This window comes from Hypanus sabinus, chromosome 14, assembly GCF_030144855.1.
Source record: "Hypanus sabinus isolate sHypSab1 chromosome 14, sHypSab1.hap1, whole genome shotgun sequence".
Lineage (NCBI taxonomy): Eukaryota > Metazoa > Chordata > Chondrichthyes > Myliobatiformes > Dasyatidae > Hypanus > Hypanus sabinus.
Window position 1 is genome coordinate 87,606,719 of NC_082719.1, and position 72,089 is coordinate 87,678,807.

Consider the following 72,089-nt stretch of genomic DNA (forward strand, 5'->3'; position numbering starts at 1 on the left):
TCATGTTCTGTGTTGTTCAGCCGAGCATTGTGGGCATGTTATGTTGGCACCAGAATGTGTGACGCCATTTGCAGACTGCCCTCAGCACATCCTTAGGTATCACACACACAAAATGCTGGTGGAACACAGCAGGCCAAGCAGCACCTATAGCGAGAAGCGCTGTTGATGTTTTGGGCTGAGACCCTTCATCAGTACACTGCAATACATAAAATTATACATAAAACATACATAAAATACATAAAAGTTTGGCCCAAAATGTCAACAGTGCTTCTCCCTATAGATGCCGCTTGGCCTGCTGTGTTCCACCAGCATTTTGTGTGTGTTGCTTGAATTTCCAGCATCTGCAGATTTCCTTGTGTGTGACATCCTTAGGTGTGTTAGTTGCTAACATAAATGACACATTTCATTCTATTTTTTGATGTGCATGTTTAAACAAAGCAAACTGTTCTCTTTGGTTGGTTTAGCCTCACCTATCAGGTCTGTGATGTGCTTAAGTAGGTAATGTTTATTTGGAACATACAGCTTGAACAGGAGTATTAATCCTGAATACTGTGGTCACCCTTCTCCAGTCCAGTTACCTCTGGATGCATCATTGTGTACTGTAGTCATGCAGATGAACAAGGAAAATAGGCCTTTCCCTCTATTTCCCTTCCAGTTAACTGAATCATTCCACAACTCTAATGGCAAGTTTCATTAAGTATGATATGTGTACAAATCAGGAAAAATGAATGGCGACATAAAATTGTTGTAGGCAGCCATAATTGATTTTTTTCTATAAAAGTATTTAACAAGCTAAAACTAGATTATAAATAAAACTTAAAAGGAATGTATGAAAAAGCTAATGATTAATCTTCTAAAATGCACTGGTGTTGCTTACATTTCACATTTAAACATGAAAAATGATACAGTGATGTTGTACAATTTGTGGTTGTGATAACTCTTAATGCCACTGGTAATTTTGACTTCAGAATGTCAATCTACCATCATATTCCTCAATGCTGAAAGCAAATTTATTCATCATGGGTTGGCTGGTGGTGTAGTGGTATCAGCACTGGACTTCAAGGCAGATGGTCCTGAGGTTAACCCAGCCGGGTCCCAACCTGGGCAGCAGCAGTATCTGAGCAGAAGAAAGGCTTGTCAATTCTGCCACGAAAACCCTATGAACCCTATGGTCCTTGAGGTCACGAAGAGTCGGACTTGACTTAATGACTGAAGAACAACAACATATGTCATCATATACATCCCTGAGATTTATTTTCTTGCGGGCATTCACAGTCAATACCAAGTAACAAAATAGAATTAATGAAAATTCACAACATACAACAAAGAAGGACAAATAACCACTGAGAAAACGACAATAAGCTATGCAAATGCAAAAAGAAAAAAAATAATAATAATAAATAAATAAGCAATAAATACTGAGAGTCGTTAGAATTGAGACCATAGGGTGTGGAATCAGTTCAGTGCTGGGGTGAGTGAAGGTGAGTGAATTTAGCCCATCCATTTCAAGATGTTGATGGCTGTGGATAGATACATAACAGTTTCTGAAACTGGTAGTGTGGAACCTAAGGTTCCTGTGCTTTCTTCTTGCTGGAAGACAGCATGTCCTGGATGGTGAAGGCCCAATTATGTATTATTGATAATATTTGCCTATAATTACTGTTAGTCCAATGAGCAGTTATGAAGTATTGTTCCAATTAATTCCACCTAGTGAAACTATACAAACCTATAATGTCATGTTATTTTCTTTTCAGTAACTGTTACTGAAGTGCAATCATGATATACAGTGCGTAGGAGACACGTCTTCTGTGTTGTGTGTTTATAATGTTTACTGTGGTCACTAGTCACATCAGTGGGGGCGTGGTAGAAGCAAAGGGGGTAAGTTCCATATTCTTGATTATTTCATGGCATTCTGTAGCCTGCGGCCAGCCGAGGTCATACCTTTGATGACCTTTGCTGGAATTTGATTTTTGCAGCAAGCTTAGGAGCTGTGGGCATGTCGCACAGGTATAACAAGTCTGCATGGTCACAGACAGGCAGCAATTGTTTTGTTTGATTTTGGATCCGGTTTTTCCGCTACACAAAAGAAAGCCATACCAGTACTAAGGGCAAAAGGCTTGCTTATTCATTTTGCACTAATTTAAAGACTGTTTGTGTTGAAAACAAATACATTGATATTTGCTGAAAGGAAAAAAAAATATTTGTTGAAGGTTTGTTAATGATATAAATGTGAAAGATTATAAGGCTTGCAGGAAGGAGTTTAAGAATGAAATTAGGAGAGCCAGGAGGAGCCAGGAGAAGGCCTTGACAGACTGGATTAAAGAAAACCCCAAGGCATTCTACAAGTATGTGCAGAGCAAGAGGATAAGAGAATGGGACCAAACAAGCGTGACAATGGAAATGTGTGTATGGAACAGGGGGAAATAGCAGAGGTACTTAATGGATTCAGGTAGATGGAGCTCATCAGCCTGGGAAAGCAGTCCATCTAAGAGAGGGAAAACTCTGATTTCAACCTCCACTGCCATACCCACTTATGGAAAAGGCTTTGGGAGTAAACCCTGATGAAAAATCCGGAGCTGGAGTCCCGAAGCCAGTTCAAAATTGTTTTCAACTTTACTCTGGCAACTCCTGCGACATCACTGGTGCCAAGCTGTATCGGCCCTTGCCCTTCCTTTGGACAACATCAATGGCATGGGGAGGGGAGACTTGCTGCTTGGGCAACTGTTGGTCTTCCATACAACCTTTCCCAGGCCCGCGCCCTGGAGAGCCTTTCTAGTTGCAGATCCATGGTCTCGCGAGACGAATGGATGCCATCATCACTTAATGGATACTTTGCTTCTGTATTCACTACGGAAAAGGATCTTGGTGATTGTAGGGATGACTTGCAGAGGATTGAAAAGCTTGAGAATGCCGATATTAAGAAAGAGGATGTGCTGGAGCTTTTGGAAAGCATCAAGTTGGATAAGTCACCAGGACCAGACAGGATGTAATCCAGGCTACAGTGGGAAGCGAGGGAGGATATTGCTGAGAATCTGGCAGTGATCTTTGCATCATCAACAAGGACTGGAAAGGTTCCTGATGATTGGAGGGCTGTGGATGTTGTTCCCTTATTCAAGAAAGGGAGTAGAGATAGCCCAGGAAATTATAGACCAGTAAGTCTCACTTCAGTGATTGGTAAGTTGATGGAGAAGATCCTGAGAGGCAGGATTTATGAACATTTGGAGAGGTATTATATGATTAGGAATAGTCAGCATGGGTTTGTCAAAGGCAGGTCGTGCCTTACGAGCCTGATTGAATTTTTTGAGGATGTGACTAAGCACATTGATGAAGGTAGAGCCGTAGATGTAGTGTATATGGATTTCAGCAAGGCACTTGATAAGGTACTCTATGCAAGGCTTATTGAGAAAGTAAGGAGGCATGGGATCCAAGAGGACATTGCTTTGTGGATCCAGAACTGGCTTGCCCACAGAGGGCAAAGAGTGGTCGTAGACAGGTCATATTCTGCATTGAAGCCAGTGACCAATGGTGTGCCTCAGGGATCTGTTCTGGGACCCCTACTCATTGTGGTTTTTTATAAATGACCGGGATGAAGAAGTGGAGGGATGGTAAATTTGCTGATGACACAAGATTGGGTGTGCTATGGATAGTGTGGAGGGCTGTCAGAGGTTACAACGGGGCATTGTTAGGATGCAAAACTAGGCTGAGAAGTGGCAGATGAAGTTCAACCCAGATAAATGTGAGGTGGTTCATTTCTGTAGGCCAAATATGATGGCAGAATATAGCATTAATGGTAAGACTCTTGGCAGTGTGGAGGACCAGAGGGATCTTGGGGTCCGAGTCCATAGGACGCTGAAAGCTGCTACGCAGGTTGACTCTGTGCTTAAGGAGGCATACAGTGCATTGGCCTTCATCAATTGTGGGATTGAGTTTAAGAGCTGAGAGGTAATGTTGCAGCTACATAGGACCCTGGTCAGATCTCACTTGGAGTACTGTGTTCAATTCTGGTCACCTTACAATAGGAAGGACGTGGAAACCATAGAAAGGGTGCAGAGGAGATTTACAAGGATGTTGCCAGGATTGGGGAGCATGCCTTACCAAAATCGGTTGAGTGAACACGTCCTTTTCTCTTTGGAGCGATGGAGGATGACAGGTGACTTGATAGAGGTGTACAAGGTAATGAGAGGCATTGATTGTGTTTATAGTCAGAAGCTTTTCCCCAGGGCTGAATTGGCTAGCATGAAAGGATATAGTTTTAAGGTGCCTGGAAGTAGTTACAGAGGAGATGTCAGGGGTAATTTTGTTATGCAGAGAGAGATGAGTGCATGGAATGGGCTGCCGGTGACGATGGTGGAGGCGGAAATGATAGGGTCTTTTAAGAGACTCCTGGATGGCTACATGGAGCTTAGAAAAATAGAGGGCTATGGGCCTAGGTGTTTCTAAGGTAGGGACATGTTCGGCACAGCTTTGTGGGTTGATGGGTCTATATTGTGCTGTATGTTTTCTATATTTCTGAAGGTTAGTCACACTGACTTCTTGGATAAATCAGGAAGCAGTGGATCAGGTCAGATTTGGAATTGGTATGTTGAATTAATTGGACAACTGTGAAATAGCCACTCAATTGGAAAGATACTGGGAAGATTAATAAGACGTTACATGTTGAAGCCGAGAACAACAAATCTGCTCAGAAGTCCACCTCGAGATTAGTCAGAAAAAATAGCTTCAAATAATGATGTTTTTTTTACATTGTGTGGGGAGTGGATAAGGGAGATGGCAATGCAGAACATGAACAAAGCCCATTCCACAACCACATTGGATGGTACATTTACACTTAGTGGCTATTTCATTAGGTACAAACATTAATACAAACATTAATACAAACATCTAATCAGCCAATCATGTGGGAGCAACACAATGCATAAAAGCATGCAGGCACAGTCAAAAGGTTCTGTTGCTGTTCAGACCAAACATCAGAATAGGGAAAAAATGTGTCTATGTGACTTTGACTGTGGACTGATTGTTGGTGTGAGACGGAGGGACTGCCGAACTCCTGGGATTTTTACACACAGCAGTTTCCAGAATTTGTTGTGCGAATATTGTGCAAAAGAAAAGAAAGCATCCAGTAGGCAGCAGTCCTGTGGGTAAAAATGTCTTGTTAATGAGACATGTCAGAGGAGAATGGCCAGACTGGTTCAAGCCGACAGGAAGGCAACAGTAACTCAAATAACCACGCTTTACAACAGTGATGTGCAAAGGAGCATCTCTGAATATACAACATATCAAAACATGAAGTGAATAGGCTACAGCAGAATAAGACCAAGAGCATACACTCATTGGCCATGTTATTAGGTAAAGGTGGTATCTAATAAAGAATCAGAAACAACATCAGGTTTATTATCACCAGCATGTGACGTGAAATTTGTTGACATAGCAGCAGCAGATCAATGCAATACGTAATACAGAACAGAAAAAAAATTAATTAAAAATAAAAATAATAATAAATAGACAAGTAAGTCAATTACATTTATTGATTAGATTTTAAAGAATTTGCAAAAACAAAAATACTGCATATTAAAAAGAGTGAGGTAGTGTCCAAAGATTCAATGTCCATTTAGGACTTGGATGGTGGAGGGGAAGAAGCTGTTCCTGAATCGCTGAGTGTGTGCCTTCAGTTTTCTGCACTTCCTACCTGGTGGTAACAGCAAGAAAGCATGCCCAGGATGCTGGAGGTCCTTAATAATGGACGCTGCCTTTCTGAGACACTGCTCCCTGAAGATGTCCTGATTCTTTGTAGGCTAGTACCGAAGATGTAGCTGACTAGATTTACAATCCTCTGCAGCTTCTTTCGGTCCTGTGCAGTAGCTGCACCTCCCCCCCCCCTCCCCAAAACAGACAGTGACACAGCCCGTCAGAATGCTCTCCACAGTACATATATAGAAGTTGTTGAGCGCATTTTGAGTGTAATAAAGTGGTCACTATGTGTATATAACCCATCATCTAGAATCTCTTTTGCTCTTTTCACCCTTCTATTGTTTTATTTTTCTTTCCTCTCTTTTAGAACATTGCTAATATATATTCAATTTACACATTTTCATCCATTCATTGTATGTGACATAATTACCTCAGGAACCATCTCTAATTGTCCTTAAACTAAGCAGATTGGTGGGCTGGGTGGTTAAATGTCATACATTCTATGTTTTAGGAACAGCTTCTTTATCAGTTCTGCCATTAGATTTATGAATCAACAATTAAATCTATCAATAGTACTGCAGTATTTTTGCAATACTTATTTAAATTATTTAAATATATATTTATTTTTGTAATTTATTGCCTATTTTATGTATAAAATACAAAAATATGTAATATTTTAGTGCATTATATATTATAATATATAATATGTTGTGCAAAACAGCATTTGCATGACATATATCAGTAATAATAATTGATGTCAAACACATGGGTCAGAGGTCACATATGGTTGAAGATGGCAGTTTTCCTTTCTTGGCATACGATTGTGATTCAGACAGAATTTTACAACAATATCACAGTCACCATTATCAAAACTAGGTGATATATTTAATTGCATTACTTTAAACTCTTATTGGATTTCAACACATGCATCCAGATCAATAACACAAGCCCCTGTATTATTAATCAGGCAAATGAGCCATTATCTTACCAAAGTCACATTTCTTGCTCTTTTGTTCATCATGTTTCAATAACATGCATGTGTTTATCAATGGTAAATTTAAAAATTAATTGCAAACTGCTGCAGCAATATTATCAAGTTTCAGTCACATCATTGCCACTTTTCTGACACCGTATATTTTTACTTGGATTATGAATGTTGCTTGCAAGGCTGTCGTTTATTGTTTGGCTCTATTTGCCTTTGTGAGGTGGCATTGTGCCTGAATTTGGAACTGATGATACATGGAGCTCATAGGCTCCCAGTGAATTGTTAAAACTATGCTGTTTATTTTCTACATTATTATTAAGCCTGTTTTCCTGTATCTTGCCTCACTCACATTTCACCATAAGATGATCAATGAACTGTTGTACCTCCCTACTTTTTGCAACAGTCTTTATTAGTATGAGCAATTTGCAGAAAATGAGTATCAACAGTAGTACAAACAGAAAATGTTGGAAATATTCTACAAAGGAAGCAGCATACTTGAAAAGTGAAATAGAATTAGAGTTTCAGGTCAAGGACCCCATGATCACTTTCTGCACACCATCTGTTATGGGCGGGGGGTCTACTGCACAGGATCAAAGTAAGCTGCAGAGAGAGTTATAAACTTAGTCAGCTCCATCATGAGTACTAGCCTTCATAATATCTAGGACATCTTCAAGGAGTTATGCTTCAAAAAGGCGTCATCCATCATTAAGGACCTCCATCACCTAGGTCATGCCTTGTTCTCATTGTCAATATCAGGAGGGATGTACAGAAGCCAGAAAGCACTCAGTGATCCAGGAACAGTTTCTTCCCATCTGCCATCCATTGTCGGAATGGACATTGACCCCATGAGCAGTATCTTACTATTTTTATTTCTATTTATGCATTATCTATTCAACTTAACTGTTTTATATATATATATATATATATATATAATAATACAAACACGACTGCTACTATTACTACTACTACTAATAATAATAATAATAATGATAATAATAAATACTTCATTGAATCCAAGTGGGGAATTATTTTATTTCAGCCACAGCATTTCAAGATACGTTTAGCAGTGTGGAGACAAAACTAATAATAAAATACAGAATAATATCATACACAATAATAATGTACCAACATGCAATAAAGTGCAATAATAATGTAAAATATAATAAAACAGAAACCATTGTACTATGATATGTGTTCTTCTGTCACACAGAGATGAACTGTTGCATATGCTTCTTGCATTCGTGAGGAAAGATTTTCTGTAATGATCCTCACTTTGGTGGAAGAAATAAATGGGCAGACAATTATTTAGATAGGGAGAGAATTCAAAATACAGAAATGCAAAGGGGCTTGGGAGTTCTTGTACAGGATGCCATAAAGGTTAACCTCCAGGTTGAGTCAGTAGTGAAGAAGGCAAATGCAATGTTGGCATTCATTTCTAGAGGTATAGAAGATAAGAGCAGGGATGTGATGTTGAGGCTCTATAAGGCACTCATGAGACCACACTTGGAGTATTGTGTGCAGTTTTGGGTTCCTTATTTTAGAAAAGATATACTGACATTGGAGAGGGTTCATGCAAGATTCATAAGAATGATTCCAGGAATGAAAGGGTTACCATATGAGAAATGTCTGGCAGCTCTTGGGCTGTATTCCCTGGAGTTCAGGAGAATGATGGGGGATCTCATAGAAACATTCTGAATGTTAAAAGGCCTAAACAGATTAGATATGGCAAAGTTATTTCCCATGGTAGGGGAGTCTAGGACAAGAGGGCACAACTTCAGAATTGAAGGACATCCATTTAGAACAGAGATGTGGAGAAATTACCTTAGTCAGAAGGTGGTAAATCTGTGGAACTTGTTGCCACGAGCAGCTGTGGAGGCCAAGTCATTGGGTGCATTTAAGGCAGAGATAAATATGTTTTTGATTAGCCAGGGCATCAAATGGTATGGGGAGAAGGCAAGGCAGTGGGGTTGACTGGAAGAATTGCATCAGCCCATGATTGAATGGTGGAGCAGATTTGATGGGCTGAATGCCCTACTTCTGCTCCTCTATCATATGCTCTTATGGCCATATGATAGCGGAGCTGAATGAGTCAGTTTGAAAAGATTTCCCGCTGCTTATTCAGTAGGTCGTAGAGAGAATGTGCCAGATTATCCATAATAGTTTGTTTAATGAAAGTCAAGAAAATTCACGACATATGCTGTAATATTAAACGTGATTCTGACTCTGATTCTCATTTGTTAATCCTGTTTCTTTTTCTACAGAGGCTGCCTGGCCTGATGAACAAGTTCAGCATTGTTGGTTTTTATGTCAATATTTTCAATATCAGAAGCTTTTCTTTGTTAACCATCAGTTGTAGCCTCCTCTTTCTGTAGATGGGTCCCAAGCCTTTGCCATGTTAGTTTTGTGACACGGTCTAAAGGTTTCAGCTGTGATGTTGAAATCTGTGGAATATTTACTTGCCTTTAAAGCTGCTCTGAGTGGTATAGCTGCTGCCACATCGCAATGCCAATGTTCTTCGGACACCTTCCTGCAAAATGCTGAGAGACCATCTTGAAATATTCAAAGGGGCCCAAAGCATAATCTGATCCAGGAACTAATCCCCAGGCTGAATTGAATATACAAGATGAACATCTTCATGTTTTCCTTGTTGTTATTCAAAAATTTCCTCATTTTTACCATCCACAACCTTAATTTTTGAATCCTCTCACTATCAATGCTCTGTGGAGGCAGTACGAACCACTTAGATGCTGCACTTTGTTAGTGTGTATCATATCATACTTTATGCTCCTGTCAAAATTTCGTTATCTCATATAAATTGGTGGCACTTGAATTTGTAACTTTCACAGGGACTCTGTCTGTTCAGAAACAGAATGTGGCACCAAACCCGGGAAGTTCTGAGAGGCTTGGTGAGTCCTGCAGACCGATGAGTGAGATTGCTGCTCAACCTGGCTACTCTGTTTATGACTAAGTTCACTGAATTCTTGAAGTAGCCCATCATAGTAATCCTTCTGTTTGTCTCACAGGATCATACTCACTTGTCCCCATAAAGTGAATCATTTAAGAGTGTAGGAACTACATAAAAATACAATGACATATGAGCATGAGGAGGCTTCATTTATCTCCAATAAAATCATGACTCCCCGGATGCTGGGCTTAACTCCAATTTACTTCTGGGATCCTATAATCCATAGCCCTTTGGTAAGAACAGAACAAATCTGAACATAGAAGATAGAACCGTACAGCATAGTACAGGACCTTTGTCCCACGATGTTGTACCGACCATATAATCTACTCCACGGTCAATCTAACTCTTCCCTCCCACATAGCCCTACATGTTTCTCTCATCCATGTTCCCATCTCAGAGCCTTTTAAATTCTGGGAGAGCTCCAGTCTTCCAGATAACGGCATCTGCACCAGATGCAGTGAGTTGCAGCTCCTCAGAGAATGTATTAAGGAAACCGGAGCTGCAGCTCTTTGAACTTCGGCTCATACGAGAGAATGAGGTGATAGATGGGAGCTACAGGGAAGTAGTCACTGCTAGGCTGCAGGAGGCAGGCAACCTGGTGAATGTCAAGAGAAGGAAGGAAAATGGGCAGCCAACGCAGTGTACACCTCTGGCCATTCCCCTCAATACTAAGTATGCCACTTTCGATACCATTGAGGGGAGATGACCTACAAGGATGGAGCCACAGTGACCGGGTCTTTGGCACTAAGTCTGGTGCTGTAGCAGAGAAGACTGTAGTGGTGATGGAAGATTCCATAGTCAGAAGAACAGAGATGAGATTCTGTGAGTGTGATAGAAACACACAGATGGTATGTTGTCTTCCAGGTGCCTAGGTCAGGGATATCTCAGATTGGGTCCATGGCATTCTAAAGGAGAAGGGTGAGCAGTCACAAATCTTGGTACATATTAGCTCCAATACCATAGTGATGCACCATCAATAACTCTCGGAGATGTGAGGCAAGAGATAGGCTTTTATTAGTTGGAAGAGTGAGCACTATCAGCAGCAAGAGACCACCACACAACATCCTGGAGACTGAGGGAGGAGCAGTGCTTCCAATCGCCTTTATACAGGGGTCTGTGGGAGGAGCCACAGAAGCAGTCAGCGGGGGGGTGGGGGGGTGCGTGTCCAGACAGGTATATGTAGTTCACCACACATAGATAGACAAGGTGAGGAGGTCCCGAAGAGAGATTTTAGGGAACTAGATAGAAAGCTGAAAAAACAACACTTGCAGGGTAGTATTCTCTTTACAGCTGCTGTGCCATGCACCAGTGAGGGTAAGAATAGGATGATTTGCAGATAAATGTGTGGCTGAGGAACTGGTGCAAGGTCCGGGGATTCAGATTTATTGGTAATTGAGATCTCTTTCAGGGAAGCTATGAGCTGTACAAAAGGGATAGGTGACATCTGGACACAAGGGGAACCAATTATCTTTGCCAGCAGACTTGCTAGAGCCGCTTGGGAAGGTTTAAACTAATTTGGAACGAGGTGGGAACCAGAGCAACAATGCTGAGGATGAGGCAGTTGACTTACAAACAGAAGTAGTGTGTAGTGAGACTCCTAGCAAGGAGAGGCTGATGATAGGGCAAAATTGCAGAGAAAAGGACAAGTTGAAATGTAAAGGAGAACAAAATTGAAAAGGGTGATGAACACAGGATTGAAGGTGTTATACTTGAATGTGCATCGGTATATGGAATACGTTAGATGAACTTGAAGCACAGTTACAGACCGGCACACATGATATTGTGGGAAACACTGAATCATAGCTGAACAAAGATTATAGCCAGAAATTTAAGTCCAAGGATAGACATTGCATTGAAAGGACAGGCAGGAAGGCAGAGGGGGTGGCATAGCTCTGTTGGTAAAATATGAAATTAAACTATTTGAAAGAGATGACGGAGGGGCCAAAATTATTGAATCTTTGTGGGTAGAGCTAAGGAACCACAAGGGTAAAAAGACCCTGATAGGAGTTGTACACAGACCTTCAAAAAGTAGTAAGGATATGGTCTATAAATTACAATGGGAAATAGAAAATGAATGCCAAAAAGGCAATGTTACGATAATCATGAGGGATTTAAATATACAGGTAGATTGGGAAAATCAGGCTAGTGCAGGATCCCTGAAAGGGGATTTCTAGAATGCCTATTTCTAGCTTTTTAGAGTAGCTTATCGTTGAGCCCACTCAGGGATCAGCTGTTCTGGATTGGATGTTGTGCAATGAACCAGAATTGATTAAAGAACTTAAGGTAAAATACATAGGGGTCAGTGATCATAAAATTGTAGAATTCACCCTGTAATTTGAGGAGGAGATGCTAAAATCAGATGTATCTCTATTACAGTGCAGTCAAGGGAATACAGTGGCAAGATACAGGAGCTGATCAAAATTGATTGGAAAAGAACACTTGCAAGGATGATAGCAGAGCAGCAAGGGCTGAAATTTCTGGGAACAATTTGCAAGATGCAGGATATATACAGTACATTCCAAAGAGGAAAAAGTATTCCAAAGGCAGGTTGACACACTCATGGCTAACAAGTTAAATCAAAGTCAATGTAAGGACCAAAGTGAGGGCATATAATAGAGCAAAGATTATTAGGAGGTTGGAAGATTGGGAAGCTTTTAAAAACCAACAGATGACAACTAAGGTTACCTAGACCAGATGATATACACCACAGGGTCCTGAAAGACGTAGTTGAAGAGATTGTGGAGGCATTAGTAATAATCTTTCAAGCATCAATTGATTCTGGCATGGTTCAGGAGGAATGGAAATTTATGGATATCAATGCACTCTTCAAAACGGGAGAGAGGCAGAAGGAAGGAAACTATAGGCCAGTTAGTCTGACCACAGTGGTTGGGAAGGTGTTGCAGTCGAATATTAAGAATGAGGTCTCAGGGTACTTGGAGGCACATGACAGAATAGGCTGTAGTCAGCATGGCTTCCTCGAAGAATTCTGTTGGAATTCTTAAAGGAAATAACAAGCAGGATAGACAAAGAATTGGTTGATGTTGTGTACTTGGATTTTCAAAAGGCCTTTGACAAGGTGTTGCACATGAGGCTGCTTAACAACTTAAGAGCCCATGATATTACAGGAAATACATTGGCATGGATAAAACTATGGCTGATTAGCAGGAGGCAAAGAGTGAGGATACAGGGAGTCTTTTCTGGTTGGCTACAGTTGGCTAGTGTTGTTCGACAGGGTCTGGGTTGGTACCAATTCTTTTTTATTTATATGTCAGTGATTGATGGCTTTGTGGCCAAGTTTGCAGACGATTTGAAGATAGATGGGGGGACAGGTAATTTTCAGGAAGGAGAGAAGCAACAGGCGGGCTTAGACAGGTTCGGCATTTAGGTAAAGAAGCCGCAGATGGAATACAGTTTCTGGAAGTGAATGGCCATGCACTTTTGTAGAAGAAGTAAAAGGGTAGACTATTTTCTAGATGGAGAGAAAATACAAAATTCTGAAGTGTGAAGGGACTTGAGGTCCATGTGCAGGATTCCCTAAAGTTTAATTTGCAGGTTGGGTTAGTGGTGAGAAAGGGAAATGTGATGTTAGCATTCATTTCAAGAGGACTAGAATATAAAAGCAAAGATGTAATGTTGAGACATCATAAAGCACTGGTAAGGCCTCACTTGGAATATTGTGAGCAGTTTTGGGCTCCTTATCTAAGAAAGGATATGCTGACATTGGAGAGGGTTCAAAGGACATTTACAAAAATGCTCCCAGGATTGAAAGACTTGTTATAGGAGAAGTAATTGATGGCTCTGGGCTGTTACTCACTGGAATATGGAAGAATGAGGGGTGACTGCATTGAAACCTATTGAATGTTGAAAGGCCTTGATAGAATGGATGTGAAGAGAACGGTTCCTATAGTGGGGGAGTCGAAGGCCAGGAGACCTGTCTCAGAACTGAAGGGTGTCATTTTAGAATGTAGATGAGGAAGAACTTTTTTAGCCAGAGGGTGGTAAATCTGTAGAATACATTGCTGCAGGCAACCGCAGAGGTCAAGTCATTCGGGTATATTTAAAGATGGATTCTTGATTAATCAGGGCATGAAGGGGAATAGTGGAGCAGACTCAATGGGCTACATGGCCTAATTCTGCTCCTGAATCTTAAAATAATAAAAGTCCCAAAGGTATTTGCCACTACCTTTACCTGTGGCAGCACATTCCATACACTCACCACTTTCAGTATTAAAAAAAACCCTCTAATATTCCTCCTATACTTTCTTCCAAACTATCTTAAAGTTATGACTCCTTTTATTCGCCATTTCCATCCTGGTAAAAAGTTTCTGGCTGCGCACTCTATCTATGCTTCATCAATTTTTTACCCCTCTATCAAGTTACACCTCATCTTTCTTCACTCCAAAGAGAAAATTCTTGCTTGCTCAACCTATCCTCACATGGCCTGCTTTGGATAGATTCAATAATTCTGCTTTCCAGCTCTGCAGGTGGGGATTTTCAAAGTGACCCATTATTCTGAAATTATAGCATTATTGGCTTTTACAATACAGATGCAGGCCTTCATCCTAGCTTCTCCTTGCCAAAAAGCTGCCTAACAGAACTAATCTCACTTGCTTGGGATTGACCAATATTCGTGTAGACATTTCCTATCCATGAATGCGGTCAAACGTTTCTTTTATGTTTTACCACTTCTTCTAACAGTTGGTTCCACATACCCACCACCATCTGTCTGAAGAAAACATGCTCCTCTGAACCCGTTTTGATATTTCTCCTCTAGCTTTAGACTCTACTATCCAGAGAATGAAAACTGTGAGCATTTATCCTATATATGCCATTCACAATTTTGTTCACCTCTGTAAGATTATCCTCAGTATTGAAAGTTCCAAGGCAAAGAAAGCCCTGTCTAATCCAACCTTTCCTTATGACTCAAGCTCTCCAGTCCACAATTGGACAGTACTGTGCAAAAGACTTATTCGCATATATACAGCTGAGGTGCCTCCGATTCTGCACAGTACTATAGTAATTTTATATATTGCACTTTACAGCTGCCACGAGAAAAACAAATTCATGCCATATGTGAGTGATGATAAACCTGATTCTGATATGGGTCCCTATTGTGGACTGAGCATGGGAAGAGGGCAGGGAGAGGGGAATCAATGTTGGGAAAAGGGGAAGAGAGATGGTGGAGGGGGTAGCTGGAAGCCCCAGAGAGACATTCTGTAATGATCTGTAAACCACTTGTTTGGATTCAAATTCCCTTGCCTAGTGTCTCCACCCACATCAACCCTGCCTCTGGCATTCCTTCTCTGCCACCTGTCCTACACCCCCTCCCACAGTGCTCCACTCTCACTGTTCCCAACATCCTTTGCTTCTGCCAGATTTACAAACTTGCTCTCTGTTCCACATTGACACATACAGAACGGTGCAAAGGTCGAAGGCACCCTAGCTATATGTATCTGCCTAAGACTTTTGAACAGTACTGTAAATATTTTCTGCCCTCTCTCTGACTTAATAGCATCCTTACTATAGCTAGGCAGCCAGAGCTGCACAAATATTCCAAGTGTGTCCCACCAATGTCCTGTACAGTTGTAACATGGTGATGATGTCATGGTTGTCCAAGGTGAGTTTCATTTGGTCTTCACTGCTGACAAAGTGGCAAACTAGAATATTGTCTTTTTAAAAACTGCATTCCTCTTCCATTTTTGCTAGCAGATTAAATAATAATAAAGTAATATAGGAGTTTTTAAACTCATTTGAAAAGATGGAGTTTGCTGTCTAAATTTGCAGTCATATCACATTTTAGTGTTAGCTGCAGAATTTAAATATATTCACATTTCTGGAACCTCAATTACTTATATCAAACACCTCTGCTTAATCATTAGCTTATTAGAGGATTATGAGCTTTCTGGATTTTCTTAGGCCTATTGGGAAGTAAATTCCTTGAGATACTTGTTCATGGATGAATTAGCACAATAATAGTCAGCCACGTATCTTGTGTAAAATTTTCTTAAGGTTAAGGTAAATGGGAAGAAAATGAAATCCATTTCGTGCCTCTTCATTGAGTAATCTGGCTTCTGGAGATGATAAGTGAGTAACTACTAGCTCTGGGAGGTGCCTGGTACAAGTATTAGCTTAGACCCTGTCATAACTCTGCATTGAGAGTGACAGCTGTTCCTTGCTAATAATAACAGCCTTTTATTCCATTCCCACGTGACAACTTCACTCCAGTTATTAAAAACATTGCATTTGCAGAGCACTGAGGCATTTTCAACGGAAGAGGTGGCAAATTGGTGATTATGTAATGCCGTGCTGAGACTGAAACAACCAATACATTACAGTTGATTTCACTTGAGTGGTTGCCTGATAAGTGGGTAAATCTGTTAAAGAAAAAAATTATGAGAAGCAACTTCATGAGTATTTTTTTCAACCTACTCTGCTTGCATTTTTTAATTAAGCAATTTAATTCTGGTTTTTCCTTCTTCCTATCCCTGCAGTTTCCTACTTTTGAGACCAAACTTCACAGAACAGATTTTGTTGTGACTGTTGATTTTTTTTTTCTTCTTTAATAAAATGAAGTGCAATGCTAGCTTGAGGTACTTTTACACAAATATCTAGAAGGAAATTGAAGACTTTTGGAAGTAAACCAACTGCTTGCATGCCCATTGATTCTGGATGTTAATCCTTTGATTATGACGTGACAAGAATGGACCTTACACTATCTTCTTGGGCCTTGAGTTTCTAAAATGTTTTTTTTTAATCAAAACACATTGCAGAAAGTGTGGAGAATAAGAACATGATCAGTTAATTTTGAAAATCTTTGCTTGGAATAGCTTCTCTCTTCTCACTTCTCCCAGTCTCAACAACTTCCTCAGTCTCTATCCAAGTCAATGTTGTTTAGTTCGTCTACCCAACTTATTTTACACTTCAGCTTCCCTTCAATCTTGCACTGAAGTCTCAATCATTTCATTAATTCTTTGGAACTCCAATCCTGAATCCTCCTGCTCTGCTCTTCTTCGCTGTTCTTTATGGATATTTATGGCAGAAAAAGGGGAAAATCATCCCATTTTATCCACGTAAGCAAAAATAGGTTATGTCAAATCCCACTGCTGGTAGGCCACATCCCTACCTTTGAAAAATCCATCTCCTCAAGTGTTCTTCTGGGTAGGTGTTAAGTATGAATGTATTTTTTGCTCCCCTCATTCTCTCACATTTGAATTGCTGACATCTGCCACTCTTTGTATTTTAAACAGTCTCATTATAAAGCAAGCTTTTCAACTATACTGTGTCTTTGACCTTTCATATGAAATATTGTATTACTCTTTGTCATCTGTTGCTCTGTCATGTAAACTAGGACTTTAGGTATAACATAAGTTACTTTTAACTACAATATATTATTTGCCTGTTAACATTATTGTTATCATCATTGTCATTATGTGCTCTGTCATATGATATGGCCGATCATGGGTCTTGACCATATTTGTTCTTGGCAAATATTTTCTACAGAAGTAGTTTGCCATTGCCTTCTTCTGGGCAATATGTTTACAAGACGGGTGATGCCAACTATTATCAATACTCTTCAGAGTTTGTCTGCCTTGTGTCAGTGGTCACATAAGCAAGACTTGTGATGTGTACCAGCTGCTCACATGACCTGCTCCCGTGGCTTTACGTGACCCTGATTGGGGACTAATCAGGTGCCGCACCTTGCCCTGAAGTGACCGGCAGGCCAGTAGTGGCAAGCAGCACCTTACACAACCTTTGATGGAGCCACCTCTGCACTCCCATCCTATTGTTATACACTTCTGATAAAGAAACACTGAGCTGAAAGATTAAATGTTACTCTCTTGACAGGTGCCGTTAAATTAAGGTGTAGAAGGATATGGTCCTTATGTGGACAAAAGGGATTTGTGTTGATGGACAAAGCAGTTTGGCTGAACAAAAGGGTTTGTTCCTATGCTGCAAAATTCTTTAATTCTATGTCCCTGCACATGCAGGTAAGATTAATTTAAATTGGTATCATGGCCAGCCCAGACTGCATGAGCTAAAGGGTTGTTCCTGTGCTGGACTGTTTGAGCTTTTGCTTGATTTCAAAAGCAGTGAATAGTTTTTTTTTGCATGATGTTTTCCAAACAAAAATATTTTCTATCCAGTCTTTTCTAATATGACCTCCAAAAGAAATCTTCTAAGTTCTTAACTATAATAATCAAAAATTACAAATTATGATTTTATTTTCAGGAATGATAAACTAAAATGCAATATTGCATGACAACAATAGTTTCATACCACATGGAACATTGCTGACGGAAATGCCAGCAAAAACCTGTGAAAGAAGCACATAGAAGTTAGAGATAGAAAATATTAGCATCTACACTTTGAGTTTCCTGCTCTAAAATTTTGAACAAGAAACAGAATAGATAATCATTTTTAACTAGAATATACAGGTTAGAAATATTTATATGACTTATTCTTTGTGGAGCGGGTGATTCCTGATTTCCATTTGTTATTTCTTTCTTCTATGAGAACATATTAAGAAGGTTTTACCTTGTATGGATTTCAGACAATCTTGACTGAGGTTGCAATCAAGGTGATAAAAAACATGACCACTGATGCCTGACAAAAACTGTGCTCAGAATAACCATCGAACCTTAAAGAAAATGAATACGTTTTTACCTCTAAGATTGATTCATAAAACATTTGGGAACTTAAAAAAAATATATTGTTGGTTAGATCACACTGGGATTGGAATGAATGATTAGCCTTGCCCATTTGAACCTACACAGGCCTCAAAACTAATGTGGCATACTCATTATCACAGTTTCAATGACCAATCAGCACTACTTGTGCTGTTGATTGCCTTAGCACTACACAATAGGATCCAATTCTGTTGGGTCACCAGTTCATGACAGCTAAAGCTGAGACAAACAAGCTTAGCTTTCTTAAACTGGCAATTTCACAGTTGTTGGAGCCATGGTAGAGATTAGACCTGTTTACAAAAGTCTCCAAGTGCCTGCAGACCATGAGAGAAAATTGTGCATATGTTTTTTTCAGATGTAACACTGGTTAATAAGGTCGAGAGGAGGATAGAGATTCTTCAACAACAAAATGCCTGAGGAACAGCAGATTAAATAGCAACTATGAGAGGAAAGGAATTGCTGGTTATAGCTTAAAGTCCGTCATTGTATATGAGACAGGAGAGTCAAGATAGCGAGCACAGAGACAGGAAGTGATAACACAGAGGACAGGGATGATTATTAGTGGACAGGACAGAGGTAAGAAATCATGGGCAGGTTGACCAAGGTGAAGTTGGGAGACAGAGGCATATGGATAATAGGTGGACACAAAATAAAAAAAAGAGGGAGAAGGAGTTAGGTGGGGGAAGAAAAGCTGAAGGAAGGAACAGCTGGCAGAGTGATAGCAAGAATACAAAGTCTTGCAGTGTTGATCAGTAAGGAAGATAATAATGAGAACAATTAGAACAGAGGTGTATTGCAGATAGACCGAGAACCAGATAAGGGTGAGGAGGAAAGCCTGTCGGTGGATTCTGTTTGTGGGTTGAATGGATCCAGGGAGAGGAAATGGAGAAGAAAATGAATGATGGGAATTTAGAAGGTGCGGGATCCTGGGAAAAGAGGCCAGAGCACAGTAAAGAGTATCCTGATTGGTTGCATCATGGCTTAATATGGAAACACTAATGCACAAGAATGGAAAAACCTATGAAAAATAGAGGACATAGAGACGAATCCATCACAGGAAAAGCCCTCCCCACCACTCAACATATTCACAAGAAAGCAACCTCCATCATTAAGAACACCCTTCTCCCAGGCCATGATCTCTTCTTTCTGTTGCCATCGGGAAGGAGGTACAGGAGCCTTAGGTCCTAAACCACTGAACAGTTATTACCCTTCATACATCAGGCTCCTGAACTAGATTAGATAACTTTACTCATCACAGCACTGAAATGATTCTGGAACCAGAATAAGAATCAGTTTTAATATCATTGGCATATGTCATGAAATTTGTTGTTTCGCAGCAGTAATACATGATAATAAAAATTATAAATTACAATAAGAAATACATATATATAAAACATAGTTAAGTTAAAAAAGAGAAGAGAAAAAACACTGAGATTTTCTCCATTCAGAAATCTGATGACAGAGGGGAAGAAGCTGTGCCTGAAACTTTGAGTGTGTGCCTTCAGGCTCCTGTACCTCTTCCTTGATGGAGGCAACGAGAAGAGGGCATGTCCTGGGTGATGGTGGACTTCAGTGATGATACTGCCTTTTTGAAGCATTGCCTTTTGAAAATTTCCTGCATGCTGAGGAGGCTAATGGCAATGATGAAGTTGGCTGAGTTTACAATTTTCTGCAGCTTTTTCCAATCCTGTGCTGAGGTCCCTCCTTACCAGATCAATTCTCCTAATGAAATATAGCTATTCAACACGTACAAACAAGCTGGAGGAACTCAGCAGGTCGGGCAGCATCCGTTGAAATGAGCAGTCAACGTTTCAGTCCAAGACAGTTAGTCAGGACTGAAGAAGGAGGGGCAGGGGCCCTATAAATAAGGTGGGGGGAGGGTGGAAAACCAATCAGAGGAAAGATCAAGGGGTGGGGGAGGGGAAGCAGGGAGGTGATAGGCAGGAGAGGTGAAGAAGGAATGTAAGGGGAAAGCACTATGGGTAGTTGAAGAACGCAGAATCATGAGACAGGTGATAGGCAGCTGGAAGAGGAGGCAGAGGGAAAGGGGGATGGGGGAAGAGAGAGGGAGGGAATTACCGGAAGTTGGAGAATTTGACATTCATACCAAGGGGCTGGAGACTATCCAGACGGTATATGAGGTATTGCTCCTCCAACCTGAGATTGGCCTCATCATGGCAGTCTCCAGTCCCTTGGTATGAACATCGAATTCTCCAACTTCCTGTAATTCCCTCCCTTGGATCCAGGAGATTCAAGACCACGTGAAGAGCCAGTGAGTTTACATCTGTTATTGACCTAGTGTGGCAATAGGCAAATTGAAGCAGGTCTGTGTCCTTACTTCAGCAGGAGTGATTTCAGCCATAAGCAACCTCTCAATGCATTTCACCACAGTAGATGTGGGTGCCACTGGGTGATAGTCATTGAGGCAGCTCACAGTGCTTTTCCTGGGCACTGGTATGATTGTCGCCCATTTGAAGCCGGTGGGAACCTCCAAGTGCAGCAATGAGAAATTGAAGATGTCCTTGAGTACATCCTCTTGTTGCCAGTGCCCTACCAGGTACACCACCATGGCCTGACGCCTTGCAAGGGTCTCTTCTCTTGAAAGATGTCTCTCATTTGCCTCTGAGACAGCGATCACAGCGTCAATATGTGCTGCAGGGATTCATGCTGGTGAATTTTTATTCTCCCTTTCAAAGTGTGCGCAAAAGGTTTTAAGCTCATCTGGGAGTAAAACATCATAGACATTTATGATGTTAGGCTTCATTTTGTAGTAATGGCCTACAAATCCTGCCAGAGCTGATGTACATCTGGTTCCATCTTTAAATTCAATCAGAATTGTTTTCTCACCATTAAAATAGCCTTTCATAGGTTATGCATGGACGTCTTGTAGAGTTCCAGATTACTGGTCTTGAATGACACTGATCTAGTCCTCAATAGACTGCAAATCTCCTGATTCATTTATGCCTTTTAGATTGAGCATGTCTAGTATGTTCTCCAAGGCACACACCCATCGATACATGTCTTAATGAAGTTGGTCACAATTGCGATTTATTCATTCAGACGAAGGTGAATTCCTGAATATTATCCAGTTCAGTGACTCAAAGTAGTCCTGTAAGAACTTCTCCACCTCATTTGACCATACCTTCTTGACCCTCACCACTGGCAATGAGCTTTTAGTCTGCCAGTACGCTGGCAGTAGATCAGACTTTGCAAAGTGTGGACATGGGATGACATGGTAAGCATTCTTGATGGTGGTATAACCACGGTCAAGTGTTTTGGTTCTTCTAACTTCACAGGTGATATGTTGGTATTAGTTATTCAGAAACTTCTTCAAGCTGGCCTGTTTGAAATCTCCCACAATGATAGGGAAGGTGTCAGAGTGCAGAGTTTAGTGCCTGCTGATTACATTGCTTAGCTCCACCAGTGCCTGCCTGACATTGGTCTGAGGTGGAAGATACACAGCTGCCAGGATAATGGTGGAAAACTCCCTTGGCAGGTAAAATGGATGACATCTGACCACTAAATGTCCCAGGTCAGGTAAGCAGAACTGAGCAGAACCACCATTTTGTGCACCATGATGAGTTAAACATAAAGCATACTCCATCTCTTCTACCTTTGGAAGACTGAACTTCCTGGATTTGCAGAGAATGGTGAAGCCATTGAGCTGTCCTTCTGTGTCCAAAATTGCTGGTGTGAGTCATGTTTCCCTGAAGCAATGTACACAGCAATCTCTGATGTCCCTCTGGTACGGCAATCTTGCTCTGAGATCTTCAATTTTATTTCCCAGAGACTGTACACTTGCCAACAGAATAATCAGGAGTGGAAGTCTAAGTCTCTGCATTTCAATCTTACCTGTAGACCAGCAGAGCATCCCCAGTTCAGTTTTCTTATAGGGGAACTGCACTTGTAATTTGAGTCTGCTATCTGAGATTCATTGATTTTGTGTATCAAGAGATTTTTAAAAAAATATCTTAAAATGATGCTGCTTATTGAATTACCCATGGCCTTGACTGTGGATTTCCGCTGTAGTGGTCCTAAATGGGATTACTTGATGAGTCCCATTGCAGTTGAATGCAAACAGTCACCACTTAATGGCGCCATCTTACCACAATTTATGGAAGCACTTTTAAATACTCTCTAACTTACGTTCTCAGTATCGTCTATCTATCTATGTATTATTTGTCTATTTATGTATTTATTTATTTTTTTATATTTGCACTGTTTGTCTTTTTTGAACATTGATTGTTGGTCTTTGTGTGTAGCTTTTCATTGCTTTGATTGTACTTTTTGTTCTACTGAGAATGCCTACAAGAAAATGAATCTCAGGGTATTATATTTGACATGTACATAGCTTGATAATAAATTTACTTCGGATTTTGAAAAATGGGAGTACCAGAGGAGGATCAGAAAGAGGTGAATAGGAGGTCACAGCAGAGGGGAGGTTACCTAAAATTAGAGAATTCAATAATCACACCTCTCAGTTGATACAACTTGGGAAAAAATGTTGGTCCTTTAAGTTTGTGTTGAGCCTCACCCAGGCAACATGGAAAGCTGAGAAGAGACAGGTCGGTGTGGAAACAGAAAGGGGAATTGTATAGAACTAGATACTTAGAAAAGCCATTGTAGACTGTGTACAAGTGATCTGTGATTCTGTCACATAGTCTGCAAGTTTACCTGCGTAGAGGAGGCCACACTGGGAGCACTGAATAAAGTATGATAAGGTTGGATGAGATGCGTGTGAAACTTTGCTTTGCATAAAAATGTTGTTCAGATCCTTCGATAGTGGGCACCTCCTCTGGTTGAAGAGAAATGTGTCAGGGGTCAGAGAGGGATGCTTGAGTAGTAATGAGTTGATCAAGGAGTCACAGAGAGAGTGGTCCCTGTGGAAAATAGCAACAAATGGGGATGAGAAGATAAGCTGGTGGTAGGATTTTATTGCAGCTGGTGAAAATGATGAATATGTTATGCTGAATGCGATGGTCCATATGGTGTAAGGTGAGGACAAGAGGAACCTAGGTCTGTTCTGTTTGGAGGGAGATGAGGACTGAGAAACAGAGGAAATGTGAGAGGCAGCTCCAACAACCACATTTCCTGCAAACGGACTTTTCAGATATACTGGGATGAAATGTCACACCTCAAGAAAAGCTGCATAAGAGAGGGTGAAAGGGATGGCCTCCTTACAAGAGACAATGTGGGAAGAAGTGTAGTTCAAGTGGGTGTGGGAGTCAACGGGTTTACAATAAATATCAGTGGATAGTTTATCTCCTGGAATGCAGAAAGAGAGATCTAGAAAAGGGAGAGAAGTGTCAGAAATGGCCTAAGTGAATTTGAGGGCTATATGGAAGTCAGTAGCAAAGGTAGTAAAATTAATGGGTTCCATGTGGATGCAAGAAGGAGCTCCAATGTAGTTGTCAATGTTCTGGAGAAAGACAATATATAGTACTCCTTCAGGGTAGCCTCCAACCGGACAGCATGAACATAGGTTTCTCTAACTTCTGGTAATTTCTCCCCCTCCCTCTTCTCTCTTTTTCCATTTCCCATTCTGGCTTCACTCTCACCACTGCCCTTCTCTCCACTTGCCTTTCACCTCCTCCTCCCCCCCACCTTTCCCCTGGTCCATTTCCTTTCCTATCCAATTCCATCTTCTTCAGCCCTTTACATTTTTCACCTATCACCTCCCCGCTTCTCACTTCATCCCCCCCCCACCTCCCTTCCTGCTCACTTTGCTTCACCTATCACCTTCTGCCTTTTATTCCTTCCCCTCCCTCCACCTTCTTAATCTAGATTCTTCCCCCTTCCCTTCCAGTCATGATGAAGGGCCTTGGCTTAAAACGTCAGCTCTCTATTCGTTTTCATAGATGCTGCCTGACCTGCTGTGTTCCTCTAGCATTTTGTGTGTGTTGTGGAAAAAGTGTTGCAAAGTGGTACTGCAGAAGGTTTGGAACTGGGACTGTTTTTCATAACTGTACCTGCCCCTTCATTGGCTTCAGCTACATATGAGTGCAGAGAGCTATGACTTTGATTTGTCAGATGTGTGGTGAGTCAAATGCGAAGTTGTTGAGGGTAAGCTCAAGTTCAACTAGACAAGTGACATTGCTGGTAAAAATGAATCCGTAGAATCTGAAATTGGAATTGGAAGTTGTCAAAATGGTAAAAGGCAGAAGATGTGGCCTGGATTTAGGTGGGAAGAGACTGGACAAGAGATTCTTTATAGGAATATGTGTTGGACTCTCTAAACACATGCTAAAGTGCCAGTGAGATGAGATAGTAGTGAAGGTCAGTGAGGAGGAGTGAACTCTCGTGGCATTAGTAAAGCTCAGTAGGTTCTTGAAATGCTACACTCAAAAACTAGCTTCGCTAGCCTCATACCCAACTACACAGCACTCTTGGGAGCAGAGTAGGTATGACAACTATTCCTATTTTGTTGATGCCGCACGGTAGAAATTAAAAATCTTTCCTTCTGAAGCACAATTAAAGACTTCAAATACTGCCATCAGGCTTGGAGATGCACTTATAAAATACAGACTGTCAATCAGTGCATATAAGTTTCATTCGAACATGCATAAAATGCTGGAGAAACTCAGCATGTTAGGCAGCATCTATGGAATGAACAGTCAAGGTTTCGGGCCAAGACCCTTCTTCACTTTGTCCTGAAGGAGGGTATCAGCACAAAATGTCAACTGTTTGTTCATTCCATAGATGCTGCCTGACATGCTAATTTCCTCCAGCATGTTGTGCATCCTGCTTTGAATTTTCAGCATCTGCAGAACTTCTTTTGTTTTAAGTTCAATCCATCTGTTAGCAAAGGCATTGATGGTATTAGCAGTAGAGAGGAAATTAGGGGAGTAGTTCTTCCTTGACTCTCATATGAGCACTCTTAGTTACACCACTGAGGTCCATTTTAGCAGCAATGACATTAAATTGTTATTGCACACACACTGTAACTGCCATCAGAGAGAGATCCAAAAGACTACAGACACTGAAATCTGGAGCAACAAACAATCTGCTGGAGGAATTCAGCAGGAATAGCAGCACTTATGAGGGGAAACAAACTGTCGACATTTCAGGCCCATTCCCTTCCTCCCATGGATGCTGCTTGACCCACTGAGCTCTACCAGTACATTGTTACTGGCAATACATTCTGCCTGCACGCATTTGCACTCTTCTCAACATGGTAACCAGTGCCTGTGGATTGAATTTCCATGCCCTCACATTAGATGTTCATAAATCTACCCTTGAGATTCCCAAAAGAGAGTGCTCTGTAGCTAAATTTTGCAAACCAGCCCTTAGTTTCCACAGACCTAAAATGAACAAAAGAGTTTTGCAGCGCATTATTATTCTATCTGATTGCTTTGAATCCACTAAAATTTGAGCTGTAGAAAGCAGTGAGTGTGCAGCTAAGCTGTAATTACCAAATCCAATCAATACCAGAAAAATTGGGCAAAATTAAACCCTTCCATTGATTGTAAGGAGAAGCATCATAGCAATAATAACTATACAGAATTCACTGCATATGTTAATTTAAACTGACCTATTACCATTTGAAACATTACAGTGCTAAGTGATTTTGCAAACCACTTTTAATTACATGATGTGCAGCCATTAGCTACTTTTGAAATAATAAATTGGCCAGTAAATTAAAGCCTTCTGCTTTTAGGTTTGAGGTCAGTTTGAAAGGGCCACGTTAACAATGCAAGGTTTGATTTTTATTGTTGTCTGAAAACCTAACTGCTTTTCACGGGGAAATTAGAGTGTGTGAATGCAACAGTGTTGATGTTAAAGTAACTGACCCACAGCAATTTCAGCTCTGTGTTGAATATTTTGCTTGCAAGTCACAAGGAAGCAGAGCAATAAGTGAAGACTGAACTCAATTCAATTCAATTCCTTTTCTATAGCTCCATGTCTGCAGAAAGCAACAACTTAACACAGTGGAAGAATTCTGAATATATAAAAAAAAAAGAAACAATAGTGACTTCTTATTTTGAAGCCATTTAACCATGCTACCCACAATTCTTTTTATTGTGTTTTATTCCAGAGCCTTGAGGGACAATAATAATGGGCAAGGATTTTTTTCTTCTGGAGAATACTTGTCAGGGTATTAGGATTAAAGGATTATGGCTGTGTGATTATTTCCACACTCTATGCTTCCCCTCTCAGCTAACACAAAAATATGCTTTGTTTCAACCAAAGAATGAATGAAGGTAGTAAACAAAGTAAAAAAAAGAACAAAATGAAGAACAAATATTTATACAATATTTTTTCACTATTTTCAAAATATCCCAAGGCACATCAAAGTCAATAAATTATTTTTGAGTGCATATTGCTGTTTTCAAGAACGTTCTACAAACAGCAAATGAACAACAATAACATTTTAGTACATTGAGTGCAATGTCACATATCACCAGTATGGAGTCCTACCCATACTGCAGACTATAGAGCAAAGCCAATAATCAGACCACAATTAACCATGGTTTCAAACAATCAATATCTTATTAAACTATACAACAATGAATGTTACTTAAAATTAGACAAATGGTCAGCATACGTTCCTTGGTAACACAGACATATTTCACGTGATAATTAAGAGAAAGGTTTATACTGTCCAAGATCACTCATAACTCATATTGTTTAAGTCCTGCTGGTGTAGCATGGGAGATTGCATGTCAGGGAGACATTACCAGATTCTCTTCAAGATGTGTTTCTCTAGCAAACCATTTTCCACCAACCAGCCTGTTAATAATAGGATGACAGCATACCCTTCAATTATAAATTGTGTTGGTTTCTGTCCTCCACAGCTGGTTGATGTCATGTCATCTTTCTTTGAGTATAAGAAAGTCTAAAAGCTGCAGACAGTGGAAGGCTGAATTGAAAAAAAAAAGAACATTCTGAAACCATTGAGCAGTCAGGTTGTGCCCATGGCAAGGGAAACTCTTCTGTTCTTATGAAAGGTCTCAGAAAGGAGGGTAGAATCAGAAATGAGATTATATAGAGTTTATGACAAGGTCAAGGTCTTCCTGATCTGTATCTGGAGGAAATTATAGTTGATCCAAGACAGAATATTGACAGGCAAAGTGACAGCATGAGGGAATTAGATGGGAGGAAAATAAAGTTCTAAATAGAAATTCGGAACTCCACTCATGAATCACACTCTTCTGGAAAGAGAATAGCATGCGGGCAGGATAACAATGTGCACAATGAGTTCACATTGTGGGCCAAATGAGGACATAGCAGATTGAACATTTTTGCAGCCACAACACACAAAATTGGCAAACTAGCTGGCTTTATTCAACACATAAAATTGCCATTGCTATTTCTGTCTGCATTATTTTCTAGATTGTGACACACTGGAAGAAAGAAACCTGCATTTTTGTAGCATGTTGCATAAACTTGACATGTTCAAAGTGAATTACACCCATAATTAGATGGCCTTAAAGTGTGTACTTAGTTCTGATGTTGGAAACAGAGCCAGCTTTGGTGGCATCGTCTTTGTGCTAAATATTGAACTAGATGTCAGATAAAAAGCTGAGCCCCTGCTCAAATAGTGCCAAGGACACACTCCTGCCCATTTTGAATTGTGCTACACTCTCTCACACAATAATACATATAATTGTATGCAGAAATAGAAATAAGCTGTTACTGATGGCACAAAAATTAGTACTTTGGTGGAGAAGGTTGTCTAAGATTGCATCAGGAACATGGGCCAAGGAATGGAGATTGAAATTTAATTTAGATAAATGCAAAGAGTTGCTCTTTGGTAAGTTGAATTTAGGTAGTACACAAAGTGACTGGCTGGGCTTTGGAACACATTGCAGAACAGAGAGACCTAGGAATACGAGTTCATAGTTAGCTGAAAGAGGCAACAGAGGAAACAGAGAAGGCATTTGGCGAAGGGTTTTGGCCCGAAACGTTGACTGCTCATTTCAACAGATGCTGCCCGACCTGCTAAGTTCACCCAGCTTGTTTGTACGTGTTGATTTGACCACAGCATCTGCAGTATACTTTGTGTTTAGGCATTTGGCATGTTTGCCTTTATTGGTAGGGTACTGAGTACAAGAGTTAGGACATCATATAACTGATGTACAAGATGCTGGTGGGACCACACTTGGGGCTCTGTTATAGTTCCAGTTATCAGGCTATGGGAAGGATGATATGAAACTAAGAAATACACACAATGTGCTAGAGGAGCTCAGCAGGTCGGGTAGCATCCCGGAATGGGAAAAAAACAATGTTCTGGGCCAAGACCCTTCATCAGGACTTCATCATATTAAACTGAAAAATATGCAGAAATACTTCATAAAGATGTTACCTAGATTGGAGGGCTTGAATTATAAGGAGAGATTGGATAGCCTAGGCTTTTCTTCTCATACTACAGGGTGACCTTACAGAGGTATATTAGATCATGAGGGACCTAAATAAAGGGAATACCACAGTGAGGTAACCTAAAATATAGGGCATATGTTTAAGGTAAGAGGCAGCCTTTTCACAAAGAGCTGGTGGACATGTGGAGCAAGCTGCCAGGGGAATTGGCAAAGGTGGGAACAATTATCATGTTTAAAAGGCATTTTCACATATAGATGAACAAGAAAAAATTGTAAAGATATGAGCCAAGTGCAGGTGAATAACATTAGCTCATTTCAGCAACTTGGCTGACATGGATGAGTTCCACCAAAGGACTTGTTTCTAGGATGGGAAAAAATTAGCGTAGGTATAACATTTAGTAAAATAAATATTAAGCCTAGTTCTGTTGTCTCCATGCAAAAAAAGCTAAATTTATTCATAAGTGCAGACATAAATACTATTTATTTAAGCAAGGTACCAGGAAGTCCCTTGGTGTCCAGATATGATTCCAAGCAATTATCAGTGCTGAGAAGGAAGAGAAGGTGGAGAGGAGATATAGCTGAGAAGGGAGGAGAGATTAGGAGGTGAGGAGGCACACCACGGTAGTATAGCAGTTAATGTAACTCTATTACTTCTCAGGGCGTTGGAGTTCAGAGTTCAATCCCCACATCCTCTGTAAGGAGTCCGTACATCCTTCCCCTGGAATACGTGGGTTTTCTCTGGATCCTCCAGTTTCCTCCTACAGTCCAAAGATTTACCAGCTAGTAGCTTAATTGGTTATTGAAATTGTCCTGTGATTAGGTTAGGGTTAATCCAAGGTTCCTCCAAGAGCACCATAACCTTGTCATAGGGTTTGGAAGGGTGCATGTCTCAATGACCAGGAGAGCTATGTTGGCTAGAGCCGGGCCTTATGCTTTGGCTCTTGGTAGGGTCACCCATGCCAAACAAGTCAAAGGGTAGAGGCCAGACTAAGAGTGTTCCACCGTTCCTCCAGGTTCAGCGGATCAGCTCAGGACTATCAACCCTGACCGGGCAAAAAAAATTGTTACAGAAACGTCAATGATGAATCCTTCTTTATCTGTGTGCAACAGTATGGACAGATAGAGATGGAAGACCTTCATTGTTGCCCCAAACGCCAGCAGTGTAACAGGCAGTAAGAAAGTAATCAGAGGATGTCAGTGGTCGCTGGGCAGTGCAGCTCAAAGGATCAGGAAGGCCTATCCTGTGTTGTATCTCTGAATAAGTAAGTAAATTAGTGGAGGGTAGAATACGTGCAGGGAATAAACAGGGAAAAAAAAATGTCTAGAGGGGGTGAATGACAATGAGAGAAGACAAATAAAATGGGGTGGGTGGAAGAATATGAAAAATTGACTCAGATAATGCGAGTCAGAATGTAACATCTCTCCGGATTCACCAAATATATCAAATCTATTGAACATGAGAAATTTTGATTACTGAAACCTGTAATAAAGTAAATCACAAATTGCATGCAGGTGTTTCCACCAGAATTAATAAACAGGAACAAGAATATATATAAAAATAAGCAGCGCACACACTCATCACTTATTTTCTTTACTTATGTCATTAAATCAAATTCTGTCTGCAGTAGGGACAGGAGTATGAAATTCGAGATGGCAAACATTGTTACATTAATCTTGTTACCACGGGCAGAAGATTACAAGATGTTAAAGTTATTTTTGATGGCTGTAGTGCGGCATTAACTCTGCTCCACAAGAACAAATTGAAGCTTACATTGTTCCAATTTTGACAACCATGTGTCAGAGCTTTATCACTGTTTGTTCTTAATCTAGGTATCCATTATGCATTTGTCTGCTCGATTGGAAGGTTTTAAAATTGCCTATATAATGTCAGGCAATGCACTTTAATATAATTCTCAGTGCATTAGGAAAAAAATATGCAAAATGTATTAGTTAAATATGTGGTTTGTTACCTTTGTTTGGTATATAAAATTTATTTTGGTTGTTATTTAGGCTGAGTAGAATGCAGATTCAAGTATTGTTGATGCTGTCTTGACCACCCATCTACAAAGACACAATAAGCAGCCCACACTCAAGCCTGACACTTGAAATGACACAAGTTTTACTCACCATCCCTTTCTTATTAGCTGAGATAAATGTAGTAGAAATACTTGACAATGGAAGGTAAAGTAATTCAAAGGAGACACAGACTCAGAAGAGAGGGGTGTCCTTTTAGAACAGAAGTGAAGAGGAATTTCTTTAGCAAGAGAGTGGTGAATCTGTGGAATTCATTGCCACAGACAGCTGTGGAAGCTAAGTCATTGGGTATATTTAAAGTAGAGCCTGATAGATTCTTCCTTTTTTCGCTCAGCATAACAAAACTTTCAATTTCCAGATACACTTGCATTTACATTTCTTCCCCTCACAGATATCAGCTATCAGAACATTCCATCAAAATATAGACATCACCACAACATCCTATACAAAAGCCCTTATTAGTACAGCAGACAGGTTTACATCTATATCCTGCAGAAAAGGTTGCCATGTTTTATGAAAACTATTTGATTTTGAGTGTACTATACATGTCAAAAAGTCCAAAGGAATGTATTCCATGATTAATTTCCAACAACCAAAAAGTCTAGAGGTCTTATCGGATATCCAACAAAGTAAAATGTTCTTCCTCGCACAAAAAGTCAGGATAATAGATTCTTGACTAGTCAGGGCATGAAGCGATACAAGGAGAAGACAGGCGATTGGGGCTGAGAGGGAAATTGGATCAGCCATTGTTAAAATGACAGAGCAAACTTGCTGGTCTAAATGGCCTAATTCTGCTCGTATATCTTATGATCTTATGGTTTTAAAACAGTCTCCTGATCTGAGTGAACATTAAGTTGTGGTGTGATTGGACCAATACTGGTTCAGATGCCTTTATATACCTGAAGTGACTTGAGTTTCCATTGATATCAGTGGATATGAGAACCGGGGATGAGTTTAATAGGTGGCTAGTCCAACATCAATACTTTACACTAATGGAAAATAATTAATTACTCTTCAGTATTTAACCACATTTCCAGTATATGACAACACAGCAGAAACAGGCCATTCAGTCCCTTGTGCATGGTCTATCATTCAAGGAAGTCATGGCTGGTATCTTATATCAGTACCCCCCTCCTTTATATTCCTTAGCTCTTCTAAAAATCTGTCTTTTTTTATTTCATGTGCCAGTCAATGAAGCTCCATGTGGAGTAAATAATTATAATGGCTCCCCCTTACCCTCTGAATTAAAAAATAATTTCTCAATTCCTTATTTTGAGACAGCGATTTTCTCATTCTGGGCATCTTAGGTATAGATATGTGACTAAGACTTGTGCATAATATTGTATTTGTCAATGTGGAGCAGAGAGTGAGCTTGTAAATCTGGCAGGAGCAAATGATGTTGGGAATGATGATGGTGGAGCAACACAGGATGGAGTGTGGGGTAGGCGGCAGAGAAGGAGTGCTGAGGTGGGGAGTTGCATGGGTGTAGACAAACCCAGTTCTGATCAGGCAAAATCATTTGATTCCAAACAATTAGTTTACTGATCTTTACGGACTATCTCCCACTCCCTCCCCTCTCCCTTCCTCTTTTCCAACTATGATTTCCTTCTCCCTGCCCCCTTCCCACTCTCAGTCCACAATAGAGACCCATATCAGAATCAGGTTTATTATTACTCACAGATATCATGAAATTTGCATTTTTAATGCCATCAGTACAGTGCACTACATAAAATTAATACATTATTGTGAAAAGGTCTTAGGCTCCCTAACTATATACATGTGCCTAAGACTTTTTCACGGTAATGTGTGTGTGAGGTCCTGCCATCACTGAGCATCATGATTATTTTGAGACCACCTATATCTTTCAGTGATTGGTTCATTAACTGGGAAACTGGTTTAGTATTGTCAAATGTACTGAAATTCAGTGAAAGGCTGTGTTTTCTATACTGTTCATATGAGTGAATTCATTACAGAAGTGCATTATGGAAGTATGAGGTAAAACAATAACAGATCGATCAGTGCAGAGCAATAACAATTCAGAATAAAGTTCTTTAGTTGCAAACAAAGTGCAGTAGTGGTAGATGGTGAAGTGCAAGGTCACAGCAGAGTAATATGTCAGGTCAAGAGTCAATTGTACCATACTATAGTCTCATAACAATAGGATCGAAGCTGTACTTTGATCTTAGTGGTATATGGTTTTAGATAACTGTATTTTCTACCCAGTAGGAGGGATGAGAAGTGAGAATATCCAGGATGGGTCTTTGGAGCTGTTGGCTGTTTTATAAATGCAGCAAGAAGACTTGACTAAGTCCATGGAGGGGAGGTTGGTTTCTGGAATGCATTGTGTTCTGTCTAGAACATTTTCAGCTTAATATGATAAGACCGAAGAGCATCCATCTGATCAATTCACAGTTGGATGTGTGAGCTATGTCCATTACATGTAGTTTAGCCTGCATGTAGGCCTTCTTGTAGTTTCACTCGGCTGCTAAAGTTCAAAATTCAAAGTAAAATTTATTATCAGAGTACACGCTCATCACCACTTGCAACCCTGTGATTCAGTTTCCTCTGGGCCTCCTTAGCAAATTTATAGAATTGTAACTGCAATCATGATTAACTGACAACAAATTGTTCAAATGCAAAGGAAAATAAATAGCAATAAATAACGAGTATGAAATAACAAGATAGAGTTCTTAAAGTGAGACCATCGGTTGTGAGAACACCAGAAGTAGAATGAGTATAGTAGTCCCCTTTTGTTCAAGAGGCTGATGGGTGAGGAGTAGTAACTATTCTTGAACTTGGTAATTTGAGCTCTGAGGCATTTGTAACTTCTACCTGATGGCAGCAGTCAGAAAAGAGCATGGGTGGTGAGGATCTTTGTTGATGGATGCTGCTTTTTTACAGCAATCTTTGCTGTAAGTTTGCTCAACGCTTGGGAGGGTTTTACCTGTGATTTACTGGGTCAAATGACTACCCCTTGTAGGATTTTCCACTCAAAAACATTGGTGTTCCCATACCAGGCAGTGATGCAGTCATGCAGTACACTTACCCCAACACATCTATAGAGGTTTGCCAAGGTTTTTGATGACATACTGAATTTCCGCAGACTCCTAAGGAAGTAGAGACACAGTTGTGCTTTACTTGGAATTCTAGTTAAATGATATGATGGTCCAGGTCAGGTCCTTTGAGATAGTGTCACCCAGGAATTTTAAGTTACTGACCCTCTCCTGTTCAGATCCTCCATTGATTACTGGCTCATGGGCCTGTGGATTCCCTCTCTTGAAGTCTACAATCAGTTCAATGGTCTTACTGATATTGAGTGATGGGTTGTTATCACAATGAGGTCACGCTCAGGTTGGAGGAGCAAATTCCATCTGGGTAGCCTCCAACCTGATGACATGAACATTGATTTATCAAACTTCTGGTAATGCCCAGCCACTCTCTTTCACCATTCCCTATTTCCATTTCCCTCTCTCACCTTATCTCCTTGTCACCTCCCTCTGGTGCTCCTCCCCCTTTTCTTTCTTCCATGCTGAATCTCTGCAGGCTTCTGAGGAAGTAGAGGCATTGTCGTGCTTCCTTTGCTATTATATTTATATGATGGGTCCAGGATAGGTCCTCTGAGATAGTGACACCTAGGAATTTAAAGTTACTGACCCTCTCCTGTTCTGATCCTCCATTGATTACTGGCTCATGAACCTGTGACTTCCCTCTCCTGAAGTCTATAATCAGTTTCTTGGTCTGATTGACATTGAACTGTTGTTATAACACCACTCTGCCAAATTTTTAATCTCCCTCCTGTATGCTGATTAATCACCACCTTTGATATGACCTACAGCAGTGGTGTTATCAGCAAGTTTGTATGTGGTGTTAGAGCTCAATTTAGCCAAACAGTCATAGGTGTAAAGCAAGTAGAGCAGGGGGTTAAGCACACATCCCTGTGGTGCTCCTGTTCTGATGGAAATTGTGGAGGAGATGCTTTTGCCAATCTGAACTGACTGTGGTCTGCAAGTGAAGAAATCCAGAATCCAATTACAGAAGGGAGTTTTGAGGGCCAGGTTTGGAATTTACTGATTAGTTTTGAGGAGATAATGGTATTAAATGCTAAGCTGCAATTTCTAGCTAGCTCATTGTTGGCTGCTCACTGGTCCCACTCCATATACAGCTTTATGGGTATCAATACATGCATGTCAACATCTCTGAAGATCTATCCTGGGCTGAAACATATCGTTGCAATTACAAATAAGGACACCAATGGGTACATTTCAACAGGATTTTGAGGAGATTTGGTAGAGCATCAAATTTCTACAGATGTACTATGGAGAGCATTCTGACTGGTATGGAGGGGCCCATGCACAAGGTCAGAAAAAGCTGCCAAGGTGCTGTCAACTCAGTCAGCTCCATCATGGACACTAGGATCCTCACTATCAAAGACATCTTCAAAACGTGATACCTAAAGCAGGTAGCATCCGTCATGAAAAACCTCCATCAGGACATGCACTTTTCTCCTTACTACCATCATAGAAGAGGGACAAGAACCTGTAGACACACATTCAACATTTTAGGAACACTTTCTTCCCCTATACTGTAAGATTTCGGAACAGTCTGTGAACCCATGAACACTACCTTAATATTTTGCTCTCTTTTGCACTACTTATTTTTAATATATTTCTTAATGTGATTGAATTGAATTGACTCTATTTCTTACATCCTTCACATACATGAGGAGTACAAATCTTTATGTTCCAACTCCGTCTAAATGTGTAATGTGCAATTATAGTAATGTATAATAATTTATAATAATTAGAATAATCAGTGCAACACAGAAATACATTCAAATCAGCATGGTTTAATCACTCTGGTGGCCTGGTGGAAGAAACTGTTCCGGAACCTGTTGGTCCTGGCTTTTATGCTGCGGTACCGTTTCCCAGATGGTAGCAGTTGGAATAGATTGTTATTGGGGTGCTCAAGTCCCCAATGATCCTTTGGGCCCTTTTTTCACACCTGTCTTTGTAAATGTCCTGAATCATGGGAAGTTCACAACTACAGATGTGCTGGGCTGTCTGCACCACTCTCTGCAGAATCCTGTAATAAGGGAGGTACAGTTCCCATACCAGGCAGTGATATAGTCAGTTAGGATGTTCTCAATTGTGCCTCTGTAGAAAGTTCTTAGGATTTGGGAGCCCATACCAACTTCCTCAACCACTGAGGTGAAAGAGGCTCTTTCACCACACAACTGGTGTGTACAGACTGTGTGAGATCCTCAGTGATGTGGATGCTGAGGAACTTAAAGCTGTTTACCCTCTCAACCCCAGATCCACTGATGTCAATAGGGGTTAGCCCGTCTCCATTCCTCCTGTAGTCCACAACCAGCTTCATTGTTTTTGCGACACAGAGAGATGATTTCTTCCCTGTAGGCCACCTTGTTATTGTTTGAGATTAGGCCAATCAATGTAGTGTCATTAGCATATTTAATTAGCAGATTAGAACTATGGGTGGCGACCCAGTCATGAGTATTGGGTATACAGGGAGTACAGGGATATAGTACCTTTAAGTTATTGCACTATATTACTGCAACAAAACAACAAATTTCATGACATATGTCAGTGATAATAACCCCAATTCTGATTTTTCCTGCACTCCTCATTGAACAACCCTTGGTTTGATAAAAAACAGAGCTGGATATGCAGGACCATTAAGTTACATGGTGTGTTAGTATTCATTCGGATGTATCAAGAATGGGGCAGCAGGCTGAGGGTAGCAGACACCAAACTCATTCGTAAGGTCAGTGATATTGTGGGGGTGGAACTGGACTCTCTGACGTTGGTGTCTGAAAAGAGGATGCTGTCCAAGTTGCATGCCATCTTGGACAATGTCTCCCATCCACTCCATAATGTACTGGTTAGGCACAGGAGTACATTCAGTCAGAGACTCATTCCACCGAGATGTAACACTGAGCATCATAGGAAGTCATTCCTGCCTGTGGCCATCAAACTTTACAACTCCTCCCTTGGAGTGTCAGACACCCTGAGCCAATAGGCTGGTCCTGGAATTATTTCCACTTACTATAATTTACTTACTATTATTTAATTATTTATGGTTTTATTTTGCTATATTTCTACACTATTCATGGTTGGTGTGACTGTAACTTCCTCGGGATTTCCCTCGGGATCAATAAAGTATGTCTGTTTGTCTGTCCAGTTTTAAGTTATCTCATCTTCTGACTATCCAATTTTAGAGAATAAAATATGTGGGTGTATCTACACCTCAAGAACTGCAGTGGTTCAAGAAGGCTGCTCATAATCCCCTTCTCAAGGACAGCTGGAGATGGGCAATAAATTCTGGCTTAGCTAGCGATGCCCACATCCCATAAATTAATAAATAAAAAGAATTAGGCCATTTGGTCTGCTCCACAATTTCATCATGGCTGATCCATTTCCCTTTCAGCCCCATTCTCCTGCCTTTTCCCTGTATCTCTCATGTCTTGACTAATTAAGAATCTATCTCTCTTAAATACATCCAATGACTAGGCCTCTACAGCTGCCTCTGGAACTAATTCCATAGATTTATTTTGCTGATTTTTATTTCAATTAAAATGACAGAGGATGAAGTGGATGCAATTTTGACTACAGAAAGACTGTGGTGGCTACTTCTTCCAATGTGGTCATGAAAAGTGTATCTACCACAGCTATGGCTGGTAGACCATGAGGTGAAGCAGGTTTCCCCTTCAAATGGGAGTACTGACTACCTGACAGAGAGCTATTCAGGGAACAGCGCTCTTCAGAAATCAGCATGAGTGGATAGCACACTCTAACACTCTTGCTTTCTTGACCCCATTGCATCTTACTGTCATACAATGTCGAGAAGCAATAGAATCAGTTGCACATATATGGATTTCAGATTTGCGTAGGTTTAGCTATGATATTTGGTGTTGATCAGATCCCATAAGCTGTTAGCAAGCTGGCCAAAACCTATGGAGGAATCGTCAGATGAAAGGAAAGAGAAAAGAAATGTCAAACTTCAAAGTAAATTTACTATCAAAGTAGGTATATGAATATGAGATTAGTTTTCTTGCAGGCATTTGCAAGAAAATATAAAAATAAATATGAAAAACTATAAAAAGCAAAGGCAGACCAACAATTAATGTGCAAAAAGACAAATCATGCAAATAATTTAAAAAAGTAAATAAATAAAACTGAGTTTTAGAGTCTTTAAAATGTTTCTATAGGTTGTAGAGTCAGTTCAGCATTTGGGTAAGTGAAGTTATCCATGTTGGTTTGGGAGCATGATTGTTGTAGGGTGACAATTGTTCCTGATTCTGGTGGTATATGCCCTAAGGCTCCAGTGTCTCCTGCCCGATGGTAATAGCAAGAAGAGAACGTGGCCTTGATGATGAGGGATGAGGCTTTCTTGTGGCAGTGCCCCTTTGTAAATGTGCTTGTATTTATCTGTCGAAGTGTACTTAAATGATGACATTTCATATTAAGAAGCATATACCTTGTCTTTACAATCCATTTCACAACTAATTGCTCACTGAATGAATCTACTTTGCTATCTATCCCAACTTTTCACAAAGTTGAAAGCAAAATCTGAGAATGATCAATCTGAGAGTAAAGTTGTGTGCCTAAGGACAGCTGCAGAGATTACTAAATCATCCCAGTAATGAATGTGTCCTGCAACCAGCACATTATCGAGTCTTTAGCCTGTTGCTCATGCATCATCCAGTATAAAATAAATTTCAAACTATATACACAAAATGCAGAAATTTTGTGTTGCTATTGCACACATATTTAATGTGGATGTCTAAAAATTGAACTATTTAGGTGTCTTTGGCAGTATATATTTTATTTATTGAGATGCAGCGCAGAATAGGCCCATCCGGCCCTTTGAGCTGTGCTGTCCGGCAAGTACCCAATTTAACCATACCCTAATCATGGGACAATTCACAATGACTAATTAACCTACCTACAGGCACTTTTTTGGATAAGGGAAGAAAACTGGAGTACCCAGAGAAAACCTGCACGGTCATGGGGAGAACGTATATACTCCATACTGTGCAATCTATATGCTATATACTGTGCAATCAAGTCAATCAAGATTTGAATAGCTCAGCAGAAAGCGGTTGATTAGACAATCAAGATTTGAATAGCTCAGACTCAGCAGAAAGCAGCTGATTGGGTAATCGAGGTCAGGTGACCAAGCAGTTTGAAAAGCTCAAACAAATAAATAGAGGGTTACCTCAAGTGGAGCGGCCTGTGAAGGAGTGGAGATTTGAGGCTTTGATGAGAAGAGGCAGAGGAAGAGCTTCACTCCAAGTGAGGTAAGGCCGGGTAATTTCCTTTCAAAGGAGAAAGTTTCAAAAGTTGAGGCAAGTATTGGGTAGGTCATGGCAGTTGAGATCGGCCCCTTGGTTTGTTCATCCTGCAGCATGTGGGAAATCAGGGATACTTCCAGTGTCCCTGACGACTATGTGTACAGGAAGTGTGTCCAACTGCAGCTTCTGGCAGACCACATTGAGCATCTGGAGCTGCAATTGGATTCATACTGGAGCATCCGTGATGCCGAGAAAGTCGTGAATAGCACGTTCAGTGAGTTGGCCACACCGCAGGTAAAGACTACACAGGCAGAAAGGGAAGGGGTGGCCACTAGACAGCGTAGCAGTGGGCAGGTAGTGCAGGAGTCCACTGAGGTCATCTCCCTCCTAAACAGATATACTGTTTTGGATACTGTTGGGGGAGATGTCTCATCAGGGGAAGGCAGCAGCAGCCGAGTTCACTGCGCCATGGGTGGCTCTTTGGCACAGGAGGGAAGGAAAAGGAGTGGGAGAGCTATAGTGATAGGGGATTCGATTGTATGGGGAATAGATAGGCATTTCTGCGGCCGCAAACGAGACTCCAGGATGGTATGTTGCCTCCCTGGGTCAAGGTTGTCTCTGAGCGGCTGCAGGACATTCTGGAATGGAAGGGTGAACAGCCAGTGGTCGTGGTGCACATAGGTACCAACGATATAGGTAAAAAAGATTGGTAAAGACAAATGTAGGTCATTTGCAGTCAGAAACAGGTGAATTGATCATAGGGAACAAAGACATGGCAGACCAATTGAATAACTACCTTGGTTCTGTCTTCACTAAGGAGGACATAAATAATTTTCTGGAAATAGTAAGTGACCGAGGGTCTAGTGAGATGGAGGAACTGAGGGAAATACATGTTAGTAGGGAAGTGGTGTTAGGTAAATTGGAATGATTAAAGGCAGATAAATCCCCAGGGCCAGATGGTCTGCATCTTGGAGTGCTTAAGGAAGTAGCCCAAGAAATGGTGGATGCATTAGTGATCATTTTTCAAAACTCCTTAGATTCTAGATTAGTTCCTGAGGATTGGAGGGTGACTACTGTAACCCCACTTTTTAAAAAAGGAGGGAGATAGGAACTAGGGAATTATAGACCAGTTAGTCTGACATCGGTGGTGGGGAAAATACTAGTCGGTTATCAAAGATGTGATAACAGCACATTTGGAAAGAGGTGAAATCATTGGACAAAGTCAGCATGGATTTGTGAAAGGAAAATCATGTCTGAGGAATCTTATAGAATTTTTTGAAGATGTAACTAGTAGAGTGGATAGGGGAGAGCCAGTGGATGTGGTATATTTAGATTTTCAAAAGGCTTTTGACAAGGTCCCACACAGGCGATTAGTGTGCAAACTTAAAGCACACAGTATTGGGGGTATGGTATTGATGTGGATAGAGAATTGGTTGGAGACAGGAAGCAACGAGGGAGTAAATGGGACCTTTTCAGAATGGCAGGCAGTGACTAGTGGGGTGCCGCAAGGCTCAGTGCTGGGACCCCAGTTGTTAACAATATATATTAATGATTTAGACGAGGGAATTAAATGCAGCATCTCCAAGTTTGTGGGTGACATGAAGGTGGGCAGCTGTATTAGCTGTGAGGAGGATGCTAAGAGGATGCAGGGTGAATTGGATAGGTTGGGTGAGTGGGCAAATTCCACAGATGAAATTTAATGTGGATAAATGTGAGGTTATCCACTTTGGTTGCAAGAACAGGAAAACAGATTATTATCTGAATGGTGGCCGATTAGGAAAAGGGGAGATGCAACGAGACATGGGTGTCATTGTACACCAGTCATTGAAGGTGGGCATGCAGGTACAACAGGTGGTGAAAAAGGCAAATGGTATGTTGGCATTCATAGCAAAAGGATTTGAGTACAGGAGCAGGGAGGTTCTACTGCAGTTGTACAAGGCCTTGGTGAGACCGCACCTAGAATATTGTGTGCAGTTTTGGTCCCCTAATCTGAGGAAAGACATTCTTGCCATAGAGGGAGTACAGAGAAGGTTCACCAGATCGATTCCTGGGATGGCAGGACTTTCATATGACGAAAGACTGGATCGACTAGGCTTTTACTCACTGGAATTTAGAAGATTGAGAGGGGATCTTATTGAAACATATAAAATTCTAAAGGAATTGGACCAGGCTAGATGCAGGAAGACTGTTTCCGATGTTGGGCAAGTCCAGAACGAGGGGTCACAGTTTAAGGATAAAGGGGAAGCCTTTTAGGACTGAGATGAGGAAAAACTTCTTCACACAGACAGTGGTGAATCTGTGGAATTCTCTGCCATGGAAAACAGTTGAGGCCAGTTCATTGGCTATATTTAAGAGGGAGTTAGATATGGCCCTTGTGGTTAAAAGGATCAGGGGGTATGGAGAGAAAGCAGGTACAGAGTTCTGAGTTGGGTGATCAGCCATGGTCATACTGAATGATGGTGCAGGCTCGAAGGGCCGAAGGGCCTACTCCTGCACCTATTTTCTATGTTTCTTTGTTTCCATACAGGCAGCAGCGGGAATTGAACCCGGGTCGCAGGTACCATAAAAGTTTATTGCTAAACATTATGCTACTGTGCTACTCAATAAAAACTGTTCAGAGAAATCAAGCGTTATTTTGGATCTGTACAACTACATATCAAATAAATAAAGGCATGCACTCAGAGGGAAGTTATCATCTACATTCACTTTGCAGAGAGTGTAACAAATCAATGTGCGTGTATAAGATATCAGTCAATAATTAGTGCTGTGGGAAGTCATTGCGCTAAACGAAATAGATCCATACATTACATTTCCTCCCCCTTTAGATTTATGTAATATAGTACTATCTATGTAACAAAACATTAAATTTCCCTTTAACAAACCATATTAAAATAACCAGGATTTCACAATAAGTGTTTACTTGATTTTTCTGTATTAAACTAACAGTCTATAACTAACTTCACTATACTAAAGCTCCAGTCTTTTGGGTAGCACTCTTTTTCTTTCAGAATAGTGCCTCTGAACTTGCATCAGCTTTGGCCGGTGTCTTATCGAAGACCGCTTTCTCTGTCGCAGGAGTCACATTGCTTTTGGTAAGTCTGGTAGCTGTGATGTGTTCGTCTTATTGGATGCAGTTGATTCAGTTGTGTTCTTCAGCTGAGCATCCAGCATTTGGTTCACATAATGTCTCCACGTATGATCTCCAACATCCACTGTGTACATCAGTGATACAGTTCTTGTAGCTATCCTACTGGGTGTCTACTTGTCTTTTTGGTAATCACATGCTAGGACACCCTGTCCAACCTCAAAGTTCCTTGCTGATTTACTTAGCAACTGGCAGAGCTGTTTGTTTTGCACTTCCCTCTGTAGAACTGGTTTCAAGAGGTCTATGTGAGTTGCCAACAGTGGAGGATGTGACAAGCTATCAGTGTTGTTGTGCTGTTTGGAACCCTTGAACTCTATCTAGAGTAGGCTCCTAGGAAAAGTGCCCAATGTTGCAACCAGCTAGCAGACATCACAGGGATTCCCTTCTTGGGATTGAAAATGGACACAGAGGGGCTGGTGATCTGTCACTAGAGTAAACTTTTGTCTGCAGAGGTAGTGGTGGAACTTCTTTATTCCCAGCACGAGACTAAGGGCCTCTCGGTCGAATTGTGCATAATTGGATTTTGCGCTTATCAGTGCTCTGCAATTGGACCTTCAGATCCATGACTCAAAGAATATGACAAAATAGCATCAGTGCTATAAGGGGATGCATCACATGCCAGTCTGATGGACCAAGAAGGGTCATAATTGGTGACCAGTTCATCTGATGTTATTAGTCTCTTTGTTTCCTTGAATGCTCTTTCACATCTTTTTGACCATTGCCACTTTGCTCTGGTCTGCAGCAGTGCATTCAATGGGTGCAGCACTGTATAAAGATTTGGGAGAAACCTGTGATAGTAGTTTCCAAAACCCAAGTATGACCAGAGTGATGATAAATTCTCCTACGTGTGTGCCTGCAGCACTGCTTCTGTCTTGTGAATTATATTAGCCATGCTTGTCAATGACATGTCCACAATATGAGATTTCATTCTTGGAAAATGCACGTTTGTCTCTCTTTGTGCGCAGACCAAACTCACTCAGCCTAGTAAAAACTTTACCAGTGTTCTGGAGGTGCTCTTGATCACTCTTCCAGGCCACCATGTTGTCATCAAGGTAATATTGTATTCCTGAAATATATTGAAACACTTGGTCTATTACCCTGTAAGGAACTTCCTGCTTGACTCTTCAGTCTCCTTTTGCAGATAGTCCTGTGACAAGTCAATATTTGAAAAACTCTCCCTGCCTGCCAAAGTTGCAAAAGTGTCTTCTATTTGTGGCAAGGGGTACTGCACAGTACACAGCACAGGATTGATGCTCACTTTGATGTCCCTGTCTATGCAAGTAGCTCCGATCTTCCCTTTCTTGATCACTGGGACAATGGGCATTGTCCAATTGCTCCACTTAAACTTAAAGAGAATACCAGACACCTCCAAGCTCTGAAATTCAGCATCCACTTTAGGACATTGAGCGTAAAGCACTGGACACACTTTATGGAATCCTGGTGTTGCTGCTGCTTCCAGTTCCATTCTGGACTTCATGCCTTTGAGTTTGCCAATACCCTTCTCAAACACCTTCTCATTAGCATTAAGCAGCGGTGACAGTATCTGTTCAATGCTACTGTTTGGCTGCAGTTGCCTGTTGATGACACATTGAAAGCTTTGATTGTGTGCCACTCTAGTTGGATTTTTCTCAACTATTCATGCCCCAAAAGGGCTGTCTCACCACTTTACAACACATAATGTTCTAATACCATGTTTTGCCTCCATACGTCATATTCACTTTCACTTTGTGTAGGTCTTCAGCATCACTGAGGTGTTTTCCAATGGTAGCTTAGAAAACAGTCTGCTGCAGTTATCCTCTCTCTGTATCTAGCTCCATTTTCAGTTTTACACCAGACACATCTGTTGTGGTCTATATGATTTTGGGATCTGCTTCAGTAAAACTATACACTTCTAGGTATGACAGCTCACCTTTTTCTGTGTTGTCTGATTCAGTTACACATTCAGTCACTCCATGCATTTGCTTAGGTTTGTGTCTGAAACTTTTTACACAGTGGTTTTTCTCTTTGGTTGTGCTTTTTGTCTGCCTTTCACACTCTCTCTATGTGGCCTTGTCTGTGAGTTTCTGCAAACATTTCCTTTGAACCAACAGTCATTTGCATCATGGGAGGATTTGCCACATTAATAACATTTTTGGCCTTTTGCACCATTCAGGGATATTTTGTGTGTTTCACATTCCAAACCCTTTTTCTATTGTCTTGCCACGTCCTTTGCTTCAGTCTCTAATGATATTACAATGCTCAAGGCACTTTCTGGCAGTAGCCTTTTTTGAGTGCTTTGGCTATGCATGCCACATACAAGCCTGTCCATTAATGCATCAGAAAATCCACCTCTAAAGTCACAATGTTGGGAAAATTTATGCAGTTCTGCAATGTATTCAGAAATATTCTATGCTTTGACTGGTGCCTTTTGCGAAATCAAAATCTCTCAGCTATTATTAGCAGTTTTGGGCTCAAGTGGTTTTGCAATTGTCTTGCTTGCTGGCTTTCCAGGAGTTACTAAGTTGCATAAGAGTCAATACATTCTAGCACTCATTAAGCTAAGAAGTGTGGAGATTTTTATTTTCCTCATCCACGTTATTAGCATTACAATACAGTTTAACCCTCTCGCTATATGATTCCCAGTGCTCATTAGTATTTTCAGATATATCAACTTTCCTAACTAAGCCATCACTATGCTACTTATACTTTAGTTTTGCTAGTTGTGTGTTTCTCACTGTGTATTGTGCACTGTTACTCAAGAGCTGTTTTCTAGCTTCCATGACTACCTTCCCCATATTGTTTCACTCTTCCCTCTTGCTGTCTCTCTTCCTTCCTCTGAATTCAACCATCTTGTAAATATTGGTGCAGTTGGTGATATTCGCTGACATGAATATTCACTGCCAATTTGTTGTGTTTGTACAACTACATATCTAATAAATAGAGGCACACACTCGGAGGGGAAGTTAATGTGTATTTTCACTTTGCAGAGAGCAATTAATCAATGTTCATGTGCAAGATATCAGTCAATAATTAGTGCTAAGAGGAGTCATTGCACTATAAAAGCAGATTCATACATTGCAGGTTACGTTTTAAGTAAGCCTTTTTAATTAATTCAATTTCTTCATAAATTAAGAATTCAACATGTTTAAAAAGAAACAGAAAACAGCTGTTGATGCTTAACATAAATAAAAGTTTACTTCTTGAGACTTTTGACTGAGTAAATATCTGGAATCTGGCTGTGCAACATACATATTTAATATTTGCTTCATAATGTATAGACAGCTGAGAATAAAACTGCACCAGCTGGGGATGTTATAGCCTCTCTAGGTGGAGTCTGGGCACTGTCTGTGAAGGATATGAAAAATAGAGTCAAATGATGCATTCATGTGCATTTTTCAGTGGAAAATCGACTGCACCTGCAGTATGGTGATAGCTCAAGCATTAGCAAGAAGGCAAAGCCCATAAAATGGCGAGGAGGGGGAAGGAGAAAAAATAATTGTATAGAATATTTTCACATTCTGATTTTGCAACTTTCCATAAATCAGAAACAATTCAACTAAAATTATTCATGTGATTTCTTACTCTCCAGCTAAAACCTTTGAGAGTTCAACTGCAGAGTATTGAGTCCAAAAAGCAATGGGGAGAGTAATATGTGACTTTGAAAAGCAAACTCACTGTAATGCTGGAATTAAATGTACACAACATATTTGCGTTTTTTTTTAATTAGCTGGTGGGGAAATAGTTTCTTTTCAGCAGTAGGAAGATGATCTATTTTGTGTTTGAAGTTGAGTCCTTCAAGAAAAAGAAATAGCTGGAAATACAATACCATTATATCACTTGTAGTGACATTAAAATGCTAATTTACTGATGATTAACAAGTAACTGAAATATCATTAATGTTGATGTTTTCAGGAGAATATTATTATAATTATAGGGCATATTTAGTAGATTGAGTGCACGTAGAATTTTATTTTAAAATAGTGCTTAATCACACTGCTGATATATTTAATGTGAGTACGCTTGTGCGTGTGTGTGTGTGTGTGAGTGCATGCAAACAATAGAGATTTAATCTCACTGGTCAATAGGAAAAGTTTGAAGAAGGAATTAAATTGAACTTCCATTTTTTACCATTTCGAATCATTGCTAGTCTTCCAACTGGATATCAACAGGAACACATTAAAAAATTAGGTTTTCATGATGCATGAGAGACACAAATGGTGTTTTAAGCTGCTCCTGATGTTCTGACCTCATACCAAAGCAAACTGTTGGGGAGCTAGCAAAACCTCCTATTAAAAATGGGGTGTTCCTTAGTGGAACCTGATAATTATGAATGCCTCATTTGTCTCCAGACTTCTGCACCTTTGAAACTTTGGGCATTCATTCACTTCCAAGGTGAAACCATCACTTAGAGACATAAAGCATAGAGACACAACCTTCACCATCATAAGTCCTCCTGCACCATCAGGAACCCATTTTATACTCTCCACATACCCACCAACTCTGTATAGATTCTTCCATTCACCTGCACATAATGGGCAATTTAAAGTGACCAATTACCCTTAAAAACAGAAGACATAGGAGCAGAATTAGGCCATTCAGCCCATCATGAATGCTCCACCATTCAATCATGGCTGATTTATTATCCTTCTCAACTCCATTCTCTGTCTTCTCCCTGTGAACTTTGGCATCATTACTAATCTAAAAGGTATCAAACTCTGCTTCAAATATACCCAATGACTTGATTTCTGTAGTCGTCTGTGTCAATAAATTTGACAGATTCACCATGTTCTGGCTTTTTTTTCACCATGTTTTTTTTACCAGGATTGGAAAAAGTTCTTGACAGAAAGTTTTAAGTTGAGCAAAAGGTTAACTTACAAAGGGGCAGGTCACTAGACATTTAATTATAGCTTAAGCTAAATTTGCCTAAGAGACAACTGTATGAAAATGTATTGTATAATGATGACCACATACCCCATTCAGTGTAGAAACAAAGGCTGTATTTTTAGGTAGAAACATTTAAAAAATATTTTAGGTTCAGTTAAGTCTAACTTGAATATGATATGAAAGAATATCCAATGCCAGCTTGGATTATCATTTAGTGGGTAAAAAGAGGTGAGATGGAGGCCAGGAAATTATAGATCAGTTAGTCTAACATCTGTTGTCATGGAAGTACCAGAATCTATAATTAAGGACAGGTTACTGAACAGCTTGAAATATTTCAATTGTTCAGGGAGAGCCAAAATAGATTTCTGAAAGATAGATCATACTTGATGAAGTTGATTGAGAAGATAACTAAAATATTGTACAAGGAAATAGATTTTATTTATATAGACTTCCAGTATACTTTTAATAGTATTCATCATAAGATGTTGCCAAATAAATATAAGCTCATGGAATTCAAGTTAAGTTACTGCTCTGGTTAAGAAATTGTTTTAGCAACAGAAGATAGAAAACTGGGGTAATGGATAGGTACTTAACTTGGCAGAATATGATCCCATTGGATAATGGTATCCTATAGAATGTGTATCAGAATTGTGATTATTCACCTTTTATTACCAACGTACATAAGCAGGTAGGAAGACAGGTATTCTATTCTGCTGATTATACAAGGATAGTCTGTGTTATAGGCATTATTGATGAGAACATTCAAACACAAAAGGTGTTAACAGATAAAGCGAATGATGAATTTGAGAAGATACATACTTGCTGAGCTCCCCCATAATATTGTTTGTGCTACTCTAGATTTCAAGCATCTGCAAGACCTCTTGTGTTTTGAGCAGAACATATTGTTCCAGCTTTTGTTTAACCAAGCAAAATGTAGCAAATGGATTTCAATGAAAGTGAATGGAAGGCCAACCTAGACAAACACATGTAGATTCAGTCACTTCTAAGTGATGGAATGATGGAACACAAGAAACAATAGAGGCTGAAAACTCCCATTGCCTCCCAGCTTTCTCCCTTTCACTCACCAAGTTACTGAAGGATAGCCAATTATTTACACTGGTAAATGCCTTATTAAACAAAAGAATCCAGCATGGCAAATAGCAATTCTGTTGTGCACTGACACCCAGATTGTCAGCTAATCTTGCTCAGATCTATATGGAAACATTTCAGTATAGAGAGCACATTTTACTTCTATAAAGTGGCACACAAATATTACATATTTATATTTTGTACCTGGATTATTAAAATGTTAGAGAATCAAAGAATGAAATGGTGAATGGAATTCTGGTTTTCAAATTGATTGGAATGCAAAGGATTAAAAGTCTTGATGCAACCTAGTGAAAGCTTGGTTAAACAAAAGCTGGAACAATATGTTCTGCTCAAAACACAAGAGGTCTTGCAGATGCTTGAAATCTAGAGTAGCACAAACAATATTATGGAGGAGCTCAGCAAGTATATATCTTCTCAAATTCATCACCCCTTCTGTGGCACAAGCCACCGACAGCAGCTCACCGCAGTCCGGTGTCCTGGCCTTTCAAGTTGTCTCAAGGTGCAGCCCATCTTATAGATCTTTCTTCTTCCAGGGCTGAGATCTTTGGAGCTTCTGTAGCTCTGAGTTTTTACATGATGGAGTTGCTAGTCCCATGCCTAAATCTCCCCCTTTTGCAGCCTGGATTGGGATTACCTGTGGCCGAGTTAGGCAACACCGATTGAGAAGAATAAACAGTTGGTGTTTTGGCTTATGACCCTTCACGAAGACTGGAAAGGAAGGGGGGCAAAAGCCAGAATAAGAAACTGGGTGTTTTGGGTGGAGGAGGAGTACAAGCTGACAGGTGATGTGTGAGACCAGGTGAGGGGAAAATGTGGCTGGGTGAAGGGGGTGAGGTAAGAAGCTGGGAAGGGATAGGTAGAAGTGATAAAAGAAGAAGGGATATAGTAGGAGAGGACAGTAGATCATAGAAGGAGGAGAGGGACCTGAGGAAGGTGATGGGCAAGTGTGTAGAGGAGAATAGGTGAAATGAGAACCATAATGGGGAACCCAAAATGGGAAGAAGAGGGAGGGGAAGAAGCTATCTAAGTAAGAGAAATCAATATTCCTTCAGGCTGGATGCTGTCCAGATGGAATATTATGTGTTGTTCCTCCAAACAGAGTCTGGCCTCATTTTGTTAGTAGAGAAGGTAATGGATGGACATGTCATGCCAGGAATGGAAAATCAAATTGAAATGTGTAGCCATTGGGAGATCCTGCCTTTTGTGGTAGCGAGAGCAGTCTTAACAAAGCAGTCCCCTAATCTTCATCAGAACTCACTGATGTAGAGGAGGTTGCACCAGATACAATAGATAACCTAGACAGACTCAAAGGTGAAATGTCGTCTCATTTGGAAGGACTGTTTGGCGCAGTGAATGATCTTGAGGGCAGGTGTAACATTTGTCCACTTCCAGGGGTAAGTGCCAGGAGGGAGATCAGAGTGGAGGGACAATTAAGCAGGAGAATCATGTGGAGAACGATCTCTACAAAAAGCAGAAGGAGGTGGAGGGAAAGATATGTTCATTGGTAGGATCCTGCTGATGATGGTGGAGATTACAGAGAATGACATGCTGGATACAGAGGCTAGGTAAGGAGAAAGGAAACCTTGTCATTGCTATGATGGCAGGAGAATTGGGGAAGAGCAGACGTGCAGGAAATGGAGGAGATGTGGATGAAGGCAGCATTGATGGTGGTAGAAGGGAAACCCCGTTCTTGAAAAAGGAGATCTCAGATGTTCTGGAATGAGAACAGTTATGGTGAAGACAGAGCAAATGAGAGAAGGGAGTAACATTTTTATGAGGGACAGGGTAGGAAAAAGTACAGTTAAGATAACTGAATGGTTAAAGTGTTGGTAAAAAAAATACCAGTGGGTACACTGTGTCCAGAGATGGATATAGGGAGCTAAAAAAAAGGGGTGTGAAGTGTTAGAGATGGGTCAAGTAGAGAATGGTGTAAATTTAAATTGGAAGCAAAATTGATGAAAGTAACAAGCTCTCCATGTGTGCAGGAAGCAGCACCAATGCAGTCATCAATCAAGCGGAATAAACTTCGAAGAGCATCACCAGTGTAGCCTTGGTACATAGACTGTTCCACATAGCCAATAAAATGGCAGGCATAGCTACCACCTATGCAAATACCCATGACTACTCCTTTAGTTTGGAGAAAGTTTGAGGAATCAAAAGAGACATTTTTGATGCCACATGGAGTAGATTGATGGTGAAAGGAAACTGGTTAGGTCTATTGTCCAGAAAGAAGTGGAGATCTTTAAAGCCTTCCTGAAGGATGATGGAAGCGTAAAGAGACTGGATCCCCCTAGTGAAAATAAGGTGAACTGGGCCAGGGAACTGTAAATTATTGAAGTGATGTGGAGCATGTGAAGTGTTGTGGATGCAAGTAGGAAGGTACTGAAACAAATAGGACGAAATGGAGTTAAGGTATATGGACACAAATTCGGTTGGACAGGAGCAGGCTGAAACGATGGGCCTATCAGGACAGTTTGCCTATGGATCTTGGGTAGTAGATGGAAATGAGCAGTGCGGGCTATGGGAACTAGGAGGTTGGTGACAGTGTGGGAGCTTTTGATAGGGTATGCAAGTGTGTATGGTTGTACTCAGTTTCACACCATGGAAATGTTGCATTGCATTGTAAAGAATGAAGTGTAAAGTTATTAGAAATATGTTTTTTTTATAAAATTAGAATTTTGAGGGGTGAATACACAAACTATGATTTAATGCTCTGGAGTTTGGGAAATTAATTGGTGATCTGAGCAAAATGTTCAATGTATTAAGCAAATGACTAGTTTGGGAATCAAAGATCAGAACCATAGCCTAAAATTTAGAGACAGATCTTTCAGCAGGTAGTTGAGAGGTATTTCTTCATGGAAAAGCTGGTGACATTTTGGAAATCTCTTCTTCAAATTTCAATTGATGCGGGATGAATTGTTCATTGTTGATATGAGATTCATAGAATTCTGTTAATGAAAGGCATAAAAAGATATGTGAAAAAAGCCAGATCCATAGAGTGAGACTGGAGGTTCAGTCATAATCTGCCTGTAAGTGTCATACTCCAGTTTCAATGTTCCACTGTTATAATAAATTTGGAAAAGCAATGTCAGTGATGGATCAGCTGATTATCTGATATAAGTTTTAGAGCGCAGAGCATAAAACAGCACAGCATCATGCAGGCAATCTTTTTTAATGATTGCACATGAAACCCAAATGAGGATGATTGAATAATTCTATCCAATTATCCAGAAAATGCTGGAATTACTGAGCAGGTCAGACAGCATCTGTGAACAAAGAGACAATTCTTCAGATTGAAGTAATTTCATTCAGAGCGAAGAACAGGAGAAAGCAAGTTAGCTTTACTCCACAGATTTGGTATCATTAATCTCTTTCTCATTCTGATGAATGATCTCGATCTGGAAAATCAATACTTGTTCCTCTTTCCTTGGACGCTGCCTGACCTGATCAATGTTTCCACTATTTTATGTTTTCATTTCAGATTTCTGCCACCTGCTCTTTTTATTAGATTTTCAACTCATGTCACTCAAACCTATTGGGGTGTCATGGTAGCATAGTGATTAGCACAACATTTTACAGCACAGATGACCCTGGTTCAATTTCCATCACTGCCTGTAAGGAGTTTGTACATTTTCCTTATGACTGCGTTGGTTTCCTTCAGGCGCTCTGGTTTCTTCCCACAGTCCAAAGACCTATCGGCTGATAGGTTAGTTGGTCATTCTAAATCGTTCCATGATAAGGCTCAGATTAAATCAGGGAATTGCTAGGCAGCATGGTTCGGAGGGCCAGGAGGGCTTATTGTGCACTGTATCTCAACTAATAAAATTAATTAATTAATAACCATTCTATTAATGAGCAGGGGAGATTTGTATCAACTGTCTCATTTCAGGAGGTCATATTTGAGGACAGAACATAGTATTAGTGATAACACTCTTGGCAGCGTAGAGGATCAGAGAGATCTGGGAGTCGTGTCCACAGGACACTCAAAGATGCTGCACAGGTTGACAGTGTTGTTAAGAAGGCATACAGTGTGTTCGCCTTCATCAACCATGGGACTGAGTTCAAGAGCCATGAGGTAATATTACAGCTATATAAGAATTTGGTCAGACCCCACTTGGAATATTGTGTTCAGTTCTGGTCACCTCACTACAGGAAGGATGTGGATACTACAGAGAGAGTGCAGATGAGATTTACAAGGATATTGCCTGGATTAGAGAGCATGCCTTATGAAAATAGGTTAGTGAACTTAACCTTTTCTCCTTGGAGTGAAGGAGAGGTAATCTGACAGAGGTGTATAAGATGATGAGAGGCATTGATTATGTGGATAGCCAGAGGCTTTTTCCCAGGGCATAAATGGCTAACATGAGGGGACATAATTTTAAGGTCCTTGGAAGAAGGTAGGTTTGTCAGAGGTAGGTTTTTCAGAAGGGATGTCAGAGGTAGGTTTTTCACACAGAGTGGTGGGTGTGTGAAATGCACTTCTGGTGACAGTGGTAGAGGTGGTTACCACTGCCACTTTTGGTCTTCTAAGAGACTCTTGGATAGGTACCTGAGGTTAGAAAAATAGGGGATTATGCGGTAGGGTAACTCTAGGCAGTTTCTAGTGTAGGTTACATAGTCAGCACAACATTGCGGGCTGAAGGACCTGTAAAGTGCTGTATATTTCTAAGTTCTATATTCTGTCCTCCTGCCACTCCATTTATATGATGTAATTATTGTATTATTGGGGAGAAGTTGTTCTTTCCTTTGCTCCTTATAAATTAAATCAAAAGAATTCTGAAGTTCCAAATATAATCCTGATGCTTGTAATGAACACAGCAAAGTTAGGTAAGTAGTGTATGGGAGAGCAAGTTACAACTTATTTGATAATTAGATTCTGTGGAAGTCCTACTCTTGTTTCTCTTTTTGTTCCAGGGAGCAAAGCTGTTTGGAGCTTAGCTCCCTGTTGGGTCACCCATGGCAGTAAGGTCAAGGGAATGGTTCCAAACAAAGTTATCCACCCAATTCCTCAAGGCTGGAGCTGGTGGAAGATGATGAAAAATCAAAACAAAAGTGAAGATGGTGAAGGCTGCAGCAGTAAAGAGTCCCTAGTCATCTTGTATCCCATGCCATTGGACCCTGACCCCAATCTGCCAAGAATGGTGTGGTGGCTGCCTATGCATCGGAATTGGAAGCATGTTTAATATCACCAGAATATGTCATGAAATTTGTTAACTTAGCGGCAGCAGTACAACACAATACATGAAAAATATAGAAAACAAATAAAATAAATAGTTAAATTAAAAATAGTAGAAAAACAAATAATTTTAAAAAAGCGAGAGGTAGTGTGCATGGGTCAAATCTCCATTCAGAAATCAGAAGAGGGAAAGAAGCTGTTCCTTAATCACTGAGTGTGTGCCTTCAGGTTTCCATACCTTTTTCCTGATAATAACAATGAGAAGAGGGCATGTCCTGGTTGATGGTGTCCTTGATGATGGACGCCATTTTTCTGAGGCACCACTTCTTGAAGATGTCTTGGATACTATGGAAATTGAATTGAATTGACTTTATTTCTTGTACTCATCACATGTGTGCGGAGTAAATATTTCTACGTTATGTCTCCATCTGAATGTGCAATGCCAATTATAGTAATTAGTAATAAATAGTATGCACAGTAAGATATACAACAAAACAGTCAATATAGTTTAGAAACACAATTGTGTCAGTGTGAATTAACCAGTCTGGTTTCCCTGGAAGAAGCTGTCTTGGAGCCTGTTGGTCCTGGCTTTAATGCCATGGTACCATTTCCCGGATGATAGCAGCTGGAGCAGTTTGTGGTTGAGGTGACTTGGGTCCCCAGTAACCCTTCGCAGCCTTTTTTCTTATGGCCAGAACCCATGCTGGAGTTGACTAATTTTACAACTTTCGGTAGCTTCTTTTGATCCTGTGCAGTAGCACACCAATCCCATTCCAAACAGAGATGCAGCCTGTCAGAATGCTCTCCATGATATATCTGTAGACGTTTTTGAGTGTTTTCGGTGACAAACCAAATTTTCTCAGACTCCTAAGGAAATATTGTTGCTGCCTTGTCTTCCCATGTCAACCAAAGCCATGCACATGCATTCTTCATTAACAGAAAAGCACCCTTAGGAAAGCATTATACTCAATTCATGTGATCACGCTACTACTATGTGCAAGGCCTCCATTGATTGGGGTCAACCATGGATGCTCCATCCAAGCTGTCTACATACACATGCGAGAGTTCAAGCCAAGGCAGAACAATATGGAGATATGCAGAACAATATGTTGCAGCAGCTCCCCCTCTCTAGACACCTGACGAATCTGAAGGAACAGCTAACTCTTTGGCACCAATGGCGTTGCAGGAGTTGTCACTCAGTGTTGAACTCAACACCTTAGGGTCTCCGGCTTCAATTTTTTCCTCAGACTTCACTCCTGAAGCCTTCCCCATGAGGGGGTATAGCACAAGGCAGTGGAGGTTTGGGATCAGAGCTTTTCTCCATGGCTGATGAGCCCCATCTGCCTGCTGATTGGTTTTACTGTGCCAATAACTCACCTTTGCCCCTTTGCCTGTCCGTAGAAACAGTTCCACCAGGCTTAGTGGTGAAGCCACACAAGAAAGCCAAAAGTTGGGCTTGGTTGTCAAAGACTATTTTATATTCACACCATTGAGAGCCTTTAAGAGATAGTGGTAGTTTATACCCACTACCCCCCTCCCTCCACTCCCCGCCAAACATCATATAGTTTGATATGATGTGGCACTGTCAATTCATTCTGAAGCTAAAGCCAAACAGAATGAAAAAATAATGGGCAGATCAGACTATTGTAGGGACATGACAATAGACAATAGACAATAGGTACAGAAGTAGACCATTCGGCACCTCAAGTCTGCACCACCATTCTGAGATCATGGCTGATCATTCACTATCAATACCCAGTCCCTGCCTTGTCCCCATATCCCTTAATTCCCCTATCCATCAGATATCTATCCAGCTCCTTCTTGAAAGCATCCAGAGAATTGGCCTCCACCGTCTTCCGAGGCAGTGCATTCCACACCTCCACAACTCTCTGGGAGAAGAAGTTCTTCCTCAACTCTGCTTTAAATAACTGACCTCTTATTCTCAATCCATGCCCTCTGGTACTGGACTCTCCCAACATCTGGAACATATTTCCTGCCTCAATCCTATCAAATCCTTTAATTATCTTAAACATTTCAATCAGATCCCTTCTCAATCTCCTCAATTCCAGTGTGTACAAGCCCAATCTCTCCAATCTCTCTGCCCTGCCATCCCAGGAATCAACCTAGTGAATCTACGCTGCACTTCCTCAATTGCCAGAATGTCCTTCCTCAAACCTGGAGACCAAAACTGTACATAATATTCCAAGTGTGGTCTCACCAGGGCCCTGTACAAATGCAAAAGGACATCCTTGCTCTTGTACTCAATTCCCCTTGTAATAAAGGCCAACATTCCATTTGCCCTCTTCACTGCCTGTTGCACTTGCTCATTCACCTTCATTGACTGATGAACTAGGACTCCTAGGTCTCTTTGCATTTCTCCCTTACCTAACTCTACACCATTTAGACAATACTCTGCCCTCTTGTTCCTGCTTCCAAAGTGGATAACTTCACATTTATTCACATTGAATGACATCTGCCAAGTATCTGCCCACTCACCCAGCCTATCCAAGTCTCCCTGTATTCTCCTAACGTCCTCTTTGCATGTCACACTGCCACCCAGTTTAGTATCGTCAGCAAACTTGCTGATATAGTTTTCAATGCCCTCATCTAAATTGTTGACATAAATCGTAAAGAGCTGTGGTCCCAATACAGAGCCCTGTGGTACCCCACTAGTCACCTCCAGCCAGTCCGAGAAACACCCATTCACTGCTACCCTTTGCTTTCTATCTGCCAACCAGTTTTCTATCCATGTTGAAACCCTGCCCCCAATGCCATGAGCTCTGATTTTACTCACCAATCTCCTATGTGGCACCTTATCGAATGCCTTCTGAAAATCTAGGTACACAACATCCACTGGCTTACCCTCGTCTAACATTCCTGTTACACCCTCACAAAACTCCAACAGATTAGTCAAGCTGAGGGTGAATCAAAATGATCTCCAAGGCAATAGTAATTCCTCTATGATACAGTCATACTCTCCCCATACACCAAGGAGTTGAATAACTGGTTAATCTTATTTTTGAAAAGGAAGAATGCTGACTTGATCCCTGGAAAAATTGTACACTATCCTTCAAACATTTATTAGTTTTTGATTTTAGTAGATAAGCCTTGATTCAGCCTCTAAGCAAATGGAGAAGCAGGAGTAAAAAAAAGTCTGAAGAGAAGATGCTTTAAAAAAATAATGAAATTATGAGTTTCTAAATATCAAAAAAAAAACTATAAAGAGCAGTAAACAAAAAAAAAATCAAATCAAAATATGCTGTGACCACCCTTTGCCTTTAAAACAACATCAATTCTTAGGCAAACACAAGGAAATCTGCAGATGCTGGAATTTCAAGCAACACACACAAAATGCTGCTGGAACGCAGCAGACCAAGCAGCAGCTATAGGGAGAAGTACAGTCGATGTTTCGGGCCGGGACCCTTTGTCAGGATGCGTTCCACCAACATTTTGTGTGTGTTGCTCAATTCTCTTAGGTACTCTGTTATGCAGTTTTATGAGAAAATCTGCTGGTAGGTTGTTGCAGACATCTTGGAGAACTTGCCATGGTTCTTCTACAGACTTTGGCTGTCTCAGTTTCTTCTATATCTCCAGATAATCCAAGGCTACTTTGATGTTGAGATCAGGTCTCTGTGGAGACTATACCATCTGAAACCATATAAAAAATCTAGGGTGCCGAAGACTTCTGCACAGTACTGTATCTACCTTAGACTCATAATACAATGTTTCAGATTGAGTATTTTATAATTTGGTTTTACTATTATTAACCAACAGCTGAAGTCTATAAACAGTCCAACTTACGAACAGCTGATGTCTGTACCTCCTGCCGTTTCAGTCCGATTACATTTTGTGGGCATTACTCTTTGACAAGGCTTTCTTAACCAGACTTCCCCTGGCCATTGATGATTCACTGAGATAGCACAGTGTAAAGAAATTGGAATTAGATTTCATTTTCAGTGATGTCCAAAAGGGCTTGCGCTTCTGTGTGTTGGCCTTCTTTCAAATAACACAGTATCTTTAATGTTTCCACGGTTCTTGTAGGAGAAGAATTGTTCCTCCACTGTTGTTTGCAGTTCCATCATTCATGGTTAAACAAAGTGCTGACTTAAAGATAGTGAAATGCTAAGACATTGGAAATAAAGGGTCAAATTTGTATTCTGTGAAAACATAGCTGCTGAGCCAGTAGTACCTCTTTATATAGCAATAAAAAACTGACACAAATCTTAAACAAAGGAAGTTATTTTGATTTGTCGATATGTCTCATTGCTGTTATCCTCTCTGCAACTTGTGCCACTTTGGATGGTGATCTTGCTATTTTAGTATTTTGTCTGTTATTTACGAGGCCGAGTTGCTAGCTCGATGCGCAGCCCAGCACAAATGGAAAGCGTGCAAGGAGCTGCCCAGATTTAAAACCCAGAACCACTTGCCTCAAAGTCCGGTGCTGATGCCATTACATCACTAGCTGGCTAAATGTCTCTTAGGAAAGAAGAATGTCTCTTACAATCTCAGTGTATCCCTAAGTGAAGTCTGTTTTGAGTGTTGTCACTGGTGTAGTACAGGTGTCCCTCCCTTTACAAAGGTAGAGTGTTCCTGTGAAACCTTTCTTAAGCTGAAATGGAGTAAAGCAAAGAACCATTAATTTATATGTGAAAGATTTTCATAAAAGTGAAAATTCTTTTTGTAATGTGAAAACAGGTTACTAATGTAGGTCTTCTGTAAAAGCGAAGTGGCATAAAGTGAACATTCGTAAAGCGGGGGACACCTGTATTAAAATGTAGAGGTCAATATGCAGAAAGTAAGCAAAATCCTATCAAACGAATAATCTGATTTAATAACACAAGACACTCTGCAGATGCTTGAACTCGAGAAAAACACACAAAGTGCTGCAGGATCTCAATTGGACAGGTTGCATCTATGAAAAGGAATAACGAGTTGACATTTCGAGGCAAGCTCCTTCGTCTGGACTGGAAAGGAAGGGGGAAGAATTTGACTTGATCCTTCGATAAGCACTGGCTCAGGGGCCTCTGGCTTTCTTCTCCTGAAGTCCAGAACCAGCTCCTTGGTTTTGCTGACCTGGAGGAAGAGGTTGCTATATGACCCCACATAGCCAGATTTTCAATCTCTCTCCTACATGGTGATTCATCACTACCTTTGATTCCACCTAAGATAGTGGTGTCATCAGCAAGCTTGAATATGACATTGGAGTTGTGTTTAGCTACGCTGTCAAAATTGTAAAGTGAGTAGAGCAGGTGGCTAAATCTCATGCTGCATCTGTGCTGATGGAGATTGTTGGGGAGATGTTGTTGCCAATCCAAAATGACTGGTATCTGCTAGTGAGGAAATCCAGGATCCAATTGCACAAGGAGATATTGAGGCCAAAGTCTTGAACTTTATTGAGGAGAAGGTGGAATTGAATGCTGAGCTGTAACCAATAGAGTATCTTGATGTACAGTATACCTCAATGCTGTCCAGATGTTCCAGGGTTGAATGAAGAGTCAAAATAGCATCTGCTATGGACCTGTTGGTCTGGTCGTAAAATTGGAGTGGATCTACATCAGTTCTCAGGCAGGAGTTACCAATCTTTCAAAACACTTGGTGGAGTGGAGAGGGAGTAGTGAGTGCCTTGAGAAGAGGGAAGTGGATGGAGTGGGGAGGAGACAGTGGGTGGAACAGAGAGGGGATGGGAGGGGGAAGGTGAAGTGGATGGAACTGGGTTGGGTCAGTGTATAGATTGTGGAAGTGGCAATGGGAGGGCTAGGGAAGAGGCACACAATACCCCAGGGAGGGGCCAGTGAGTGTAACTGCAAAGGGTGAGTGGGACTGAGTGTGGAGTAGATTGGAAAGGGAGCAGTGAACCGGAATCAGGTTTATTATCACTGACATGAAGTGACATTTGTTTTGTGGCAATAGTATATTGGATAATATTATAATAAAATAATATTGGATGTGGAAGCATTGGAAAGGGTACAGAGGAGATCTACCAGGATGCTGCCTGGTTTAGAGAGTATGGATTATGATCAGAGATTAAGGGAGCTAGGGCTTTACTCTTTGGAGAGAAGGAGGATGAGAGGAGACATGATATTAAGAGGAATAGATAGAGTGGATAGTCAGCGCCTCTTCCCCAGGGCACCACTGCTCAATACAAGAGGACATGGCTTTAAGGTAAGGGGAGGGAAGTTCAAGGGGGATATTAGAGGAAGGTTTTTCCACTCAGAGTGGTTGGTGCGTTGAATGCACTGCCTGAGTCAGTGGTGGAGGCAGATATACTAGTGAAGTTTAAGAAATTACTAGACAGGTACACGGAGGAATTTAAAGTGGGGGTTTATAAGGGAGGCAGGGTTTGAGGGTCAGCACAACATTGTGGGCCAAAGGGCCTCTAATGTGCTGTACTATTCTATGTTCTATGTACAGCGCAAAGACACAGAATAATTACGCATTATAAATTATAAAAATAAATAAATCATGCAGAATTCAGAATAATAAGATAGTACTCATGGGTTCATGGACAATAATGAATGTAGTAGTGTGGTGGGGGAGTGGATGGAGTGGGCAGTGGGCAGTGGCTTTTCATCTTCAAATATCAGCATATATTAATGTATGATCAATGTAAAACCTGTTACCTGTCAGTGTGTCTGCATATGAGTTTGGTCCTTCCCATCACTCGGCTGTGTGCCTCTGAATTACAAATTACAGTGATGGTGTTGTCACTGCTAGCTGATGCCATGACAATAAAGAGGCTTTGTACATAGGCTATGTAGATTTTCCTGTCCCTACGGGCTGAATCCGCATCCATCAGGAGGCTGCATGCTGAGACCCACCATCCCATCTGCTGAGCACTGGGAAAAAACAATCTGCCAACATCAGATACTGCCATCTCTAGAGGGACTCCAGGAAGGCTCCAGGGTTTTGGATGTGGAAATGATATTCTCCCGAAGGTTCTTTGTAAGTCAAGAATGAATTGCAAGTGTTCATACTAAAGAAAAAAAACAGAAAAAATCAGCAGCAGGTGATCAACTTAAATTTACAATCATCTCACTCTACCTTTATGGAATCCTGCACTAGGACTCCCAGGTCCCAAGTAAGGAAGAAATAACAAGAGAACACAGAACTTTCCCATTCTAAAGTTTGAACAGCCAGTAGCATTCTGACATGTCTATCCCTCATCTCCTCTACTATAATAAGGCTTAGGTTATATTCTTCATTGATAACCAGCAACATAATGGAATGAAATTGATTTTTCCAGCGTCTGCTGACTTCCCTCCCCTCCCTCCTCTTCTCTTTTTTGATTCTCCATTCTGCTTACACTCTCACTCCTTTTCTTCTCCTCACCTACGTACCACCTCCCTCTGATTCTTATCCACCTTGCCTTTCTTCATGATCCACTGTCCTCCTGTCAGATTCCTTCTTCAGCCCTTTACCCCTTTCACCTATCCCCTCCCAGTTTCTTACTTCCCCCCCACCCCCGATTATCCACCTTCTCTTTATCATAGTCTTAACTATGATCTGTCAGTTTGTGCTCCTCTGCCTTCCCCCATCTTCTTAATCTGGCTCTCTTCCCAATCCTGAAGGGTCTCAGTGAAAAATGCTGACTATTTTTTCACCTCCTGATTTGTGTTCCTCCAGCATTTTGTGTGTGTTGAAAAAAGAACAGAGCTCAGGGTTAGTTTTGGTATTGAAAACTAGTTGAAGCTCAGTAGAAAAGGACATTCTTTCCTAAGAACAACCTATGAGAAAACAAGGACAATCTTTGATTTATTTACACTGCCATGACTCCCCATGCCATTACCAACAAAGAATTACAAAAATACAGGACCAAATAAGCTAATTCTACAAACTACTGAAACTTCACTGAAAACTTACAGACTAACAGGTGATGATAAAAACATATAACAAGTATAAAGAATATTAAAGCACAAGAAGAATGCCAACTTGGATCCAACATGCATCACAGTCTAAGGGAAACACATTTACTGGGATGTAGAAGTATGATGCATAGATGTAGATCAGTGATTGGTACCAAAGACTATAAGCCATAAGATATATGAGCAGAATTAGGTCATTTGGTCCATGCCATTTGATCATGGTTGATTTATTCTCCCTCCAAACTCCATTTTACTGTCCTCTTACCATAGCCTTTATGGTATTGATTAATCATGAACCTATCAATCTCCACTTTAAATATACCAAGTGACTTACCCTCTATTGCTTTCTGTGGGAATTAATACCACTTATTCACCATCCTCTGGCTAAAGGAAATCCTTTTCATCCCTTCTACATGGCTTGCAGCTTTCCTCTTGCATTTTATGCATGATGCTCAAGGTCTCCCACATCAGCAAAATGTCTTTGTTTATGGTTTGCTTCACATCTCTGTTCTAAAGTGATGTCCTTCTATTCTGACCTGTGCTCTCTGGTCCTAGACTCTTCCGCTTTTAGAAAAATCCTCTACACTTCCATTCTAACTAGGGCTTTCAATATTTGATAGGTTTCAATGAGATCCTTCCTCATTCTTCTAAACTTCAGCTAGTCCAGATCCATAACCATCAAATACTTCTCATATATTCATCCTTTCATTCCTGGGATCATTTTCATAAGAATCCTCTGGACAGTCTCCAATGCCAGCACATCCTTTCTTAGATAATGGTCACAAACTGCTTATAATATTCCATGAGCAGTCTTACCAATACTTTATAAAGCCTTAGCATTACATCCTTATTTTTATATTCTAGTCCTCTTGAAATGAATGCTAACATTTTCTTTGCCTTCCTTACCATTGTCTCAACCTGCAGTTTAATCTTTAGGGAATTCTGCAGAAGAACTCCCAGGTCCTTTTGCACCTCTGACTTCTGAATGTTTCCTCACTTAGAAAATAGTCTACTCCTTTATTGCTTCAATCAAAGTGCACTTCACTACATTATATTTCATCTGCAACTTCTTTGCCCTTTTTTTAATCTAAGTCTCTTTACAGAACAGAGTAAATCACAACAGTCAGAGGGCCACCTCAATACTTGGAGAGAATGAATAGTAGACATCGGGAGAGTGGGTGTTGGAGGGGGGATTTCTTCATGTATAGCAACCACCACAGGAGGTCATTTGTTGGTGATGCAGTACTATTTTTAAAAAAGAGTTTTGGTGCTTTTCAGATTTTTCTTGACAGGTGGCAATCGGCAAAGGGCCAATAAAAAGAAAGGAGGTGTAAGGAAAGCGGTCATTATATGAATGGGGCGTTGTTAGAATGGTGGGGCTTTGGCAAAATAGGCTGAGATGAGAATAGGTGTGTGCAAGCTCAGGCAAAGTTTCTAAGTAAGTAAGAAAGAAAGAAAGTTTCTAGTAAGTTTTTTTGTTAGTACATACCACTTTGCTGAGAATAGATCTTGAGGTAGTGGTATGTTCTTTGTGTGAGATATGGGAAATTTGGGAGACCTTCAGGCTTTCTGATAACTACATCTGCACAAAGTACATCAAGCTGCAGCTCCTTAGAGAACGTGTTAAGGAATTGGAGCTGTCACTCAAAGACCTTCAGCTCATACAGGGGAAGAGAATGTGGTGGTGATAGATAGGAGCTACAGGGAGGTAGTCACCACTAAGTTTCAGGAGGCAGATCCCTGGGTGACTGTCAGGAGAGGGAAACGGAATTGGCAGCTAGTGCAGAGCACCCCTGTGGCCATTCCCCACAATGATAAGCACACCACTTTGATGACCTGCCAGGGGAAGCTGCAGCGACTACATCTCTGGTACTGAGTCTGACTCTATGGTTCAGAAGGGAAAGGGGGAGAAGAGGTGCAGTATTGATGGGGGATGCCAAAATGAGAGGAGCAAAAAGCAGATTCTGTAGATGTGTGTTGCTTCCCAGATGCCAGGGTCAGGGATGTATCGGATCAGGTCCACATCATTCTCACGAGGGAGAGTGAACAGCTGGAAGTTATGGTACATATTGGTACCAATAATGTAGACGGGTAAAGGGAGGAGGTCCTGAAGACTGAATACAAGAAACGAAGTAGGAAGCTGAAAAGCAGGACTTCCATGGTAGTAATCTCTACATTGCTGTCTATGCCATGTGCCTGCCAGTCAAGGTAAAAATCAGGTGGTTAGGCAGATGAATGTGTAGCTGTAGAGCTGGTGCTGGGAGCACTATTTCAGATTTCTGGATCATCGTGATCTTTTCTAGGGAAGGTATGCCCTATACAAAAAGGATGAGTTACTCCTGACCCAAGGGTGACCAATATCCTTGTGAGTATGATTTCTTGAGCTATTCGGTAGGGTTTAAACTAATTTGGCAGGGGGTTGTGAACCAGAATAAATGGCTGAGGATGGGGCAATTGGTATACAACTAGATAGAATGTGTTGAGACTGTGAGGAAGAACAGTCAGCTGATAAGGCAAAATTGCAATCAGTGTGATGAATTGAAGGATGATGAATACAAGACAGAAAATATTATATTTGAATGCACGGACTAAATGGAATAAAGGTAGATGAACTTGTAGCACAGTTAGGGATTAGCAGATATGATGTTGTGGGCACCTTTGAGTCATGGTTGAAAGAAGATTATAGCAGGGTGTTTAATATCGAAGGCCACGCATTGTATCCAAAGAAGAAACAGGTAGGTAGAGGGCTTGGGGCCACTCTATAGGTAAAAAATGAAACATGTAACTTAGGATTGGAAGGTGTAGAACCCTTGTGGGCATAGTTAAGAAACTGCAAGGGTAAAATGACCCTGATGGGAGCTAAAAACAGACCTCCAAAGAATAGCCAGGATGTGGTCTACAAAGTACAACAGGAGATAGAATGGCGTGCAAAATGGGCGATGTTGCGACAATCATGGGGGATTTCAATATGCAGGTAGATTGGGAAAATCCAGTTGGTACTGAATCCCAAGAGAGGTAATTTGTAGAATGTCTATAAGATGGCTTTTTAGAGCAGCTTGTGCCTGAGCCCACTAGGGGAACATCAGTTCTAGATTGGTTGTTTGCAATGACCCACAGTGGAGTAAAACAAATTATGGAGGCACAAGAGATGAGTTGAGCAAATTTGATTGGAACAGGACATTAGTAGTAATGATGGCAGAACATCAATAACTGGTGTTTTGAGGGAAATTCGGAGGGTGCGGAAAAATAAATCCCAAAGATGAAGTACTCTAATTGTAAGGATGAGGCAACCATGACTGACAAGGAAAGTCAAAGACAGCATTAAACCAAAAGAGAGGGCATATAATAAAGCATAAAATTAGACAGGAGGTTGTGGATTGGGAAGCTTTTAAAAACCAATAGGAACTAAAAAAGCCATAAAGAAAAAATATTTATATAAATTCTTTTTTTAATATAAAAGAAAAGATACAATTTTTTTCAGATATATAAGGAGTAAAAGAGAAGCAAGAGTGGGTATTGGACATTAGAAAATGATGCTGGAGAGTTTGCAATGGGGAACAAAGTAATGGCAGGCAAACATAAGTATTTTGCATCAGTCTTCATTGTGAAGTACGCGAGTATCAGGAGCATTGCTAATGCTCAGAAGGAGGTGCTCCAGAAGCTGAAAAGTCTGAAAGTTGTTAAGTCACCTGTAACTGATGGACAACACTCTAACATTCTGTAAGAGGTAGCTGAAGTGACTGAAGTCATTCGTAACAATATTTCAAGACTCACTAAGTTCTGGAATGGTTCCAGAGGACTGGAAAATTACAAATGTCAGAGGGAAAGAAATTATAGGCCTGTGAACCTGACTTCAGTTGTTGGAAAAATGTTGGAGTCTATTGCTAAGGATGAGGTTTTGAGTGCTTGGAGGCACATAATAAAATAGGCCAAAGTCAGCACGGTTTTCTAAAGGGGAAATCTTGCCTAACAAACTGTTGGAATCCTCTGAGGAAAAAGCAGGCAGGATAGACAAAGAAAATTCAGTGGATGTTGTTTATTTTGATTTTCAGAAGACCTTTGACAAGGTGCTGAACATAACTCTGCCCAACAAAATAAGAGCCCATGGTGTTATTGTATTGTATTGTAGCTAGAGTTTCGGGAATCTATGGAATTCTTTGCCACTGATGGCTGTGCAGGCCTAGACAAGGAGTTTTTTTGTGTTCTTGATTAATCAGGGCATCAAAGCTTACAGGGAGAAGGCAGGAGAATGGAGTGTAGACAGAAAATATATCAGCCATGATGGAATAGCAGAGCAGACTCAATGGACCAAATGACCTAGTTCTGCTCCTAGGACTTATAGGTAGGGGTGGATGTTGGAAGTCCAAGGGTTCAGGGCTGGAGATGCAGAGAGTAGCTGAACAAATGTAGAAAGGAAAATAAAACAAGACGTAAATATTGGAAATGTGAGAAAAAGTGCTGGAAACACTCAGCTGGTCAGGCAGAGAAACAGCGTTAGCATTTCAGGTGAGACAGAACTGGAAGGATTTTAGAAGGGACTATAAAGGAAACAACTGAGTGAAGGTGATGGGAAATAAGTGTGAGAGGCTGAAGGGAGAGGAAAGACTAAGGCAATGAGGAGTCAGAGGCTGGGAGTCTGAGGGTGGGAACTCACTTATTGACAAATGGAGGGAAAAGGGATTGGGCAAAGTCAAGGTAAAGTACACTGCAGATGCTGTGGTCAAATCAACACGTACAAACAAGCTGGATGAACTCAGCAGGTCAGGCAGCATCCATTGAAAGGAGCAGTCAACGTTTTGGGCCGAGAGTGTTCATCAGAGCTGAAGAAGGAGGGGGCAGGGGCCTTATAAAGAAGGTGGGGGGGGGGAGGGGGGAAGATGCAGGTGAAAAACCAATCAGAGGAAAGATCAAGGGGTGAGGGAGGGGAAGCGGGGAGGGGATAGGCCACAGAGGTGAAGAAGGAATGTAAGGGGAAAGCACTATGGGTAGTAGAAGGAGGCTGAATCATGAGAGAAGTGATAGGCAGCTAGAAGAGGAGGCAGAGTGAAAGTGTGATAGGGGAAGGGAGAGGGAAGGAATTACCGGAAGTTGGAGAATTCAATGTTCATACCTAGTGGCTAGAGACTACCCAGATGGTAGATGAGGTTTTGCTCCTCCAACCTGAGTTTGGCTTCATCATGACAGTAGAGGAGGCCATGTATGGACATATCCGAATGGGAATGTGAAGCAGAGTTGAAGTGGGTGGCAACCGGGAGATCCTGTCTGTTGTGGCGGACGGAGCGGAGGTGCTCGATGAAGCGGTCTCCCAATCTGCATCGAGTCTCACCAATGCAGAGGAGGCCGCACCGGGAGCACCAGATGCAATAGATATCTATTGGTATGAACATCAAATTCTCCAACTTCTGGTAATTCCCTCCCTCTCCCTTCCCCTCTCACACTTTCACTCTGCCTCCTCTTCTAGCTGCCTATCACCTCTCTCATGATTCTGCCCCGAACCTGCCTGTCCAGGTCGGCCCATTGTTTTAGATTGTTCCTGGCCTTCTGAACTCATATCTCTATACTGTGACTCTGTCTCATCTCCCCTAGTTTAGTCCCTTCCAACCTACATCTGTAACACTTCGCACACCCTGGACCTTTTCAATAATTTCAGGTTCCTGGCCTCCATTATCTTATTTTCACTATGGATGTCCAGTCCCTATACACCTCCATCTCCCACTGAAAAGGTCTCAAAGCTCTCTGTTTCTTTCTGGACACCAGACCCAACCAGTTCCCTTCCACTACCACTCTCCTCCACCTTGCCAAACTTGTCATCACTCTTAATAGTTTATTCTTTGGCTTCTCCCACGTCTTCAAACAAAAGGTGTATCCATGGGCATTCACATTAGTCCCAGCAATGCCTGCTTGTTTATCGGCTATGTGGAATAGTCTATGTTCCAAGCCTACACTGGTCACTGTCCCACACTTTTTCTAAGCGACATCGATGACTATGTTAGTGCTGCTTCCTGCACCCATGCTGACCTGACATTGAACTTAATCAATTTTACTTCCAACTTCCACCCTGCCCTCAAATTTACCTAATCCATTTTAAACATCTCTCTCTCCTTTCTCAATCTCACTGTCTCTATCTCTGGAGACAGCTTATCCACCAATGTCTATTGTAAACCCATGGACTCTGACAGCTACCTCAACTATACCTCTTCCCACCCTGTTACTTGTAAAAACGCCATCCCCTTTTCTCAATTCCTTGGTCTCTGCCACATCTCCTCCTCTCAGGATGAGGCTTTACATTCTAAAACGAAGGAGATGTCTTCCTTTTTCAAAGAAAGGATCTTCCCTTCCTCTACCAACAATGCTGCCCTCAACTACATCTCTTCCATTTCACGCACATCTACTCTTATCCCCATCCTTCCGCTACCCTACCAGGAACAGGGTTCCTTTTGTCCTCATCACCACCCCACCAGCTTCTGCATCTCAAACATAACTCTCTGCAACTTCTGCCTTCTCCAATGGGATCCAACCACCAAGCACACCTTTCCCTCCCCATGCCCCCACCACCACCACTTTCTGCTTTCCAGAAGGATCACTCACTATATAACCCTCTACACTGATCTTTGCAAGTGGAACAAGTGCTACACCTGCCCCTAACCCCCCCCCCCCCTTCACAATCTTTCAGGGCCCCAAACAGTCCTTCCAGATGAGGCAATATTTCATCTGTGAGTCTGCTGGGGCCATATACAGAGTCTGATGCTTCCTGAGTGGCCTCCTTATGTCGGCTAAGCACCTACACTCTGTCCACCAGAAGAAGCAGGATATCCCAGTGGTAACTCTTTTTAATTCTACTTTCCATTCCCAACCTGATATGTCAATCCTGGCCTTCTGTACTGTTACGATGAAGCCACACTCAGGGTGGAAGAACAAGACCTTATATTCTGTCTGAACATTGATTTCTCAAACTTCCCTTAGTAGCCTCACTTTGCACATACCCCCTGCTCTCTCCTTCACCAGTCCCCATCCCCTTTTCCCTCTCTCATCATATCTCCTTGCCTGCCCATCACCTCCCCCTGGTGTTCCTCCTCTCTTTTCTTTCTTTCATGGCCTTCTATCCCCATCTATCAGACTCTCCATTTTCCAGCCCTGTATCTCTTTCACCAATCAATTTTCCAGCTCTTTACTTCAGCATTCCCCCTCCTGGTTTCACCTATCACCTTGTGATTTTCTCTTTCCTCTCACCCCACCTTTTAAACCTACTCCTCAGCTTTGTTTCTCCAGTCCTGCCAAAGGGTTTCAGCCCAAAACATTGAACATACTTTTTTGTCCATAGATGCTCCCAGGCTTGGTGAGTTCTTCCAACATTCTGTGTGTGTTGATTGGTATAGTGAATGTGTGTCCAAATACAGTTGTTCATATGGTAAGTCTCTGCTGTAAAGCCTGGATTCCAATAGTGTTGTACCTCCTTCAGCCTTATTCAGCCAGCTCCATCATGGGGATTAGGATTGTCAGCATCAAGGACATCTTCAAAAGGTGATATCTCAAACGGCATCCATCATTAAGGACCTCTATCACCCAGGACATGTTCTCGTCTTATTACCATAGTCAGAGGGTCAGTACAGGTGCCTGAAAACATGACACACACTCAATGTTTTTGGAACAGCTTCTTCCACTTTGCAGCTAGATTTCTGAATGGACAATGAACCAAACTATGGACACTGCCTCATTATTTTTGCTCTCTTTATGCACTCTTTCAATTTAATTTTTATATAGGATATGTAGTATTTTTCTTATTTACCACTTACATTGAGGATTTGGAAGAGGGGATTGAGTGTAGTGTAGCAAATTTTGCTGATTACACAAAACTGAGTGGAAAAGCAAATTGTACAGAGGATATGGAGAGTCTGCAGGGGGATATAGATAGGTTAAGTGAGTGGGCCAAGGTCTGGCAGATGGAATACAATGTTGGTAAATGCGAGATAATGCACTTTGGAGGGAATAATAGAAGAGCAGATTATTATTTAAATGGTGAAAGATTGCAGCATGCTGGTGTTCAGAGAGACTTGAGAGTACTTGTTCATGAATCACAAATAGTTAGCTTGCAGTTACAACAGGTTACTAAGAAGGCAATGGAATGTTGGCCTTCATTGCTAGAGGGATTGAATTCAAGAGCAGGGAGGTCATGCTGCAACTATACCGGGTACTGGTGAGGCCGCACCTGGAGTACTGTGTGCAGTTCTCGTCTCCATACTTGAGGCAGGATATACTGGCTTTGGAGGCAGTGCAGAGGAAGGTTCACCAGTTTGATTCCAGAGATGAAGGGGTTAACCAATGAGGAAAGGTTAAGTCGCCTGGGACTATACTCTCTGGAATTCAGAAAAATGAGAGGGATCTTATGGAAACATATAGAATTTTGAAAGGGATAGATAAGATACAAGTAGAAAAGTTGTTTCCATTGGTAGGTGAGACTAGAACTAGGGGACATTGCCTCAAGATTCAGGGGAAAAATTTAGGACGGAGATAAAGAGAAACTGTTTTTTCCAGAGAGTGGTGAATCTGTGGAATTCTCTGTCCAGGAAAGCTGTTGAGGTTTCTTCACTAAATATAGTTAAGATATAGTTAGATAAGTTTTTACATAGTAAGGGAATTAAGGGTTATGGGGAAAAGACAGCTAGATGGAACTTACAGATCAGCCATGATTTCATTGAATGGCAGGGCAGACTTGATGGGCTGGATGGCCTACTCCTGCTCCTATTTCTTATGCTGTTATTTTAATTTATAGTATACTTTATCTATTGCGTGGTGCTGATGCCACAAAACAACAAATTTCACAATACGTCAGTGATATTAAATGTGATTCTGATCTTCTGCGAAAAATCCACATGGTAACTGGTGATCAGCAGATGCTCTGAGTTAAAGTAAGTCATACAAAGGTATTGAAGGTGGCATGATAGCATAGCAGTTACCATATTGCTTTACAGCTCCAGCTGTAAGATTGTGTTTCAATACCTGTCGTATCTGTAAGGAGCTTGTATATTATCTCTGTGACCACTTGGGTTTTCTCTGGGTCTCCTCCATTTTCTCTCACATTCCAAAGTGATGGCACCAGAGGTATGGTGACACTTGTGGGCTGAGCCCAGCATATTATTGTACTGTGCTGGTCATTGACACAAATGACATTTAATTGTATGTTTCAATGTACACGTGGCAGACAAAACTGGTTTTAATATTGTCTACTCTTTGCAGAATTGGAGTGGGAGGATGTCATCCCTGACACAGAGGGACTACCTACAAAGTGCTATTTTCATTCGATCTTAGTGCAGACAGAAAAGCATTGTTACTATACCACAAGGGCATGGTGGCAGAGAGTTTGAATTAGGAGATTAGTAGTCAGAGTTCAAGACTACTGATTTATAGACATTACCTCAATTCCCACTATTGCGCTGGAGTGTGTAAATTCATGTGATTCAATAAATTTGGAATTAAGTGAAAAGGTCTGAATAATGTAAACATCTACTTCATTTCTTATCCTTCTCCCTTTAGCTAGTTTGCCTTCAATGTGATGAAAAATCCATTAATCCAGTTAAGTCTCCACAGGAGAAAATAAATTTAGATGTAAATACTGGCATTTCCAGTAATGTCCACATGCCATGAAATCATACATTTTAAAACATTACCATTCCATCTAGTAACCACTTGGCTCTGCCAAATAAAAATAAATCCTACTGAAACAAAAAAAAAAAATGTCATGCCTACATTAAGTTTAAAAATGCTCAAAATACTTTAACATATTTTTAGAATAATTATTTTAAGAGGACATTGAAAGTTAGCCTTGCAGGGGGTTGGAAGTGCAGGGTTAATACCTCCATTAAAATTGTGCATGAAAGAATTTCACACAAACACTAATATTCCTCTGCATGACTTCACCCCTACTGTGTAAGAGATAGAAAGAAAATTTGAGCCTCATCATGAGCTGACACCAGTGCAACTTGGTGAAATCTTCTACCAAACAATTGTCAGTACTGCTGGAAAGCAAAGTATTTACATACCTCATTATGTCTCATAAATAATGTATTTCAAAACCTCTACCACTCTCTCTGGAGAATTTTTGTAGTAAATTGATGCTTTGCAGCCTCAGGTGAGACTACATGCTGTTTAACAGGAAATGGAAGATGACATTTCTGAGGAAGATTAGTATTAAGGCTATCCACATGGAAACATTGAATTATAATACCTCAGTGCCAGCAGCAAAATACTGACTGTGTGCTCTCTAAACCAGAGAGTTCTTCATCAGCCTGGAGGTCGCATAATCACTGTTTCCAGGTAGCAACCATGTCCTTCTATTTCCAGTGAAGTAAACTGTTATAGCACGAGAAATACTGATTCAATAAACCATTCGGGAGTTAGCGAGTACTTCACATCTGGAAGACCATATGAATTCTACACCCTTCACCTTGACCCGAATTCTTCTCTGAGTGCTAAATTTACTTAAAGGAAGAATTCTGTTCATAGATTGACACCTAAGGTATTGTAATGTTTTTCTAATCCAGTATGTAGAAAGGTAATACTATTGATCGATAATGTGGGCAGGACTGTGTAAATTGTGAGGAGAGCTGAAAACCAAGTAAAAATTGGAGAGTGGGATTTAAAGTATTAGCTCACAAAGAATCCAGCAAAAAAGTCTGACAAAATGAAATGGATTTGACTCAAGCATCTGTAAATGTTTGAAGCTTCAAAGTAGATATTATTATTGCCAATGTTCTTATCAAAGTTTAAAGATGCATACAGACTGGTTTACTGGCTGATGGTGTAGTGACATCCGCGCTGGACTTTGGGACGAGAGGTCCTGAGTTCGAATATGGCCAGCTCCCTCGCACGCTCTTCATCCGCGCCTGGGTTGAGTGTGGTAAAAAAAATACCTGGAGAGGGATGGGCTCTGCCAGGTTTCAGATGCCC